The following is a 69,757-nucleotide window of genomic DNA, read 5'->3' as shown; positions in this document are numbered from 1 at the left end:
ATCAGGAATGCTGCATTAGAGAAGATCAGGTTCTATTTTTAAACGTCTTAATTTTTCAGAATTCTAGCTTTCTCTCACTCTTAATAGTTATGGCATTTGCTGTGCAAATTCCTAACTCAAATATATCAGCAGAAAGACAACCTTGCCAGATTGCAGAAATATGCTAAATATTAAATCCCTTAAGGCTTAGGCTTCGCTCACACAGGCAAAGAAGTTTCAAGAAATGATTATGAAATACAAATACATATTACAGTTACACTGAACTTACATAATATCTTAAACAAGAAAGTAAAGTTCTTAATAACTGAATTTTATGTCACAGCCAAAGGAAATTTCAAAAAAAGAAAAAAGAAAACCTGGAAAGCTAAGGGAAACATGCTTCTCCAAACGGTTGCTGATTTTTTATGCTGTCCCTTATTTTCACCCAAGAATGGCAGCACCTGTCTTACCAAAGAACTCTGTCACTCATTTCTCCCTAGCTAGATTCCAAGACAAACAGATCAGCCACCAGTTCCTCTAGCTATTCCTCTCCAGGAATTCAACTAGAGAAAATGACTGCTTGGTGAATATACTTCCCATTAGTTTCCCCTGGACCTTGAGCTAAGCTTCATTTGTAAAGCAGAAATAACCCACTCAGGAAGGTTCTCCAAAGAGTAATTTCTTTTAAAGGTCATGCACACACTTTTGAAAGAACTGAACACCTGCGCACGAGGGATTATTAGAGCTCTTACGTGATGGGACATCCATAACTTCCTTGTGCAACCTGTTCCCAACCCAAACAGTTCTATGATTCTATTTATCCTTGCACGCCTCCTTCAGGTACTGGAAGTCTGCCATGAGGTCTGCACACAGCTTTTTCTTCTCCAGGTTGAATAGCCCCAATTTGAACAGCCCCAATATGCATAGCTAAACGGTTGGATGCACTGGCCAGAAACATCTAGCACCTATTTATGTTGATCTTTTGTCAACAGAAAAGAGCTGAAAATAACCTGTTCCCTGACTGACAGTTTAGTTAATGAACTTAACTAGATAATCCTGTAAGGTCTGAAGTTAAATACTATAACTGAGAAAAGGTATTACCCTTGTTTTTCTCCTCACTCTAAACTCACAAAGTATAACAGTTTGAAAAGAAAAGAGAACAGTTATAGCCCAGTGCCCAGAAAAAATCCCAACTACTTAAATTGTTCCATTACTGAAGTACAAAGACAATCATCCATCAACATGTCAACAAAGTTTTAAAAGGTAGCGCCTTATTTGTTCCAGGAGAAATAGTGCTTTCTACATGACTCTGGAAATTATGCTTAAAAAACCCAGCTAAACCCCCAAACAGACAAACACACACACACACAAAAGAAATCACCCCCAAAACAAAACATAACCTAAAGTAAAAAAATAAAAATATAAAATGAAATATAATAATAATAAAAAAAAAAAAAGAGAACTTTTAACCCCAGAGACCGAGATTTACTTCTTATTTCAGCAATGCAGCTGTTACCAAGGTAGGTAGCAGAGATGAAGTTCACTTTTCTAAAATTTCAGCTGAACACAGAGCCTCTCATGTTGCACTAAATGGGAAAACAATATGGTTATTCTGCTGAACAGGGTGTTTAGAAAGAGTCTCTCTTTGATCAGCTAACTTGATTGATTGTATGTAGGCAGGAAAGAGATTTCTTTAAAATATTTGGCCCTGTTAATCAGAGAAGCCAGTGTCAGACTGTAGCAATGAGCTCTTTTTTTATTTTCTTTCTTTTCAGGTCAGAGGAATAAAGATTCTATAAGAATCTAATAAGTTTCCTACTGACAATTTCCAATAGATTTTTGACTATAGATTTTTGAATATAGATTTTTGACTACACCACCATGAAGGGAAGCCACAAATATCCTAAGTTATACAATTAACAGCCTCACATTCTCATTTAAAGTTATGTCTTCAGTATAGTTTACTAATTTCCCGACTTTTTCCAAATTTGGTAAAAACTGGTTTGCAAGTAGTCCACCTTTAAGGCCTGGCATCCGTTGTTGAGGGATTTATTAGATGTGTTTCCAAGTCTCCATTAACTGTGACTTTCCAGTCTATTAACTATTTACATCTGGTATCATATAAGCATTTCTAACATAAGCACTGTAGTAGTGAACGTAGATGTTATATAAATAAAAAAGGAGTAATGGATTGGATCAACTTTATCTGAAAAAAGAATAAACTCCTCTGTCTAGCAGAATCTCTTTCGATAGGAGAAAGAGGCTGGATACTTTCAAGGATGTGTTGGAAGATGGCTTGCTGCAGCCTTTGAAGCTTATGGCAAGACCTAAATAGCCAACAAGTTGGCTTGGTTTGCCCTCCAGTAAAGGGAATTTCTGCACCAGAAAAGGTCCTGTTTCTCCAGATTAAAGCTGGACTCTACTGAACAGATATGTCCCATGTAACTGCAGAAGCTGAAAAGGATGTGTTCCCTTCTCAAGTTCAGCCATTTCTAATACAGCAAAGATGGCAACAAAAAGCTCACAAGAGTGAATTCACAGGCATGAAGATGACCAGGCTGTTGTACTCTTCTCCTGATGAATTCAGACACCTGACATTCATCTTGCACTTTGCAGCCCCAGAAAGATGTCTGTAGTAGCTGTAGCTCAGCAATACTATTACACCTGCCAGGAATTACAGGCACCACTGCTCTCAGTTTTCAAGAAATAGAGCAGGTTTGAGATTAAGTCAAACAGTAGTGAGGAAAATACTTGCTCTATAAGATTGGTTCTTTCTTAAAACTCTCCCTGCAGCCAAACCTTGCACAACTGCTAATAGATGCAGATATATAACAAGACAGAATTTGTTTGTTTTTATTTTTGATGCAACAGACATAACAGGAAACAATCAGATGTCACTGCAGCTATGTTTTTAAATGGATGGCTAATAACTGGGAGCGGATACAAATTAAGTCAGATTTATTTTGCTTTAGGTGAGAGCTTGTTAATAACAGTGAGATTCACTATGAAGAGAGATGTTGCTAAACCTCCCTGCTTGGCAGAAACCTCATCCATCATGGAATTGCTGCAGTCGAACATAGCACATTTACACAGGCTGTGAAGGATTTGCAAAAGCACCCAGGAGATTAAAGTGCTTAAGTGCCAATGACTTTAAATGGTACATGCTTTTGCAAATTTCATCCTCTGGGACTTCTGTAAACCTAAGAAGGCACAAAAATACAATCTGAAGTGTGATCCAGCTTTACATAAGCTTGGCAAGTCTTGTTTTTGTTGTAATTTAACTGGTATTGTAGGGAGAGAGCAAAACTGATTGCTTTTTCAGAAATTATCAGACTGGAAAGTAGCCTTTGTAATACTTAACTCCCAGGCTCATTAATACAAGCATTCCTAAGTGCCAAGAGATAAGATATTTTTCAGTAAAAATCAACAGGTTATTTTATGTCAGAGAAGAGACAAGCAAAGGGAGTTAACTGGCCTTGATAATCGTCTCCCCTAAAGAATATTGCTGCTGACGGAGCATGTGAAAATGGATTGACAAAGGGGAATAACATAGCCTAAAGTGCACAACCAGAAATAACCTTTTAAAGTTGATTTGCATCAGAGGCCTCAGCCTATTGTCTAAAAATAATAGTGTTGACTCCAGCAACCCAATCAAGCCTTATCTGTAGTGTATCAATAGAAAAGCTATTCATCTGGGAGTGTTTCAGCAAGAAGCAGCAAGAAAGTCAGGAGAGTGAAATTTGGCTGCTAGAGCAGAGTAAGAGGAACACAAGCATGTGCCAGTTCATGCCACAACAGCTAAGTGTTTCAGCTTCTCCCTGAAACACTCACAGCAGCTGAGAAATCAACTTTCTGTGTAAATATGTCTTCCTTGGCCATCTGATTTTGTATTCCTGAGATGCAAATAATTTTTCAGTGGTGTTTTGTCTACATATCATCAGCTATTTCCAAGGCAGAGAGTGAGGACATTTCAGAACCAGCAAGCGAGCCGCTGCTCTGCAGCATTGTGAATTGCAAAGGGCACTGGGTGATGTCTTCAAGTTTGTCTGATGAATATCCTTTTAAATGAAGCAGCGCTTCCCCACACACACACTTTGTGACCCCTTTTGTTTTCCGTTAGGTCTTGTTGTGTGGGAACTCAATACATGTCACCAAAGCTGCCCAGGGGCTGCCCACAAATGCCTGCATCCACCAAGCAAGAGCAGGCTGTGGAAAGGCTGTTTTAGGAGATTCTCAGACAGACACAGATTGATAAATTTTGAGGTGAAAACTTTCAGTACCGGCAGTGGAGAAGCAGATCCAAGAGTTTTATCTCACCTTTCTGCAGCATATCCTTCCTTGCACTGCAGTCCTGCAGCCTAGCCTTCTGCTCCACACTGCTGGGCTGCTTGCGCAGTGAGGTGGTACGTGATGCAAATGCAATTCAAGGGCAGAAACAAAGTGTTGGTGCAGGCAGGGCTGTTCTCCAGTGCCTGCTTTCCTATATAGCAGCTGCACATCGCCAGTGTGAGTCAGAGCTCTGACCGTGCGCTGGCACTGAAGGGATGCTGTGGAGACGAAAAAGGAATGTTTATCATTTTGTGCTTGCTTCCTCACAGGAGAATGGTCTGCTTCTATGCAGGCAAAAATGTCATCAAGAGAATTCCCCTTCTCACTGGATTTCCTTTATTCTTTTTACTTTTACGCTGTGACTTTGTTCTTTGTTGCTAGTCCTTGAAACTTTGACATCTATAAACTATAAATAATATTGAAAATTGCTTTTGTAAATAAGTCTTATTGACTACAAAGCTTGCAGGACTGCAATTTCAATGTGTAACACAGAATTAAGATAATGGACTTTTAATTCAGATGATGGGTACTAATTCATGTACAGAATAAACGTAGGTAACTTTAATGGCAATAAAAGCCTACATTAATGGAAAATGCTTCTTTAACTATGCAACAACCACTCCTTTTGTATAAAAGTATATAGAATATGATGCATAATGCATGCCTTTCCCTTGAGTACATCCACACAGCAATATGAAAAAGAGCAGAAATAGAGAAGCTATCATTCATCTTTTTTGCTATGCAGCAGATGTCAATAAACTGGAGTTTGTATTGCATTCTATTAAAATTCCAATGTCCCAGACAATAAGCTATATTTCAATAAATGCAGGCCTAATATCCACTGAGATGTGAGCTAACGCAGGGTGGAAAATTACTTCTGTGTTTACCTACTTCCAAATTGTATTTTGTCCATTTTAATTTATCAGATAAAAACAATTGATTGCCTTAACTTATCCTTTGTAAACAAAACTCTCCATGGTCCGAAGAATATTGATGGCAGAATAATTCCACTGGAATAAAATTGCTTTCTCTTTCAACAGTGATTTTAAATTCTCCAAATATGATGTCTCCCAATTCACTTCTTAAGCCCTAGATGCAGGAGATGTTTCTTGTGTTCTCCAGAGACTGTAGTTACCATATGTCAGGGGAAAATCCAGAGGGCAAACTACAGGAATACTGATCAAATACTGACATTTTTATTTTGAACTTCAAGACAGAGTTTACACAGCACAGCTGTGATCCCTAAATGCCTGCCAATTGCCTTGCGTAACTTGAGCACATTGCAATGCCTCAGTGCTTGCAGTGTTGCCCAGGTATCCCCTAAAGACAATGTTATAGTGTTTAGTTTTACATAACTGAATGGGAAATATCTAAGTAATTCATTATATCAGAAAAAGAGTGAGTGGGAAATGAAATGCTCCAGCTCTTCAGCATCAGGCAATCACCTCCCTTCCTTGCCAGTGCTCCCCCTCCATCCACCCTTCTTACTGTAATTCTCTACCCACACCCTATGCCTCCTCCATTGCACACTGTCATTATGTATGTCCCCTCACCTTTCCCCTAACCCTTTCCTTTCCACTACATCAATCACCTTCACTCTCCTCTTCTCCCATGCCCTGCTACCACCTCCCACCAGTGTGTCCACTTTTTCCTCTGCCCCACTTGCTGGGGCCTGACAAGCATACCCAGTGCTGGGACCACCCCAAGCTTTAGGGGAATGTATTAACTCCTCCACCTGCGGTTTATCCACTAAAAGGTCTAATGCTACTGCTTATTTTTGGGCCGCCTGGTGTTTTGGAAATGAGGTTTGCCTGTTCAGGCCAGTCAGCTGCCTCGACAGGCAGGCAGATGTGTGTTTCCATCAGCTAACAAATTACATTGCAAGCAAATCTCACCTCAAGGCTGTGCAGGACCAAGCTGAGTTTTGTCTTAATCTGATAATCAGAGATTTAAAGCAAATGAAACATAGTCCTACAAAGGGGACCCATATACTTCCATGTGATATTGAAGTGGGGACCAGACACATTTCCCAGGTCTGGCTTTCAGGCAGCACCGCATCACCTGTGCAGGAGTGTGGAAAGTGGGATGGCACCAACCCTGGGCAGGGGCAGAGCAAAGCAGCAATGTGACCAGCAAGGTCCCTGCTGCTGAGAAGTGCCAATTTGCTGTCACCACAACAACTGAAACTGACCACGCCAGGAAGAAGATTATAGGTATCCCCATGCCACACAAAGAACTGTGTCACTCTGGCTTGTGTATGTGATCTGAACCATATTTATGTGTTTGGGAGAAAGGCCAGTCTTTTGCAATTTTCCCCTTGCTGTAGTTGTTGTTGTTGTTGCTATTAATCATTGCCACCATCTTGTGGTTATTTTTTTTTTTATCATTCACTATATTAAATGTGGACTTGGTTTCCAAGAAGAAATTACAATGGTTAAAGAAAAACAGCCATATCATGTTGCCAAAAGCTGTAAACTAAGTGCAGAAAGTAACTATTCTTTGTGTACTTCATGAGGCTGAGAGATCATCCCTTCACATACCCTCCTTCTGTCACATTAGCCCTAAAGACTTCAGTGGGAATATTTATGGTGGAAACTACTACTGAATGTGAGTAACAGTATCGGTTTGGCCTTTGTGAAGACCATTAAATCACAACACACTGAAAAGAGGCAAGAGTCCTCAGGCTTATTTGAAGAGCTATTTTTAGGTATGGATATTCAGACTTTTCTTAACAAATAATTAATCGTCACAAGTAAAGGCAAGATAACTTTTGAGAATAAAATCATTGAAGTCTTTTCCAAGCTTCCAAAAAAAGGTTGATTTAGAGATCTTTGACACCTCTGCACCTGACTGTGACAATTTAGAAATAGGAGAGAGGAAAGCACACAAAAAAATCTGAATCAAATACAACTCCTGCTCAATTTGGAGTCCAAAAACTGCAGATAAAGACATTTATCTGGATTTCTCTATCATCCCGATATTGCAGAAGTGCAGTGGGACTATAAAATTAAGAAAGGTGTTTTACAGCCAACATAGTCTCTTGTAAAAAAGAAGGGGGAATTACTGACTAGAGAGAGAGACTGCAGAGGCTCCATATTCATGGAAAAATTATGTTCTGACTCTAAGCCAACAAAATAATGCCGTCACAAAAAAATGCCAAAAGCCATGTAAAATTGTGGTAAGGAGATCTTCACTTGTAAAATAGTCAAGATAATTATGCTGCTGTGCTTGGCAGTGGTTATGTTTCATCTGGATGGCTACATTTCATTTCAGGCAACAGATAAATTGGCAGAGTTCAAAGGAAAATAACAAAAAATGATGAAAGCGGTTGGAAAAGGAGACCTACAAGATAAGATCAGGGAAACTGGGTATAGCTGATCTGGAACAAATTAATCTAAATGGCAGAAGGGAGGATTTAGGTTAAGTACAAACCAACCTTTACAGCTTTAAGAAAAGTTCAGCCGTAGAGCAAGCTGCCAAGGAAGGTTTTAGCCTCACCATCACTAGAGATACTAAAAGGCAGGAGACCATCTGTCAGGGAGACTTTAGGGATTAAAAAAAATAAGCAAAAAGCACTGCCACATTTGAAGAGTTGGGCTAAATAACCCATTCCTGACTAGACTTTAATGGACTAGAAGTGGCATGGCATCTTTTTGTAAGGTAAGTTCCTTGATCTTTTCGCTAAGAGGATTGTCTTGATCATATAGATCAACACAAGCCTCCTGATTTCAGACTGGAAAGGATATCTGCATTTAAATATGTACAGGAGATAGATGTCTAAATATTAATTTAATCCAGTAATACGCTCTCTTTTTTTTGTAATCAGGTTTTGAACATGTGTACAGAGCTGATACTGAAAAACAAAGAATATTTAATTTAGGTTAAACCATAATTAAAATCTGAGGTTTGCCATACTATTTGCAAGTAAATAATCAGTCCAGGCCTGTCCAGTGACCTCAAGCTTGTGATAACCACATTCAAAAAGATTTAAGGTCAGGTCAAAATGAGGTGAATGGTAAATGGTCAGTAATGGATATGAAGGCATTTCTGCAGTGCCATACATTATGGCACTGAGATGATACAAGAATCAGAGCATCTCTTGCAGCATCACAGCAAACTGCTGACTGCCAGTAGACACCTTAGGAAGCTTCTGCCTGCTGAAGCAAGACATCTGCTAGCCTGTGGGTCTTAAAGAAACATTAAGCTCTCTACTCCACATTGGCCTTCAAAATAAAATCCCAGCCAAACTGCTGGTTCTTCATTTTGGAAGTTTCCACAGTCAGCTGCCAGGTCTAAAACGGGAGCTGGCAGGTAATGGCTGAGGGTAGTAGAGGGCACCTAAGACGCCTCTCAGACGCAGAGGCCTCTGGTTACTCCTTCATCAGAGCACCACCACTGAAGGCTAGATGTGTGCCGCAGCCATGTCCCAAACACAAGCTGTTATACCACCTTGGTTTCATGTCCTTGCTCTTCCACACACCGCTCAAGATTTGGTTTTCATGAAGGCAAAACCATGACATGCTCCAGCTGGCCTTCTGAGGCAGGGGAACAGGAACCATGGCAGCTGGCAATGCCCCAGCTCTGCTGCGCCTTTCCTCAGGATCCAATGGGGTTTGGACCAGTGTCTGGGAAACGCCAGATGACAGATAGGGTTCACTGGGCTGCATAAACACCTCCTGGCAGTGACAAGTTTCATGCCAGACAGCTTGTACTTGTTTGAGGCATAAGCCCTGAAACAGGTCGGCTGCCAGAAGTCAATTACCTGAGCTGAAGAGAAATCTCCTTCAGATGGCTCAGTAAGTTTCAGCAGCGCTTTCCCTTCCCAGCTGTGCTCCTCTGCTGCTCAGAGGATCCCCTTCCAGCCATCCACCTCCACTGTGTGCTCAGGCAGATGCCTTCACTGACATATTTGGGTTGCTGTGCTCCGTCAGGGTGCTTTAGAGCAACTTCTAGCAAGCTGCAAGCTGAGGCATTGCACCAGGAGTGCAGCAGATGACAGAGCTGCTGCTGACACCAGTTCCAGCGAGCAGCCCCATAGGCACACTCTGTCATAAGGAACCCTGCTGCACTCACCCTGGATCCACCTGGCGAATCCTGCCAATTTCTTGGGCTCAAAGCACAGTATTGAATCATAGAATACCGGACTGGAAGACCTCAAGGATCTTCTTGTCAAACCTTTCACGGCAAAGCTGACCTACACTAGATATCCCAGCATCCTGTCCAGGCAAATTTTAAAAGCAGCCAGTGTTGGGAATCCACCACTTCCCTGGGGCAGCACTGAGCTGTGCTGTATTCCAGCTCAGGTGACTGAGGGCAAATAAGCCAGGAGAGGGAAATGTCACTTGTTTCCTTGAGTCCTCTGACCTTCACACACATGACCAGAAGCTATCTGCATCCCTCCCTCCTCCCTGGGATGGTCACTGGGATATGCGGAGGGACTGACCCCTTCTGTAAAACTAAGGAGCAAAGAATGGGATTTTTATGTAGAAAGCACCCATATAACAATTTGTCACCTGATGTTTCATCATCCCTCTTTTCAGGTGATTTTTAATATGGTTGCACAACATAGATGCCATTGGAGTCCCACTAGTGACACCCCGCTTCTGTGAGAACCAGACATGCCATTCCCACCCTTCTGGCTACTGTTTCGTAACTAGGTGTTTTTCTGTAAGAGGACCTAACCATTTGTTCCCTGACTGTTTAGCTTCTCTAAGAGCCATTCACAAGAGTCCTGCCAAAAATCCTTAAAAATCCGGATACACCTGGGTTACCATTACCCACCTGTTTACTCCATTAGCAACTGCTGTCAGATTTGTGAATCACAGCTGCTGTCAGGCTGGCGTTGATGTATTACGGTTGTATTATGTCATATCATAGTTTCTCTCGAGCTACCTAATGAAGACAGTCTTTGTAAATCTTGGAATACTCCCAGAACATTTTCTAGAATAAGTTACTGATTTGCCCTATTCCTCTGGAATTTAGGCCACCACAAGCAATGGGTTGAACAAGGTGGCCACTGGGTATCTGAGCTTCTCTACAATACACAGGTGATCCAATCCTGGCAATCTGCTGTTACTAATTTTGCCAGCTTATTCCATTCTCTTCTACTCATATTTCAGTTCTGCAATGAACTCCTCAGGCTGGTGTATTGCAAAAGAGGCTGGTGTTGTGAGATCCTGCTCTGGGCATTAACGCAAGATTCAGTTCTACTTTCTGCAAGACCTCTGCTTCCCCACATCCCCACAATTCTTCAGTAGGCTACCAGTCTGAGGAGTGAGTTTCATTTATAATTCTGTACTTTCATCAAACCACAGGTTGGCTTCGGCTTGTCTTTGTCTGTTTAACTTGATACAATTCATTTCCTTTACTGCTTTCCTCATTTCCTCAGAATGCACAAGCATACCTAGCTTGTGCAGTCTGATGTCGTTTCTTTACTCCTAATAGTCTCCTTTGATGTTTACTTCTACAGGTTATTTTATGGTCCAGGCAATGATGTGAAAAAAAGATTTCTAAGACTCAGGCAATTGTTCTGATCAGTCAGCTGTAGGTTATTCTCTTCTGGGATAATCTGACAGTAATTTGGAGCAGAAGCAGTATGGATGTGTCTGGGGAGGGTGTGGGCGTATGCGGTGGGAGTGATAACCCTCTTCTCTGCAAAATCAACTGCTCTGAATAATCTTTCATGTCACCTATGGGAACTTTCAGTTTATCAGCACAGATATCAACCTAACTTAAATGTTTCTTTCTATGGCTTGGTACCAGCTAGGAGTACCAGTTAACTACAGGGTTCAGTGAGTGTCTGGAAGTTAAAAGACCCATAATAACACCTAGAATGTTTAAGTGTCCTCTTTTGCACATCATAATGAAGTTCCTGTTTGAATCAAACTCTTCCTCACCTCGGCAGCATCCAGAAAGGCGTTTGAAAAGCATGAGTTAGTGATAAGGAAGGAAATTAAAACCTGTCACCTTAGATATGACCAAAGGATCAATAAAAAGCAACTAGGATGGAGAAAGCTCTCCTCTCCCAGGAACATGAACCTGTGATGCAAACCCATTTTCATACAATGGAAATTTTCTGACAAGGGCAGGCACAATTAATCCAAATTCCATGCCAGTTCACTGTTTCCTCATTATGTTTCACTGTATATTAAAGCTGTGTGTGTAAAAGGTGCACTGTGAACCTCACATTAAAGAATAGCCCTGCTGCCGAAAGAGCCATAATTCATTTACTAACAGCCCTTGTTGCTGTGCTTCAATAATGTAATTGTTTTCTCTGTGTCCTAAACATATGATTATTCCCATTGTGTAGGAAATTGAAGACCAAGGAATGTCAGATCAAATATAAAAGCCTAGTTCTTACCCATAGTTTTTATTCAATTAAGTAGCCATTACAGAGCTCATGCTATTTCAAATGACATAATGCAGAACACAGATGCAGTCCTTTATTACAGATATATGTTCATCTAAACAAAATGGCACCAACACAATCCAAACCCATTACAATTTTTAAATTATTATGCCAAGGTAATTATTATATGGTGAGCAGTCTCTGTGAAAGGCAAGTGAGGAATCCATGCCTCCACAAACCACACTTGGAGCACAGCAGCAGTGTTATTTGGGGTTTATTTGTGAAAATCCTAAATGCACAGAAACAGTGCTGCTAAAATGTGCTCTTAGAGGGAAAGCGCTGAGCAGCAGCTTGGAGAATTCTGACTTTGCAGGTGAAGTGTGAGTATGACATACATAGGATCGGGACCTGGCCCAGACACAGGTGCCTAAGGCAGGGTCTGGGCAGCATTTAGATATTTATCCTGAAACTAAGGTCTAAAGAGCCCTGCTTATTCCCATCCAGTCTTGCTGTGCTCATTAAGTACCTCACAGGTCTCTGCATTGGCTTTCTGCATTACCCACAGGATCCATAAGGTTTCCTCTGCTCAACATCTCTGAGGGCTCTTCCTAACCAGCACAGCCCCAGGGCTCCTATCACCACCATCAGGTTTTGGCTCCTCACTAAATTGTTGCCCAGCACCTATGTAAGGCTGAGGGCCTTCCCTCTGTAGTCCTGTTGCTCTCACAGCTGTACACCCCTTCAGTACTATGGTGGGCTCTCATGGGAAGAGACTGCCACCAGGGTGAGACTCTTCCTTCCCTGTACTATTACCCCTTGGTTGCAGCTGTTTCACACAAGGGCACTAACAATACATGTGTCCTTTACCCTGATGATCAGAATACTTCTGTGGAAGGTGGGAGAGAAAGAAATGAATTCTTTTAGGCAAAGCTGGGAGTTATACCTGCATCTCTCACAGCTGAAGGAGTTCCAGCTCCAGGCTGCCCAGTTAAAGGCAGGCAGGCAGGCAGGCTGTCCCTACTCAGCATGCCTGCATCTGTCAGCCTGGAGGTGAGGCTCACACTTCCTTCTTGGAGAACCACTGCAAACACCGGTCTTCAGAAAACGCTTCTCTCTCTGATTTCCCCAGAGAAAAAGATGCCTGCTGAAACCTCTAAATCTTCTGATGAAGCCAAGAAGAGGATGAGATTTTTTTGATACATCTCTGTGTAGCGTGTGTCCGCTTGCTCAATCTGAATAGCTCCTTTTTCTGAGTATAAGGTACCTGTTTAAACCATGCACTATACATGCAGCCAATTCCTGATCAGGTCTGAAGCCAGGCAAGATCTTTACTTAGATTTAGTCTGAAACTGGTCTGTTCCTCTTTTACAACAGGGAGAAAATAGAAATGCTTCCCAGTATAAGAAAGACATTGTTGTGGATGCATTCTGTTAATTAGAAACTGGGTTAATACAATGATAAAATGAGGGCTTATATAATGTTGAATCCAGAACAAATGGATACAGGGATTCTGTTATGATTTACTCATAAAAAACTGAAAATAAGATGAGAGAGATGGCATAGAAATAGCTATTGATTATATAGAGAGTGAAAAGCTGTATCAGCATTTGGAGGGTCAATTTCTATTTTTACAAATAAAAAAATAAAAAAAAAAAACAAACAAAAAAACCCCCAAATTTCCAAAGGTTTCTGGCATTGGGTTTTGTATTTTGTGTCTGATTTCTGGTTTTCCATAACAATCAATGTGGTCCAAGCTGGGTAATTCTGAACGTTACCATGCAAAGAAGAAGGATAGGGACAATTTCCCCACTTAAGCCACTTTATTGGCATAATCACTAGACAAAAATAGACTGCTCAGTGCTTCCTACACCTCTTCCCCTCATGCCAGCTTCTGTCTGCAACTTTTTACTTTCAGCTCATTACAAGAAAGTAATTTCATTGTCACATTTGGCTGGCAGCTGGAATTCTCCAAATGAGGTAAGCTGGGCTGAGATGCACGCTCTTATCCCTCAGCAACAACCTTGTAACATACGGTGTTGTTTATGTCTCCAAGCTTTACGTGAAAACAGGCATCTGGGCTGGGCTCATTTGTAATGCTGTGGTTGCAGGATTAATATGAAAAGACAGATGAAGGCAGACACTTTAATTACTTCACCCTAACTTTTTATTACAACATCAAGTAAAGTGGTGAGTTACAGAGGATAATGGGAGTGAAACATCTGGGATGAAGTCACACACAAGTTTGCAGTTTGTTATCTGCCAATGGGGGTTTAAATACTGATAATTTCTGTACATGCATCTTTGTGTTATTTCTGATTTTCTTGATAAATCATTTCAGATTACTTTGTTTTAAGCTGTGAGGTAGCTACTAAGACTGGGACCCCGCTTTTTTCTTCTGGAACTTTCTGAACTGGGACTGTATCGCCACAGCCGCCCGCTCTGTCTCTGGCGCGTCCATGTCTATGTCAAATTCCTCTTGAACCTTCTTCTGCCCATCTGCTCAAAGAAAACAAAAGGAAACATCAACAGTTTTTTCAAACAGTGATTATCACTGGCCAGCACAGGTGAAAATCTCTGCCCCTCTCTCCTTCACAGACACAGCCATGATGATGTGGAACATATTCAGAAAAAAGAACTTGGGACACAGCTGATCAAATCCCCCAACACACTCCCAATGGCAGAGTCTGTGACAGACAATTGGTAACTAGGCACCGAGGAGTGACATCCAAATGGTGCTCGGCAGTCACTGAGCATCACCCTGATGTCTGAGCAAATCCTCTCGGGCCCGGGGAGCTAACAGAGTGACCCTCCTGTGGTACCCTGCAGGTGGAAGTTATTCATATCCTTATATTTACTCTAAAAGGCACCTTAAAATATTTTAAAGTAGGGATTAAGACCCTGTTCCTATCAATCCTCCTCCATTAGAGGAAAAGATAATACTTCCTAAGGCAAATATCCATCCTTTCACTTGTTTCCTGCCTCATTCCTTTCAACACATACCACTTCCCCTTTGAATCATTTACGTCCAATCTCTCCGTCGCTGTGCTGCTTCCCTCACATCTCTCCAGGCTCTGCTGTAGCCCTTCATCCTCAGTCCTTGGCTTTTTACCCTCCTTTATTAGCAGTCCACATCTTTTCATTCAACTGCATTCAGTCTCCACACTGACAACCCAGCTGACTTTGCTGAATTTATTTCACCCACCTTTGTGTTAAAAGTGCAGGCCTGGGAAAACTCCTGCCTCATTGCAAAGATAACCCTAATCTACCTGGACTAACAAAGTCAGAACACATATTTACTCCACTGACCTCATCATACCACTGAGTTTCTCTCCTCTAGAAGCTTGTTTGTTAAAGCCACTTATATAATTCTTGTAGTGAACGTCATGCCAGGAGTCTGCAGACAGCTCTGCTTAAAATAGCTGTGGGAATTCACCCATTTTGAACCACTTTGCTTTTTATTCTTGAGATGACTACCTCTGGGATGCTCATCCCCAAGTACTGTTAATGTAAGTCGGGGGAAATGCTTTCAATATATTTTAAAATGAAAAGAAACTTTGTCCTCACTCACTCTTTCCTTTCCACTAGAAAACACAGATACCGTTACATGAGCTTAATATGAATCTTGAAGTATTTCTTGCCTTTACTTGTTCTTATTCAGAACTTGATTTTTGTGTCCATTTTCCATGACCAGAATCCATTTTAAACTGGGCAAATATTTAAAGGGAAGGTTTTGGCATATATCATACTGATTTTATTTTAAATACAATAATGAAAAAAATGCAGCTATGTTAACATAAACGAAAAGCTCACTGAATATTTTACTTAGAAGAACATTTAAAAAGAAAGATGAAAATGTAAGAAGAAAGAGAAAGTCTGGAGGGGAAGAACAGCTTGGAAGCTTACCAGAACTTTGATTATGTAGTGTAAAGAAAAGGTAGGTTATCAAAGCAAAGATTTTATGGAAGAAAATGAATTGTACTAACAATACATCACACTTCCAAAGCCATTAAATCCTAGAATCTGCACAGTTTGTGTTAACTATTCAAGCAACACAACGACCTTAAGTACAGTAATAAAATTACTGCTTTATTTTTTTTGGGGAAAGGGAGGTGAAGGTTGAAAATTACTTCCTTATGCTCACAAATTGTTGATACAGACAAGCAGAAAATGAATTTCTGAATTTCTGAAAATCTCCCATTAAAGCTTTTGTTATCTACTGAAACTTTGAGTGGCTTGTTAAAGAAACAGAAATTTCTGTACCAGTTCCTAAATAATAGCTGTAACACAAGGCTTTATGAAAATTTTCCTATGGCCAGATACCATCTTCTCCACATCGCTGTGCACACAGCAAAGAAACTGAGATTTTTTTTTTTTCTTAATCAAATTTCAAAAGAAATTATCATTTTCAAAATCACTTAGTGCCATTTGGTTGATACTTTGTGGGACTGATTTTGATTTGGTATTTATGGGTTAAAGCGAACAAATCATTCTGTAAAAAATAATAAAAATTTTCAGTCAGAAAATTCCATGTAAATACAGACTTTCGATTTGAAATATCTGAGTGGAAAAAAAAAAAAATCAACAGCTTGATCAGTCAGCTCTAATAGCAACCACTTTGTGGTATCAGTAATAAGAAAATAAAACCTGTTTCCCTTGTCCATATGTTAGGATCTCTCCTCTATTAATAGGGTCCTATTAATTTATTCTAAAGAGAAGAGCATCACTTATAGAGAAACACCCTTTTTTCTTATGGAGAAATATTTTATTAAAACATCTATATTAATAATAAGCATTAAATCAGCTTTCAAATTGATGAGGCAAATGTCTTCTCATTGTTTGATGATTTTCATTTTTGTTGTAACAGTCTGAGTTTTAGGTTCCTCCCTAGCCACTCACTAGAAACAGCTGTCAGTCTTAACAGTAGAAAACAGAACATCCATACTACCTTTTCAGTATATAAGCTACTGTCCCTTGGAAATGTCAATAAAGAAAACCTGATGAATGAATGAGCAGACACAATTTGTTTTATACCTCCTGAAATCTGGCTTGTACAACTCATTTCTTATTACAGCCAAGTCTTAGCAGTATGTTAACTTGCAGTAGTGACTCAGCAATCTTACGTTAAGATTTTAGAGACTTAAGAAAACCCAGTATTTAGTATAATTTTTCTCTAAAATTTCCAGGCCAATTAATCTTTGCTTGATTTGAATCATCATCACTGCCTTAAAATCAATTTTTTGATTTTAAAATTTGTATTGTAAAATTTGTACAATAATTTACAGTATCTTAAGATCTGACTTCCTTTTATTTTCAATTCATTTTTGTTGAAATCAAAACTAAAATTCCTTATGAACTCCTTCTGTTTCTCTCTTTTTCCCATCACTAAGGAGAAATGGTAGGATGAGAAGTTTTCAGCCATGACTTAGACTTGTAGATTAAGAAATCAGAAGTGTTCAGATGGGCCATAACATTCATTATTAGCTTATAGATGGTATAGAAATATAGATATAATTACACATATATGCATAATGTGCATTATAAAACAATATGTATATCATCTATATATAATTTATATGATATACCTGTGTTTTCTTTCTCTTTTGATATACATGTATGGAATATCTGAATTGGAATATATAGAGAATATACAGAGAGAATATTTATCAATAAATATATAGAAATACAGACATATTTGCTTAAAGAGTTTAAGTCCTGCATTTAACTGCAAAGAGTTGGATAGGGTATTTCCTAAATTTTGGGAGTGGATTTTCTCAGAGTTCTCCCTAAAACATTTTCTATTGATGTCACAAGTGTCGCAACACAGATACTTTAAAGATGGATTGTCAATCTGGAAAGAGAATTAAGTAGTGTGTCTTCTTTGGCTTTGTCTATGCAAAGGGAAAAAGACCTCAGCTTTTACCTTGAGTTGCTTTACTAAAAATAGCCTAAAAGATTACACCCTGCTGACTACACTGTTTTGTTTTACTGGTTAGTTAGAGTTAAGAGCATGAGTTCCTATACCCCGTGGCAGGGGTGTTGGAACGAAGTGATCTTTAATGACCCTTTCAAACCAAACCATTCTACGATTCTGTAATTCTATGAACTAAGAATTAACCCAGTTAATTACAGTGAAAACCCAGCGAGTGTTCAGGACCTGAACAGACTAGATATGACTTCACTACGCCAACATTGAAAGCGTTTTGCACCCTTCCTGATTTATATGCAACTATGCCACGCATTGTATATCTCAAACATGCAGGCTTTAAGTTTAAATGCTCAAATAAAGAAAGTTACACAGAGAACCGAAAGCAAGTCCATAGAAACGTCCCTCTTTCATTCACTGTCTCTCACTTTCAGCTCTCCTTTCACAAGGGATCACTAGGTTGGAAGCAATCTGAAAACCCAGGAAATTTTCATTCTCAGTAGGCCAGAGCATAGACAAACACTCACACAGGCCTTTACTCTTGGACTTGCTTTTTTCATTCCTACTGATGGAGGCTAACCATTATGTCTGATAATAAGCTACCTTCTTCTAAGCTACCTTTATATAGCAATAAAAGTAGATCTGGATTCTTTCCTCATCCTCAGTCACACACACGCTTTTGTTGGTATCTGTGCTTTCTAATGTGCAGACTTCTTCCACATGGGTATGTCAGGATCCCTTGAGTACCACAGGCCTTCATGAGGAAACTAGAAGGAAGAAGAATGTTGCCAGCAAACTTCAATTCATAAGCTACTTGTGATATGGAGGGATTCAGAAATCAGAAAGGGTTGATAAGCACTGGCCTGCACTCTCCACTTTCTGTGAGGATTTGGTTTCATTAGCACCATAAAAAATAAACCCCCTAACCATTTTCACTACATTTAGCTGATTTAAGGCTTTCCCTGAAAGATTCCTTCATACTTAATCCAAATTCCCTCTCCTAGAAAGTTACTACCACTCTTCCAAACATGCCATGACAAGCCAGGAGAGCCAATACCTGTCTCTTCTGGGTTCTGATCACTGCTAGCAGGAGAGGTGACTAGAACAATTCAACACCAACAGTCATGGGCTGGCCACAACAAGTATCACAGTATCACAGTATGTTAGAGATTGGAAGGGACCTCAAAAGATCATCTAGTCCAATCCCCCTGCCAGAGCAGGAACACCTAGATAAGGTTACACAGGAATGTGTCCAGGCGGGTTTTGAATGTCTCCAGAGAAGGAGACTCCACAACCTCCCTGGGCAGCCTGTTCCAGTGTTCCGTCACCCTCACTGAGAAGAAGTTTCTTCTCAAGTTTAAGTGGAACCTCTTGTGTTCCAGTTTGTACCCGTTACCCCTTGTCCTATCATTGTTTGCCACTGAGAAGAGCCTGGCTCCATCCTCGTGACACTCCCCCTTTATATATTTATATACATTAATAAGGTCACGCCTCAGTCTCCTCTTCTCCAAACTATAGAGACCCAGCTCCCTCAGCCTTTCCTCATAAGGCAGATGCTCCACTCCCTTAATCATCTTAGTTGCCCTGCGCTGGACTCTCTCCAGCAGGTCCCTGTCCTTCTTGAACTGAGGGGCCCAGAACTGGACACAATATTCCAGATGCGGTCTCACCAGGGCAGAGTAGAGGGGAAGGAGGACCTCTCTCGACCTACTAACCACCCCCCTTCTCATACACCCCAGGATGCCATTGGCCTTCTTGGCCACAAGGGCACAGTGTTGGCTCATGGTCATCCTGCCATCCACTAGGACCTCCAGGTGCCTCTCCCCTACACTGCTCTCTAACAGGTCGTTCCCCAACCTATACTGGAACCTGGGGTTGTTCCTGCCCAGATGCAGGACTCTACACTTTCCCTTGTTATATTTCATCAAGTTACTCCCTGCCCAACTCTCCAGCCTGTCCAGGTCCCGCTGGATGGCAGCACAGCCTTCTGGCGTGTCAGCCACTCCTCCCAGCTTAGTGTCATCAGCAAACTTGCTGATAGTACACTCAATTCCCTCATCTAAATCATTGATGAATATATCAAATAATACTGGTCCCAGTACTGACCCTTGAGGCACTCCACTAGATACAGGCTTCCAACTAGACTCCGCCCCATAGACTACAACTCTCTGGCTTCTGTCCTTCAGCCAGTTCGCAGTCCACCTCACCACCTGATCATCCAGACCACACTTCCTCAGTTTAGCTATGAGGATGCTGTGGGAGACTGTGTCAAATGCTTTGCTGAAGTCAAGGTAGACCACATCCACCGCTCTGCCATCATCCATCCACCGTGTTATTTCCTCATAAAAGGCTATGAGGTTGGTCAAGCATGACTTCCCCTTGGTAAAGCCATGTTGACTGCCCCTCATAACACTCTTATCCTTGACATGCCTTAAGATGGCACCAAGGATAAGGTGTTCCATCACTTTCCCAGGGATGGAGGTGAGGCTGACCGGTCTATAGTTACCCGGGTCCTCCTTCTTGCCCTTTTTGAAGACTGGAGTGACATTTGCTTTCCTCCAGTCCTCAGGCACCTCTCCCGTTTCCCAAGACTTGGTAAAGATGATGGAGAGTGGTCTAGCAATGACTTCCGCCTGTTCCCTCAGCACCCGCGGGTGCATCCCATCTGGACCCATGGATTTATGGATGTCCAGATTGCTCAACTGGTCTCTAACCCATTCCTCATGGACTAAGGCAAACTGGTCCAGTGACCTGGCTTCATCTGAAGTCACAGGGGTACAGGGCTCTTCAGGACTGCCTCTGGCAGAGTAGACAGAGACAAAGAAGGCATTCAATAACTCTGCCATCTCTGTATCTTCTGTCACCGGGGCACCCATCCCGTTCACCAGTGGGCCTACCTTGCCTCTGGTGTTAGTTTTATCAGCTATGTATTTGAAAAAGCTCTTTCTGCTGTCCTTGACCCCTCTCACCAGATTTAATTCTAAGGAGGCCTTAGCCATCCTAGCTGCCTTCCTACATCCTCTAGCAGCAGCCTTATATTCCTCCCAAGTGGCCAGCCCCTCCTTCCATGACCTGTAAACTCTCCTCTTCCACTTGAGCATACCCAGCAGTTCCTTATTTAGCCACGCAGGTCTCTTGGCCCTCTTCCTTGACTTCCTACATGTCGGGATGCTCTGATCTTGAGCTCGGAATAAGCAATTCTTGAATGTCAACCAACTATCTTGGGCCCCTTTACCTTCAAGCAGCCTTGCCCATGGGATTTCCCCTAGCAATTGCTTGAAAAGGCAAAAGTTTGCCTTGCTAAAGTCCAGGGTTGCAATTCTACTTGCTATTGTACTGGTCCTAGCACACAAGATCCTGAATTCCACCATCTCGTGGTCGCTGCAACCAAGGCAGCCCTCAACCCTTACTGCTTCGACCAGACCCTCCTTGTTAGTGAGGATGAGATCCAGCAGCGCTCCTCTCCTGGTTGGCTCATCCACCATTTGCATGAGGAAGTTATCATCCATACACAGGAGGAACCTCCTGGACTGTGGCTGGGTTGCTGAGTAGTCCTTCCAGCAAACATCAGGGAAGTTAAAATCCCCCACGACGACCACGGCCTGTGACTGTGAGGCCGCTCTCAGCTGCCTGTAGAAGGCCTCGTCAACTTCCTCACCCTGATCTGGCGGCCAGTAAGACAAGGCCAGGATCTGATGAGTCTACAGTGTCAGGATCTGATGAGTCTAGGATCTGATGAGGTTACAGGCTGACCAGGAGGGTGGTGGAGTCTCCCTCTCTGGAGACATGAAGAACCTGTGTCCACACGTTCCTGTGCAACCTGCTCTAGGTGGTCCTGCCTTGCAGGGAGGTTGGACCAGATGGTCTCCAGAGGTCCCTTACAACCCTATAACAATTCTGGCACTCTGTGAGTTTTTCAAAGTCACATGTTTAATGGGGGCTGACTCTGGTCATGTGTCAATTCAGGCAAATCTGAGTTGTGGTGGACAGACTCCTTGGACCACAACATCAACTGCTTGATGAGTCCCACCATCATAAAGAGCACCTCATTACCCAGCACCAGTCTTGGTGCTACAGACTACTTTGCAGGACTAAAGACTGAGACAGCTTGCAGGTTGCAGATTTTACTTTAGTGTATGCAATAGTCTTCTAGCAGGAGAGCCTGAAACAGCATCTAATTGGCTGTTTTCCACATCTAATATCCTGAAAGCTCATTTCACATCCTTGAAATTGAAAAAGATCTATTTATTCCATTTCCAGAAGAAATGTTAGAATGCTGTTTCTATAACCTGCTACATTGCCTCATAATACATTGCAAACACTTGATGGATAACTAAGCTGCTTGTAACAAGGAAAACAATCAAATCTTACACACCAATCTACCCAGCAAACTCTCAAGAAATGTGGCGCAAATGTAATTATCCACAAATATGCCTTCAGCTATTTCTTTCATTTACTTTCAACTATAAAGTAAAATGAATTGTGACAACACTGAAAAAAATAAAACACTGGTTATTCCAATGGGCCAAAAGCCTAAAGCTTTTTTTGTTACCTTTGAACACAGGCTAAACAGACTAGTCTTTCCTAAAAGTGTCCAAGGAAGAGCAAAAGCTGGTGGGATGGGCATGGGGGAAAAGAGGATTCATGCTTTATTCTCAGAATGTCTCCATCCTCTAGATGATACAGAGACTGCTTGTCCTCTTCTAGAAAAACATTCAGTATTAATGGTGCCTCTAACTGGCATTTCATGTCTTAAGTGCTACCTTCAACCCCTGCTGACTTGGCCCACATCCAACAGGAATTACAGAACTATACTGAAGAAAGAATATACTCGTGAAAATACTGCAGTTTTCAGGGGCTAAACTGCAGCACTTGGAAAATGACTAAAGTAAGTTTGGGACAGAATCACAGTGCCCCTTAACATGCCAGAAGCAGTATTTTGCCTCAGGCAGGATCATTACCTCCCACTGTTCAAATGATTATTCAAGCTGTGACAATCTTCATGCTACTCTGATCCTAAGCTATTACACCAGTCTGTCCAATGAGGCAGAACAGTCCCTAATTAAAGAGGACGAAAATGGGCAGGAATTTCATGGATGTTGACATTCATGTGGAGCATTATCTTAATCTTTATGTGACAGGAAGAGTCATTTAGTCTGACTAGACTCCAGGAAGCAGCCAGCCAGCTAGACAAAACATATGGGTGCTTAGATGTATGGAGGCCAGATTTAACTCCTTACAAGTACCAGTTTTGAAAGCCAAGACTTGAAGTGGCCATTCTTCTCTCTCTGTTTTTAAGTGAGGGCTGAGCAAGTAAAAGACAAGGTCCCATCTTCCTCTAGGGAAGTCAATTCAGACTTCTGCTCTGCAAGGTGAGAGAAAATAGCACCATAACTGACCTTATGGCTGAATAAAGGAGGCAGTCTACTTCTCAGTAAAAACTCTTCAGTCACTGCCAAGTCACATTACTCAGGAGGGTGGCTCTGAGCCTTTCTTTTGGTCACTCTGCTGCTCCCCAGCAGATTCTCACTTCACAAGGTAGCTGAAAAGATGGCAATATTGGAGGAGTGGGCATTGCCCAAACCCAGGAGAAGAAAGGAAGGTAGTATTGGCATGCAGAAGATAGCCTTAACCTGACCTTGCCTCCTTTTATTTATTTCCTAGACTTTTTTCTGCTGAATAAAATGTCAAGTAGAGGCCTCTCTGAGATCATCAACTCAGCAGCTACAGTTTGTTGCTTTCTGTGATATCAGGACCAAGCACCTCACAGATACCTGAGCATTGCCCTGGTTTTGCAACCTCACTGTCTTAGTATATACCAGTTTGCTGCTGTGGTCTGGGGAGACAGGCTTCTGTGAGGACTTTGCCTTGGCACCCTTCCAGGGATGGAATGATCCAAAGAGAATTAGTTGTTTGAGGAGCCTGTTATAGCACAGTGGACTGATGAAAACTTGGTACCTACCCATGTTGAAGGACAGACCTTTATGACCTTTATGATACTGCTGGTGTGACGCAATATTCCCATTGCCTAGAACGAGCTTACTGCATCAGGATATTGGCCTTTCTGTTAGTTCTGTCTGTCTCCTGAGTTAGTGTCTAGGCACAAACGTCCTGGACATTGCTTTTCCTATATGCATGCTTCTGATGTCACAACACAAAACTCCATGAAATTTTGGTCTAACTTTCCTAGGTTGGTAAGAGTAATTTAAAACCGCTGGTTCTTGTGATATTACTGGCTAATCTCAGTTTGATGGCCATCTGCAAAAGACCTGAACTCCTGAGAGTCTTGTAATTACTTGCTTTACCAACATGCTAGCATAATGCTAATGCAGTACCAGGCCTTTTTGGAATTACCTCAATGTGACAGTCTTGTGGCTCCATCATCTCCTTAGACACAAGAGGCACAATCCCTTCAGTCCTCTTAGCAGTGACTGAGGGACTGTGCAAGACAGAAGTACTGTCATTTACTTTTTCCTATCCATACCTGCACAACAAGGTATCACTATCTGACTGTTTTATCCAACTGAAATGTTCAGCTACTTTATTTTTAAGGACAGAATTTTTCTCTAATTAGTTTATGAACAACAAAATAGTTTCTCATTAAAAATGCTGCAGGGTGAGATGATACTTATTTTGTAACAAGGACTACATCAGTACATTTGTTCTTGCTTCTTCACTTCATAATGAACTCAGACATTAAAGGGCCACCTTCCAAGGTCAAAGGCTGACTGTTTTGTTTGAGTGTTAGTAGGCAGGTAGTCAGCACTGTGAGAGGTTTTGGGTTTATACAAAGGTGCTCATTTTCCATGGTCAGTTATTTGAAGGTGGTTAGGCACTGGAGAAGTGCTAACATCCACACAGCAACCATCTCTGAAACTGAAGAGCAAACCCTGGAGCTCAGCAGTCTCCTGTGACTTCAAAAGCACAGTGTGAAGGGAAATAAAGGTTATCATTAGTGATCAGATTAAATGTAACAGCTATTTTTGTCTGAGCTGCACCAACTGGCCCCTTAATATCACTCAAAGCAAGCCAGAAAAGAATTAGCATCTTTCAATCCAACTGTAAATTACAATTTGGTATAAAGAAAAAGACTTCATTAGGCACAAGAATCCTTTCTTCTTCAAATTGACCTTTACTTTTGCAATGCAGTGGTTTTATTTCAAATATAAAATATTAGTTTTGCTGTAGAAAATAGTGGCTGTTCTTGTATGATTTTAAAAATGTTATTTCAGCATGAGGCATTTGAAGCTACTGATTAATCATTTTTTTCCTGGTTGTAATAATGCTGGAAAGCAGCAATACTATTTCTGATATTAGATAAATAAAACAGCACCAAATCATGTATGGGGTAACATAATGAAACTGAAAGGAACAGTAACAAAATTCACTTTACAAAAATTGTATTTTCAAATAATTTGTATCTAACTACAAATGGGTTGATTTTGTTCAACAATTAATACAGAGACAAATAATGCTTTTTATTAAAATGTTAATATTATTTAAGCAATCATTGCCCATCTTCAAAATAATTAATATATCACAGACTTCTAAATGGTTTACAAACGCGTAACTGATGCATAAATATGTACATAATTGCTTATTAGGATCTATGAGGTGTTCTGGGCATGAAACTAGAGGCTTCTTGTGATAATTCACATCCCCAGGTGGAGATCAAACTTTGTGGAAGTTTAACTGGGAACAAAAGAAATTCAAATAACCATCTTAGCTTTACCATCTCATCTCATAATAGCTAAAGCTGCATCTGAAGAGTAATAGGCTGACTGGCAAATGCAGTGAAAGCTTCTGGGAGCTAAAAGAAAACGGTGTTTGGGACCAAGTGCTGGCACATCAGGTCCCTTCGTCACTGTAGAATGATACCACACCAGCAGGGCTAACACACAGCCTTAAGTCCTCTGCTCCAAGACAGAGTGCCATGATCCTTCTCATAAATTCATTCCAAGGTTATGGGAGTCTTTCTGCAGCTGCAAGCCTACAAACCCCAATGTCCCAGCCAAGTTTTAAATGAGAATTGTTACTATGTGTTTTTAATTTCCTGTACGATTTCCAATTCTCACTTCCTCGGTAAATACTGTGCCTTTAAACAGCTTTGCTGCTCTACCGTGGAAAGAACTGCATTTCAGCAGCACACGAAGCAAGCCGCCGTCTTGACTCGCTAGTCAACTGCTTGATTAATATATGATCAGTTACTTCCCTATTATGGTAGCATTCAGGCACTCCAAGTCATAGCTGGGAACCCTAATGTGGTTACAAATGCAGAACAATAAATTCTCCCCCTCCACTGCCCCTCAGTACCATGACCTTTGCAAAAGTGACTTCAGCAATACAGTTTAAAATAACTACAGAAGAACTTCCTCAAGGGTACCTCCTAGGCTACGGCTGCACCAGCACACTACCCAAGGCCACGGTATACCTCAGGCACCATCCACGGCTTCACTGGAGCATGTAATAGTCAGCACAGCCACAGGCATGGCTGGGACTGCTCCAGCTAGGCCTCTGCCAGGTACTGCCTGGCTATTGTGGTTGCATAGCCTGGCAAGGACCCTACTTGCAGGGAGGGTGGATGAGAAAACCCTAGGTTTTTGCATGAAAGAGCTATTAGTCTTATTGATTCAAGCCATTTCTAATAGAAATGTAGCCTCTAGCACTTCAAAACTCTTCATAGCTCTAGACAGCTATGAGACTGACTGAAAATGAGTTGGCATTTGTTCTAATTGTGTGACAACCAACAGTACCTGAGAGCCCTTGTAAGGAAAATGCAAAAAAGAGGTGTTCATAGGAATGCTACCCCCACCCCGCCCTTTGCAATTTATAAGAGTAGCTAGGGAATAAGCCCAGATAAATGGCAGTGATCACAATATGCCACACAGAAGTAGCAGAAAAGTGGGCTCAAATCCACGCACTGCCAAAGTGAGATGAGCTGAAGAAGGTGGCATAGGTTACAGAGGAAAACCTGTCAATCAAAAAATGGAAAGAAGTCAATCAAAAGAATTGTGGTATGGAGTCAGAAGGTGTTTCTCTATGCACACAAAATGAAGAAAATGAAGAGTGAGATACTGCCCTGCTCATCCTCAAAGTGGAAAATAAGTGCAGTTTCTAGACGTCATTGTATACCAGCAGAGCTCTGTTAGCAACTAATGAGAACGCTATTTTAAGTTTTCACAGTAACTTTAATAAAAACTGTTATATGAGAGCTTGGAAAGCTTCACAGTGAGGAGAGAGTCTCCTCTTCCAAAATCCACCACCAGGTTCTAATTACAAAGTATTTAACCACACTCACAGCAGTGGACAGTATAAGGTGCATGCACTGATCTTTGCCATTCAACATTACACTCTGAAGCAAAGCACTTGTATTTTCAGTATCTTCTATGCCTTATCCCATGGCATCCAAGAAAGCTCTCTGTAAGAAGCATTTACTTTACTGCATAAATGCAAGAAACAAACAACTTCCTATATTCAAACACTGCAACCTTTATTTGCATGAAAATAGGCACTGTTCTGTGCTGGTAATAGGTTAATTACTTTGGCATAATACCTCCATGAAAAAGCCAGTGCTTTAATACAGATATATATCATGCTTTTTTAATATTTTGCAATACATGCCAGTTTGGGTGTGCTTGTGGAGACGATTCTCAAAGCCTTATAGACAGAAGTGGAGCTTGTAAGGTTAAAAATGCTCAGGGAAGCATCTGCAGTCCTTTGGAGACATAATAAAATTGTCACAGGGTACCTGATCCAGCCCAGAGGCTGAAATGAACAATCGTGTTCTAAGAAATTCTTCTGGGAGTGCATTTGGCAAAAGGAAGTTTGCCACCCCTCCACAAAACCAAACAAATCCCATCAGCTGAGCCCCAGAGATGTGATGGATATAAAACCTAGGCTTCTAGAGCAGCTGCAAGGTAGTTCAGTCACAATCTGAGCAGAGACCAGCATAATCTCATGGACATCACATACTGAGACTCAGCCCCCCAGAAGATCTTACGTGGTCCTGCATCAATTTGCTTTATAACTTGTGCATCAGCATTCACAAGTGCAACCAGATGCAGTGCTGGATTGATGCAGTCTGGCCACTAGTCTTACTGTATGTTCTTTATAGAGAAATTCTCTCACTAAAGGTACAAAATTTTCATGTCTCTGACTCCTAAAAGCAGATGGAGATTTCCATCATGAAGCAAAGAAATTCTGTTGCAGGTGGGTTCTAGGAAATTTCCACTGTTTTCTTTTGCTTGGGCTGTTAACCGAACATGCTTGGGCTGTTACCTGAACAGAATCATTAAATTGAGTTTACCATGCCTCCATTGAACACAAAAAGCCACATGATACACTTATTTCCCCTGCAGGCTGGTTTGCCTGACTTTCTCAGGAAGAGAAGAGCACCTCAGGAGAATGCGTGTTAGCACTGAAATAGCAGTAAAGGAGGAGATAAATGAAGATCCTGTGGCAATATGGCTCTGAAAGAGGATGAGAAGGAATAATGTGCTTGAGGGTGTCAGTATATTCCCGGCTCTCTTGCCCAACAGCCACTTGGAAAGCCATGTTACATGTTGCGCAGATGCTCATTAAGCTGAACATTTAAAAACTGGATTCTAGACAAAAAAACAATTCCTGAGAAAAATTCATTTAACCTGAGAATCGCAGAATCATAGAATCACTTAGGTTGAAAAAGATCTTTAAGATCATCAAGTCCAACAGCAAAAAGAAAACTACTAGCATGTGTTTGCATCAGAGCTCATCAGCAACTCGCTTTAGAAAGAAATCAATGGAGAAAAATAGACACTCTGAGGAGATGCAATTTATCTGAGCTACTTTAGGCAGACATTTTAGAATAGCATGAATTTCACCCTAGAATACCCTTCATATAAAAGCTAGTTCTCTATTAGCTATAAAGGGAGCTCAGGGTGACTACTTCAGACATCGATCACAGAATCATAGAATGGTTTGTGTTGGAAGGGACCTTAAAACTTATCTAGTTCCAACCCTCTGCCATGGGCAGTGACACCTTCCACTCCCATCCAACCTGGCCTTGGAAACTTCCAGGGATGGGGCGTTCACCATGTATCTGTGCTTGGGATTGCCTTGACCCATGTGCAGGACCTCGCACTTCGCCTTGTTGAACTTCATGAGGTTTGTACTGGCCCATCTCTCAAGGCATCTGTCAAAGCCTGTCTGGATGGTATCTATTCCCTCCAGCATGTCAACCACACCACAAAGCTTGGTGTCCGCAGACTTGCTGAGGGTGTATTCTATCCCACTGTCAATGATATTGATACGTATCCAAACGAATAACATTCCCTGAGCCTGAGTGGTGCCTAACGTACACATTGTAGAATTTCATATGAACACACCTGCTATTTCATGTTAAATTCTTTTTCATCAAATAAATTATTTAGCCCTTATGAAAGGTACTCTATTGACATGGTAGCAGCTAGAATATCTTATTTGCTTCAGGAAGGAAGAAAATAAAATAGAGACATACCCTCTTACACTATTCTATCTGTGTGCTTCCATCCCATTGCTAGCAAGGAGAGAACACCTTCAACAGAGGGTCAAAACAAACATCCGCTCCCTCTGCTGAGATTGGCAGTGAAGCTGCCAGTTGTGCAGCTGACCTGGATCCTCTCATGCTCCCTCAGGAGCTGACTGAACAGTCTGCATACATTTCTCTTTTTATAGATATATGGTTGAACAGACAAAAAACCTGTATCAGCACCTCTTACCATCTTTTCAATTTATTTCAAGGATAGTGAATTTTTGTGCATGCATGTGTGTCTGCATGCTATGGAGAGACTATTTCATGCTCAAAAGCCTATTTTTTTTTTTAAGTGTACATCAGTAATATTTCTTATATTTCCCTAATAAGAGATTACAGTTAACACCACAGAAACCAGTATCAATATATGAACCAGCAGCCAAATGACAGTTGCTGAGAAAACTATAACTGAATTTGTCAACTACTGTAAACACCAAGTCTCTGCTCTGCTATTTAGCTATAAGGAGCCAGGTAATGGCTGCTGCCATTCTGCTGAAGAGTGGAGATGCTCAAAAGAACCTTGTTGTACCTAGCATGTGTCAAAGGCAGCCATTACTTGATGGTAGGACTGAGACTACATGAAGGAGAAGAAATAAAATGGGTGAGTCAGATGTACTGCCTGTGCTGGACAAGACAAGCACCTTTTAAAAGGTATTGCTAGCCGTGCTTCTCACTGCTAATCCAAAGCAAGAATAATTGACATGAGATTAGAGTCCGCACGAGCTGCACAGAAAAACATATTTTTTTTCTCCTAGTACAGTTCCCCAACATGAGTCCCCTCTTCTTCCTTCCTGGGTCCTGTGCAGGACCTGTGGATAAGGAGGAGACATGGCTTCTGCACTGAAATCTTGGTTGATGTGCATTCAATAGAAAATTCTGATATTGCAGGGCAAGTGTACACACGTGTTCTTTAAATGCCAAAGCACACAAGTTACTGCTTCATCATTTGTTAATGGAAGAAATACAACACCCTCCCCCATCCATCTCTGTCTTCTTTTTTTTCTTTCCCCTCTCCTACTGTAGAAACTGAAGCTAAGATTAATATGAGTATTGGCTCTGAGACAGCACATGAATACAGCTTTGCTCTTCCACAAATTTCCTCTCATGGAGTAATAAGAAGGACCTTATTGGCACATAGGACAATTTACTGTTTAGCATAAGAGAGTAAAAAATGGCAATGAAGAGATTCTCTTTAAAAGAGTGGGGAATGAATCCAGAAGGGCAAAATGTCCTTCTCAGCAGTTTGTTCATTGCTTATAGACAGTTACTGTACTTTGAAGCTAAAGCCTGGAATTCTAGCAAGTCAATACCAAGGCTCTGTGGGATTTCTTGTCCCTGACTTCAGTGTCTGTATTTATTGAGTGAGGACTGATGGTGTAGGTTAATGTAATTTTCCAAGTCTTTTCAAAGTAGCAGAGATTAATGAGCAAGGTCAGGCACCAAAGGCACTAGACAGTACTTCAAATCCTGCTTCTACTGTTTTTTTTCCTTTTCACCATCTCATAGAAAAATAAAATTCCAAATCTTCTAGGTTCCAGGCACTGACTCAGCAACATCCTCCTTTGAACTTGATGTTATTTCACATAAATGATGGAGATGCTGTTCTCCCATAAGAATGCAGTTATATGTTCTGACAAGCATCTGATTAAAGTGTAGATCATTAAGGCTGGGCTGTATTGGGTTTATTCTCAAGTGTGCAGCAAGGAGAAGGAGCATCCACCTTTTCGTATGTATTGATTAATCACACCTACACATCTTTTTTGTTTGGTTTTTTTGATGTTGACAAAAACAAGCATGGTTTTCAAAAAAAGTCCTAGTGAAAGGAGGAAAAAGCAGGCCCATATTCCTAGCTTTTTATTAGGAGGTTAAGGAGCAGGGAAGGGAAAATGGTCTCATTACCCTGACAGATGGTGCACTTAACAGACCCACACAGTAGTACACTGAGGACACAAAGAAAGGTTGCTCATGCTTGAAGTGCGGTGCATTTCTGAGCTGCCAATGGAAGCGGTGGCTATGAAATATTGTACCAGCCCACCACTCAAGCTGCCTTCCAGCCCTCAGAGCTGTAACGAACTACTTTTGCCACCTTGAGCATTCCTGGCCTCCTCCTTCTCTGTAAGAGACTGTCTTCCTTTTTCTCACCCCCCATCCTGATCCAGCATCACCTCCTTGGCTTAGTAATCCCATGCATGACCACCCCCACTGAAGCATTCTTAGTGCAGCTCCATTCACCTTTGCGATATACATGGCCTCAAGACAGAGAAATAAGAGAGCAGGAAAGCAGTGGTGATCCATATGCAACACGTTGCCCTGGATGTCTGTGACTGGTTTTGTCTCCCCATAGATCTCTGCCTTGTGGTTAAAAGACTTGCAGTGAAACAGAAATGGCATAAAGCTGTGCAGGGATTTTGACATGTTCATTCATTTGTCCACTAGTTTTTTGCTTGGTTTGGGTTTTTAATTAAAAAATTAGGAGTGGATGTTGATCCTTCATTTCAAGAACAATTACAAAAAAACCCCATCACACAGCTTCCAGGCAATGAATCAGGAAGTGCTAGCCCAGTAAAGCTCAGCAAGATTCTAAAACAAATCCTTTGCTACAAATTGATGGTAAATGTTTTGTATCCTTGCAAATTTACAATATTTCCCCGAAACTCAAAGATGCTGTGAGTGGTTTGGTTTTAAATATGAAATGGTTTAAATGCAAAAAAATGTAAAAACACTTTAAAACAAAAAACCCAACAAATAAGCTTTATTAATGTGAGGTTGTCTGGAAGAAAAGAAGGGTTCCTATTAACTCTAAGTTTGTTTTCACCTCACCAAGTTTTCACCTGGTGCTTTTTAACAATGGCTATTTAAAAACAATTTTATCAGGAAGGATAGGCATTGATTCAGCTAAGTGTTGCAATTGCAATTAGGGAGTTATTAAACCCAGTGCCAGATAGTCTAATTGACATGAAAATCCAACTCAGGCCAGGGAGTAAATGTGTCCCTCCTGCTTCAGTTGTATGTTTATTTCACACATAAACTAGCTTAAAAAAAATATTAACACATAAAACACAATAAAAAAATATCCACACATAAACTAGCCTAAAAAAATATTAAGGTTGCCAAGTCGAACGTGAAAAAGTTAGTACATGACAAACTTACAGTGTTCGTCATTTCATTGATTTCATTGATTTCATCAATGCAATCAATTGTTCGTCATCAACTGATTGCATTGATACCGTCATGCAATCAATTCAGTTAATTTTGCATAGATTACTTTAATTCCAGAAAATCCTGTTTCAAATTCTTGACAGTGCAACTTTCATAGTCTTAGGAGCATGCTGTGTTTCCTTGATTTAAAGAAAAAAATTACATTCTGCTGAAACATATGGATACCCACATGGGTTCTCAGCACGACTGCTTGGAACTGTTAGATCCACCACATAGACATCATGTTTTAATGAAGTAACTGATAGTGGTAGTAGGCTGGTGTCCTCTACTTGAATCAGCAGAAAAATGGTATGAGTTGCATATTTGGTTGGTGGGTTTCATATGGCTGACAGGAAAGAAACAATGAAACAATGAAAGGTATGGACTTGCAGGCAAGGGAACTTGATTGCTCACTTCAGATACGGTGACTATTTCTGTTCCACTTCATCTGTATGAACTCTGGGCTAGCATCATCTCTTCCCCAGCCTAGATCCTCATCATGGTTCCTGGTAGACCTTAACGATTCTATTTCTTTATTTGGCTAGCTCTAGTCCTCAAAACTGTATGAGGGCATCCCCTAGCTTCAGAATTCCACCCCAGCCCTTGAACAAACTAGCTGCCTTCTCCAATTCTCACATCCCAGTTCATGCTCCCAGTCCCAGTTCCCATTCAAACGTATCAAGCCCTCCCTAATACTCTGGGCACCTAGTTTCCTGATGAGAATTACTGAACTGCTTTGCCATTCCATCCTTTGACCTCCCTGCTCCAGTTTCTGTCACCATCTGGTTCTGAGAAAGGAGGCACATTTCCTCCTATAATTGAGATGTTCTAGGAACACAGAAAGGGCACTACCATGCTCTTAGTTTCAGTTCCCATCCAAAAGCATAGATTACAGAAGCATGTAACATCAATTAATGAAAACTATAATTTCCTTAAGTCTTGCAAAGACAGTGTTGGTTTAGTTGTTTGAGTGCTTACCATTTGGCTCAGTGATGTTGAGGTTTTACTAAAAAAAATAATTAACTGCTACACTGAACGCATGCAAACGTAAGACTTGTCTTTCTAAACACTTATAACTTGGCCAATTTTGAAGATAGAAAAGTCAAATTCCAGATGGCAAATCTTACGTTTCTGTTGAAAATGACAAAGGCTCAAAACAGTCAAAACCAAGGCCACCAGAAATTATTTTTAATTGCTAGACATGGTAGTATTTTGTTCTAGCCTCATATTGGAATGACTTTGCTGAACCCTTCCAAAATAATTCTGCTTGAGGCAAGCAATCAACATGACAAATTTGAGCCTAAGCAATTGGATTTTGGCAAGCCTGTGTACAACCTAAAAGGGAGCTTTTACCAGCGGAGTTCAGCAGCTCTGTTAATTGGCCTTGCCACCAGTCCAGATAGTAATAAATAAGTTTATATAATATATGTAAAAGAATATAAACTAAATGAAATAAAAGTTATGGATAGCTCGAAAATCTTTAAAAGGGATCCAAACCATACTGTGACTATTCCTTTGCTGTTGTTTTGAGATTTGCCAATGATTTCTTGAACTTTAAATTCAGAAAAAAATTAATAAATAATTGAGTCATTTATAATGATAACATGGAGCATACATGCTATCATGTATTCAGAGCAGCCCTGCGGAGAAGGACTTGGGGGTGTTGGTCGATGAGAAAATGAACATGAGCTGGCAGTGTGCGCTCGCAGCCCAGAAAGCCAACCGTATCCTGGGCTGCATCAAAAGGAGCATGACCAGCAGGTCGAAGGAGGTGATCCTGCTCCTCTGCTCTGCTCTCGTGAGACCTCACTTGGAGTATTGTGTGCAGTTCTGGTGTCCTCAACATGAAAAGGACATGGAACTGTTGGAACAAGTCCAGAGGAGGGCCACGAGGATGATCAGGGGACTGGAGCACCTCCCATATGAAGACAGGCTGAGAAAGTTGGGGCTGTTCAGCCTGCAGAAGAGAAGGCTGCGTGGAGACCTCATAGCAGCCTTCCAGTATCTGAAGGGGGCCTACAAGGATGCTGGGGAGGGACTCTTCATGAGGGACTGTAGTGACAGGACAAGGGGTAATGGGTTAAAACTTAAACAGGGGAAGTTTAGATTGGATTTAAGGGAGAAATTCTTTACTGTGAGGGTGGTGAGGCACTGGAATGGGTTGCCCAGGGAGGTTGTGAGTGCTCCATCCTTGGTGGTGTTCAAGGCCAGGTTGGATGAGGCCTTGGATGGCATGGTTTAGTGTGAGGTGTCCCTGCCCATGGCAGGGGGGTTGGAACTAGGTGATCATAAGGTCCTTTCCAACCCTAACTATTCTATGATTCTATGGAGGACAAAAATTAACCAAAACTCTCCCTTACACATTCTGTGTTTGAGCATTTCTCTAGCACTTAATCCTGCTAATCATTTAAAACTTCTCTAGGAAATATTTTCCCCTGTGTGAACTTAAGCTTTGACAGGAACTTAAGTTCTGTTTGCATTTATAGAGATGTCGGATTGTCAATAAAGCTGATGAGAAGCAGCATCTTAGATGACACACATGGTTGACCAACTTCAGATGATTTTTCCAGCCCATGTTTTCTAATCGAGACAGATTAATTTTTCCTTCCCCTATTACTGAGGATTAAAAGCCACATGAGCTTTCAGGGTTAGCATCTTAAAAGGAGGACTAGAAATTTAATGTTTTTCCTCTGCATCAGGAAACACAAGTTGGGTCAGTGCAATGAAGGATTTAAGTTAGGATTGAAACCCCTAACTGACACCACAAGTGTTGGTATATGCAGAATGGGCAGTATACAGCACCCCTCAGAACTAGTCCCTGCTGCACTAAAATCCACCTCATTTTCTCCACTGCTCAAATTTTAGACCTGAATGTAAACAGAACCAATTAAATATTTTTTCTTCTCTTTTACTTAGGAAATACAATATTTACTCCTTCCTTCTGTCCCAAGCTAATAAGGCAGAGGGAACAATTAAGCCTACTTGTTTCCAATCACGCTATTTTAAAGATTGCTTTGTCTGTTTCTTAGATGTGGTGCTTTTCCTCCAGATTTTTATTTGCTGCCTACTCACCTGGCCTTTGCTTTAATCTAGTCTGGGAAACAGTAAATGTTTTGTGAAACTGGAGAGAAATGAGAGACTTCAGGTGAGTGTCAACCTTGACTACAAATCAGAGCATTAATCAGTAACCTCCTTTTGGTGAATGTATATTCTTTACTAAAATCCTAGACTGGAACTTTGCCTGGGAAAATAAGAGGACACAAAATCAGGCAGTTAGAGGGAGAAGTAGCACTTGACTTAGCTGTGCTGAAGAGACATGAAATTCTCTGAGGGAGGAGAAAGAATGAGAAGTGAGACAGAAACACAGCATGCAGGAGACAGTAAGAAAGCAAGTCAGAAAAGAAACTGCTTGTGGAAAAATGAAAGGAAAACTTCAGGTTTTATGAAGATTGGAAGAAAGTAAGGAATAACAAACCTGACCCATGGTAGCAGCCTGACCTGCCTGGCAGAGAGGACCAGTAGCTTCAAATCACTACAGAGCACTCCACTGCATCATGTGCTTCAGCCCACTCTCATGGGCACACTCACTTGCTGCCTGTGAGAGCAAGGGGTCTCACTGGCAAAAAACTGCTTCCCTATACAATGACTCATTAAAAGCTTCTTCAGCCTTGAATAAACCAGCAGAAATCACTGGCAAAATACCTATGGCAATTTGCACCACCTGAGGATCTGAGTCTCTGTTTTCTGCTGTTTACCTCAATCTGTGCAACCTCTTCTGACTAGCAACAACCAGAACATATTTTTTTTTACCAAATCAATCAGACTTTCTCCTGAAAGAAACCGCTGGGGGGATGGAACATCTTTTTTGGACCTGCCTGAACTGAAAATTAACATTGCTTTTTGTTTTCTTTTGTGGCACGCTTGGTCAAGCTTGTAAAGTGTTTTGTCACATCTAGACAGCATCGCTTACAGCAACAAAAGGTATCCCTGACACTGGAAGAAAAGGCCAGCAGTTTTAAGCTGGATCACTCACTATTTCAGCAATTATACTGAAATGTTAAGCTGTGATGAACAAAAGTGGAAGTTGTACTCAGCCTTTTGCTGCTAGGCACAAAAACTCACAAACAAACAGCAGAATAGAAGCAGCTGCTCTCTATTTTAGCTTAGGTTAATTAGATGCTAGTTTCTATTCTGCAAGTTCAATCAAGAGATGTATCCCTAAATATGCTTTGTGGTACTACATAATCCTGGAGAAAACTACTTACAGGCATAGAAAATTATTGTGATACCCTAAGAGTTGCATGAAGCTTGAAACAAGGCTCTGATTTATGGCAGTCGTAAAACCTTTCCATGCCAAGTTTCAAGTAAATTTGGATTTATTTATACTTTGCAGAGGAAGACAATAACTTCCTGAGGATCTTTGCATCTTCAAAAACAATGGCAGCTGTGGATGTGCTTACATTTAGGTTCATTAAAACCTGAAACTTAGAACAAAATGGAGTAAGAGTTACAAGCTCCCACAGATAAACGGGGGAGAAACTACAAACAAGCACTGGTATACCTTGATGGAGCTTTCTTCACCAATTTTGTGTGTGTGTGCAGCATCTTCTCCTGCAAGAAGAAAGAACTAAGAAAAGGAAAAATGTAAGTATTCTAATTCCAAATCATTCTGGACCTCAACCAGTCCACCACATAATAAAGAAAATGCTAATGTTAGCAACAGTAATATTCTTATGATGAATAAAGACCAAAAATCTACACTAATTCTGCTGCATCTGAGAATAGTCTCTAGAGTGCATTCTTCACAAGGTCTGCCTGTGGCATGGGTGGAATGGAGGTAATAGCTAAAAATTAAAGTTTCTTTTTGATGTTCTTCCATAATGGAATCGCTTTTAGCTGAGAGATCTGCTCCATCTCATGACTCAGTCTTCTGGTTTTTATTTATATGGTCCCTCATTTAAAAAACATAAATACTTAAACAACAGTTGGGACACTTTTCTCTGGCATAGGGTCACAGTTTCAAAGAGATACAACAGTCAGTGCAGACTAAGTCCATCAAACCTCCTGAACATGGGCAGAACAACTCCAAGTCTTGCACCTGGCACATTAACTGGGCCTATTCATCAGTGTGCTAAGCGTATACAGTATTCATATATAGATCCATATACAATATATGGATCCTTAATATCCAGATTTCTTTCTACTGGAATCTAACAGAGCCTGAGCTCTCGAGTTCAGAGAAAACAGAGCTCTTGAGTTTACAGAAAAAGGAACTTAAACTGAAATCTTAAGTTTGTCTGAGATGAGACAAAGTGGTGCTGGTGAACTGAATAGTGAGTCATGAATGATCGGCAAAGCCTGTGCCCTCTGCTGACAGCATCTATCAGCCATTGACAAAAAGGTCCAAAACCTTATATCTTACATTTGTTTCTTACGTTCGTGGCTGAAAGAAACCCAGAATGATTTTTTCCCAGCTTCTGCTAGGTGATACAATGTGTCTTTGCCTCCCAGAGGCAGACCTCACCAGAGATACAGAGAGTTTAGTTATGAATAGATTGATTGTAAAGGCCACTGAGAAATTTTTCCTAGTGAAAAATACAGCTGTCTGCTTTATGAACAAAATCATTAGATGAGATAATACAGCTGTGCTTTGCACTGTTTGCTAGTAATTAGTCTGCTCGCTGCTAGACCAAGAGGTAGCTGCTTCAGGATGCCAAACAGCCTTGAATCCAGCTGCCTCAGCTCTGTCTAGACATCCTTACCTATGTGAGTTCTGACCCCTGGGTATTTGAGGTAAAAAGAAGGGGAGTATCTGATTCCAGCCTGTGCTGATGAATAGCCATTTGTATAAGCCAGGATGAGGGTAAATGCACTCCCATCATACCCCAAGATGGGGCCCAAATGTAACCGAGGTCTGGTGTTACATGTGCATCAATGTATTTTCTGAAAGGTACCACACCTTGTAACCCCCATTCAACTCAGTGAAATCAGTCTAAGGCCAGAAGAATAAACATATCTTCAAGCTTTATTAATCTCTTCCCTCCTACCCTTCTGTTTAGCTGTACCAAATTTGCCCCAAATCAGAGAATCCAGATAAGAACTTGCTCCACAGCTAATTCTTGCTTCCTCTCAGAAGCTCTCTGCAGTGTCTAAAGGGACCTCAGACCCACATTCTTAAGGTGCTACCAATTCTAATGTTAATAAAATTACTTTATGAACACTGAAATAGAAATATATTAGTAAAAAACATTTACATACAACGGCGCAGCATGGTTTGACTAGAGAAAACAGTGCCTATATAAAGCAGGCAGAATGAAGAGAACAAGCCCTTAAAAAAACCTACAAAAGGAAAAGAAAAAACTGATGAAGGCTAATCTAAGCTTCAAACTACAGAATGCTCAAGTCACAATGCACTGGAAGTTAATGCACCACCACTGTGCAGTGAAACTAAAGATATCCAGGTGAGGTACTCTGTCCTACACATTGTGTTTGAAAGAGTCGTTGCAACACATTCTCAGAAAAATAGAACTTCTGGGGAACCTATGCAAGTAGAAGCGACATAGAGTGAAAATGCCATTAGCAATCCAAGGGCCAACTCTTAGCTGTCTACCTATCAGTATGAGATCTGTAACTTAGATTAGAAACGGTGGATTAAGGATAGTTACTGTTAGATTAGTACACACATAATGAATCCCAGCATCCTGCAATAATGCATTATTTTTCCTGGCTATTAGCCTGGATTTTAATTTGTTTGTGCTAATGAATGAATTTGTACATATCCATATTTTGTTGGCAGCTCCTAGAGGAGCTAGAAGATTGGTCACTGTGGAGTGCCCATGTTTCACTAAAAACTAACATATAATTAATGCTTTCCCCACCCCGAGTCAACAGCAGTCTCAGGGGGTTTTAGGTATAAATTAGAATGAAAGATGAGATACTCAGAATACAGTTACTCATTCATCAACCGCAATTAAATAATGTTACTGTGAGACCCTAGAGAAGGGCTGAGAGCCAAGTTCGGGTCTCTGGGCTACCCACAAAATGCCCAGGAGCTGCCAGAGCACCCTGCCCTAATTTCCACTGTGACTCTTGAAAAGCCTTTTCCATATCCGGTGCTATCCAACTTTCTACTTTTCTTGAGAATTCCTCCTTGAAAAATATGTATTTTTCTCAGTGATTCCTATTTGTAACCCACTGTAGGCTGGGGAAAAAATGAACCAATACCAAGTGTGCTGGATCAAAACAAATGCTTTTGTCACATCCATTAGCCTAGCTAATGAAGACCTCAAGCCAACAACTATTTGGATATTTTCACATTCAGATTTCCATAGAGAAAAATCACTGGAAGAGCTGACATGAGATGGCCAGGATCATACCAATCTAAATAAGGATAGAGTTGCTTGAGATTGGATTAAGGAGAAATTAAATGCCCAGGTCCAAAAATTACATTCTGAAAAATCCTGTTGAACATCCACTTCATTCTAGAGATATACAGACTCTGTATATGTTTGATACTGCATATCTTTTTTTATATTGTATATCTTTTATTTTAGTATTACCCACAAATTCCTCAGCCTTGATAGAGACAAGCAAATCAGAAGTCATTTTATGCCAACATCAGATTAGGGTCTATAAACACCAGGCTCTCCAAAGAGGCTCATTCTGATAAGTATAATGTCACAAGAGAATACATTTCTCTGTGTTGACAAGAAGCAAAGCTTTAAGTGTCTCACGAAGATGTACACTGATACAGCCAGGCAAGAAGAATTTTACCCCTAACCTATAGACAGGGACAGAGTTTACTATTATCAATCCTAATAGCTGCTGTTCATCATAGGAATTCAAGACACACATGAGATGAAGTCCCACCTTGAGACACCCTTTTCTTACATTGTACAGCCAACCTAGGCACTTTACATAAGGTCCTGAAATAAGCTCTTAGCACTAGGACTGAAAGTGTGGTGTTCTGCTGGTTCATGCTGTAGCATCTAATTCCCTTTTGAAGCCCTAACTGGTCACTAGTTTGGCTAAGGACCAAATTTTAATCACGTCTGTAACACTCCCGTTGTTCTAAATTCTGGTGCCTGCTTACACAAGGGAGCTTGATAACATCAAATTACAAGCTAATTTTGGAGCATCAAGCTAAGTGCATTAAGACAGCTGTGCGCTAGAAATTAAAATTTTAACTTCAGAAAAAAAATGATTAATCATTTAACAAATTGGTAAAAGACAAGGAACTTTTAAGTGGAAAAGTATTTTCATTTCATTTACAAAACCAAGTGTTCTGGAAAAGAAAAATAACAGAAGTCTACTGTATGAAGTAAAGCAGATAGTGTGTACAGTCAAAAAGAAAAGTCATGTTTCCACAACAGTAAATCCTGGTAACCACTGTTGTGCATTGATTGTGCTCTGCTTTCAGTTTTCATTTCTACTAAATTAAAAAACATGCTGCTGAGCTACATCTACCTCCTGTAGCCTTTTAATCATCTATTGCTAGTGTCCAGAAACATGTAGAGAAAGATTTGCAACTTGTGCAAGTCAGTCCAGCTCCATGGACTTCCAGTGTAACTACATTAGCTTACATATGCCATTGAATCTACTCCTGATACAGACCCAAACCATCCTTGAAAACGTAGGGACAGATTCATTTGAAAGGTAACATTGGGTTTATTAGCATTATCTGGGGACTGGCTTGACCTGCGTCTTTCATTTGGGTTCCAAGCAGCAGCAAAGCAGAACTAAACGTTCCTCTTTTCCTGAGTATTGATGACAGCACATTTTCAAATGAGTGCACATTTGTGGAAGTGAGCCAGTGTGTGTCAGCTACGTGCCATGGAAAGAAGTCTCATTCTCCCTAGTGCGTAGTTAGGCAGCACACTGATAATTAGACTGATTTCCAGAAAAAAGATGGCACTTGTCAAAGGCATAATTTCAGTTCTGCCTTTCCTCATTAACGCTTTACAGGAACACCAGCATCGATATGAGTCATCAGAAAGGAAAAAAACACCAGTATCACCAGAGCTTCATTATTATTTTCTTAATTTACAACTGACCTTTTTATTTTTTCCTAGTGACCCAGCCTGATCGTTACAGACCAGCTTCTCAAAAAAGATTAGGACTCTGTATTGGGATTGCATCGTAAATTTCTGGTAGCTAGGAGCCTACAGAGGTGGCTTCTAGAAGCTTCCCCTGTATCCAATAGAGAAAATACCAGCTAACTCCAAGACAAGACTAAGCCCAGCAGCAACAGTGGTAGCACCTCTGGGATAACAGACTTAAGAAGAGGGGCGAGGCAGGGGGAAGCTGTGAAACAGCAAGTGAATCTGGAGAGAGGAGCGAGAATACGTGAGAGAGAAAATCTCTGCAGACACCAAGGTCAGTGAAGAAGGAGAAGGTGGTGCTCCGGGTGCCAAAGAAAGATTCCCCTACAGCCTGTGAGGACAACCATGATGAGGCAGATTGCTCGCCTGCAGCCATGGAGATCTATGGTGAAGCAGGTATCACCTGCAGGCCACGGAGGACCCCACACCAGAGCAGTGGGATGCCACAGGAAGGCTGTGATCCCATGGGAAGCCTGTGCTGGAGCAGGCTCTTAGCAGGACCTGTGGCCCCATGGAGAGAGGGGCCCATGCTGGAGCAGGTTTGCTGAAGGACTTATGATCCAACTCACACTGGAGCAGTCAGTTTCCAAAGGACTGCACCCTGTGAAAGGGACCCAAAGCTAGAGCAGTTTGAGGAAGATTGTCTCCCATGGGAGAGGCCCCACACTGGAGCAAGGGAAGGCATGGGGAGTCCTCCCCTTGAGGAGGAAAGAACAGCAGGGACAGTGTGTGATGAACAGACTACAGCCCTCATTCCCCATCATCCTGCACTACTGGTGAGAAGGAGGTAGAAAATTCAGGAGTAGAATTAAGCTGGGGAAGAAGGGAGATGAGGGAGGGTGCTTTCAAGATTTGGTTTTATTTCTCATTATCCTACTCTGACTGGTAATAAATTAAACAAGCCACAATCAATGAAAAAATATATATATTAAAAAACAAGGACAAAAGTAAATCAAGATCCTTGTGGGTATCCTGAAGAAGCTCAGGTGTCAAGACTTCAGCAGTGTTCTTTCTACCTTTAATTTTACAGACTCCATTCTTCCAGACAATTTCACTCCTCCTCTTTGTTCTCACTGAACCTGGTTTTCCTGACAATACAGTAAGCTTTTGCCAGCAGACAAGATTCCCAAGCTGCATGCAGGCACTGTGCGCAAAACAAAGATGCATAAATTAATCAAGTTATTCCTGTAGCAACCTGGAAGGAGATGAGTTGGGGAAAAGATTGTTATTGTGATCTCTATTTTTAAATACTTGGAAGACACTCAGTTACTATGGTGGTGAAGACCATATAAGTACCTAGGCAGATTCACTTGTAAGTGTGAAGGCTTCTCCATCTCAAAGATGCCAGCTAGCTCTGGTACCTTTTCCTCTAAGGGAAAAGGGATAAATATATTTTGAAATAATTTCATATTTACATCCTTAAAAAGTGAATTAAAAAAGCTGACATCATTATTCTATGGTTGTGCTGCCCTCCTTTGCTTTTACCCTATGGGACTTCAGCATCTAATTTGCTCTTCTACTTTTTCATCAGATAGGAAACCATTCTTTTCCTCTCCAGAGCAGACTCAGGGAGGAAAACAACCAAAAAACAAGAGGCAAAACAACATGTGAGAAAAAGCTAATTAATAGACATTATATCAGCATACACAGACATCCTTCATGAGCATAATGCTATACCCTCTGTCAGTAGATGGACTTATTTGGTAGTGTTGAAAGCAGTTATAAATGATACACAAAATGAAAACTTGTGGGGAATTCCAAAGACAGGACATTAGCCAGACTACATGAGCACTACTGGCTCTGCTAATTGATTAAGCTTTTAATACAACGCTGGGTTGTGGGGTTTGGTTTTCTTTTTGCAGAAAATATGCTTCTGCCTAAATATTTACAATTCTTATTACCAGATGAAGTGCAGCAGTAATGCACAGTATCAAACCAGACTTGTCAGCTAACAAAAAATAAGAACAGCATCTGCTCTCTTACAACTATGACTTCAATTTAGATTAGGTATATTCATTACTTTAAACTCTACCAAAGGATCCTCCCCATGAAACCAGATAGCTACTGCATGTGTACAGACACGTGGGGGAAGGTGAAGTTTCAGTACAGAAAGTGTTTATCCCAAACATGCAAAAATTATTGCTTTAGAAGTTTTTGTTGCTGGATAAACATCAAAAGCTGTTAATATGAAGATTTTTGCGAGCAATCCTTCATTGTCATCACTGCCCTAAATAAATAAGCACACAGTATTCCTCTGGAGAGGACTTATACTTATCCTCTGGCCTCAAGAAATGGAAATTCACCTAGGAGAAGAAATGAAGTTCATGTATAACTCCTCTCTCTCCCTTTCAGTATCCTCTCTAGGGAAGATCTGTGAACAGTCAGAGAGCCTTGTTATTAAAGTCTAGATCTGTCTTTTGCTGAGACATGTTTGCAGCCTGAAGAGATGAACAGACTCCCTGATAAACAGGCCAGTGTGGGCCACGAAAGGGATACAGGCCAGGAGACGGCCTGAGATATATTTGGGTTGGTTATGGGTTTAAGCGTTGCTGTTCCCAAGAAAGTGCCTGAAATAAAACTCAGCAGATAAGGTTGCATGTACTGTTTTTGCCATGTATAGCTATACCTTAAGATGGCATTTGTCTAGAACTCTTTTCTTTGAATTTTTCTTCTATCTCTCATCTGAAACATTCAACTACAGATCATGGTGTTGAGCTCACAAAGGATTTTTCTTTACACCTTCTTCTGAGCCCAAGCTATCTATATATGAGCAAATGCAACTTAGGAAACTATGCTGTAGGTTCAAACTCTTTTGTACTTAGGCTTTGTGAAGGTGTTATTTGATGGCTACATCTAGGAACATTGCTGAGACAGACTTCCCATTTTAAGAGATAGTGAATGAGGTAAAGCAAATAATTCTCATCTCACTCTTAAATCCCCACTAGTACTAGATTCGTTGTTTGAGATAGGACACAATTTGGCTCTGGATACAGACTGGAAGAAGAGGAGAGACACACTGCATTATTGACTTGGAGACTGTATTCTGTGAAACACCACTTTCAAGGGACAAGAGAAGTTTAGCAAACACCATAATGAAAAGAAACAAAAGGGCAAGGTAAATTTCCTTCCAACACTCAGTCTATTACCCAGGAAAACTTAGTATTAAGTAGTTTCCTATAGTACTCCCCATTCTAACTTCTGATTAGTGCAATATGGGTCCAGTATCAGAGAGAAGCAGTCTGAAAGGGTGGGGTTTGTGTTTGCTTTGGGGGTAGTTTTCTGTGTTTGGGATTTTTGTTGTTGTTGGTTTTATATTGATTCAGCAGTTGTTTGCAAGAACTATTTTATCTTTACCACAAAACATTGCTTGTGTGGCAAAAGACAAAGCGCATGAAGCATTGCATTGCTACAGCTCAGTCACTGGCCTTTCCTGTAACTAAGGAAAATGACCTCTAGACCTGGGCAGATACAGCAAACCATATTCCATGAGATCCTTTGAGTATTTATACAAGTTGGCCGCATGTGTTCCCTCCCTTTCCAAAATTTTTTCCCCAAGTTTATTTGTTGGGCTGCTCCCAAACCCAGTATATTTTTACCTAGTCTTTGGAGAATATTAGCGGAAAATTAATTTCAAGTTCTTAAACAGATATTTATATTAGACCATCTTACAATAATGATGCTGGCCTCTTGCCAGGAATTAAAGCTCTATTAAGCTAAGCACTCTACATAAATAACTATTAAGATGATCATTCACTGTCAGATCAAGCAAGATTCTTTATTCCTGAGTGCAATGTGCACAGAGTGCAGAATTTCACAAATTCCTTGAGTAGATGAGATGGGTAAATGGACTGTTGATAACACTGCAAGATGCATATCCCTCTACTGGGAAAGCTTACTAGAGAGGTATCTCTATTCTACCATGCATGATTGTTTTACAGTTCTTTACCATTACAGTTGGTGCTTTCAAAAAGCATTCTGATTTAAGTGACTTTAGGTTACTCCATTTTAGGTGTAAAGATAAGAATTTAACTCTACTTTTATCCTTATGTAGAGGCATCTGTGTACAGACAGGAGGAAATGCAAAGCATTTACTTATAGTTTTTAGACCACCCCAAAGCAGAAACCACTGCAAGACAAATGCTTATGACTGAGTAGAAACTGAAAATTGTTTCACCTCCAGTACAATTGGTCATCTTGCTGTGATTGTGTATGCCTAATCCACCATGATATGTAAATTCATGCAAACCTATTCATTTTCATTTCACTCATACCCAGGAAGTTATAGAATTCATCACATGAAAGCATGTATTTTGGTATTATAAATATTCATGTTGCTAAATGATAAATCTGCTATTACAAGAAAATTATTAACAAATATCAATTAATAATCACATGCCTTACGTACTTTCAGAAGAAAGGGCGAGATCTATGAATAGGAAAAGAGCGATTCTAAATTTGAAGATAGAAATAATTGGTTCTCGTGCAATTATTTCCCCGCCAGTTGTGCTAGTCTATAAAGAGTAGATTGTATGATACCAGCTTGCAAATTACATAGAAAAAGAACCACAGGGTAATGTGAAACAGAATGAGAAGTGACAAGTGTTAACCTACAAAGGAACCTTGTGACATTGCCAAGGTAATAAGAACAGTAAGGTAGGAACATCCTGTTTTCATTTAGGATGCATTTGCAAGCACAATAGACTAGATAAAAAAAATAAGTAAAAAGGAAATTACAGCTTCTTATCCCACTGACTCTATTAGACAAAGTCAGGTTCATATAGGAGGATGTGCATGGGGATATTTCTTCTGTCTTCCCTTTGGATTTTCTACAGCAGAGAACAGTATTATATAATAGAGTTTACAAGTTAAGTTTGTTATGGCATACACAAATAAGCATGGCTCAGCTTTCAGGTAGGCTGAGGGTCTCCAAGACCAAATGAGGTCATGGCAGCTACAGTTACAAGGCTCCTACATACAAGTTGTTTTTATATAGGTGTTTCTGTATGCACAGTATTACTGCTAATTATTAGGATTGTGTTTCTTTAAAACTAGTCCTTTCACCCCAGAAAACTAGTTTAGGTAATTTAGTCCCAATAATGTTTTTGTTGGCATACAGTATTTATAATACTGATACAGCTTCAAGAACTACCAGGCTTGCTGCTGCATAAACTCCAAGAAGGTATGGTGGTATATATTGTACAAAATATACTGGAGAGAAATCCTGTCTGCTAATGACCAGTGCTCTGAAAGAGAAGAGGGATCTTTGTCCCCTACACCTTACCACCTAGCAGTCTGGAAATCTATTCAAGAAGGCAGCTGAGGAAAGACAACTGTTGATGAATTAAGTTCCATGTAGGTACAACAGTCCATTCATCAACATGACAACCAGTACAGCTTGTGTATGAGATTTTCTTCTCCTATGATCACAAACTCCTACACTGTGGCACATCACTGCTTCATACTACTGCATTTTCTGAAGCTCATGCTTTTGCACAGCTCATCCCCCTGAGCCAATGAGCAAGGGTGCTAGAACAACACAGTAGGCATTGGGACAGAGCCTGAATTTTGTGTGTGATAAAATCCTCTACTAGAAGGGAAGCCAGCTAAGAAAAATCACTGCTGTGGCAGTAGGGACTAAACACAACTAAAGACATCATGCTACTATCCAATGAAGGTCAAACAAGAACACACATTCATAAGTGTCTACCAAAACTATCACTGCTATAAAAGGAATCTTCAGGGATTGAAATTCCCCAAATGCTTTGCAGTGACAGCAACACCGTACATGTCTTCAAAGAGGGAGAATGCCGACTGCCATGGTTAGTTCTATTTTCTCCGGTTTTTGAACTAGCCTAGAGACAGGCTCAAAATTCATTTTCTAACCAAAAAAAGAAAAAAAACCCAAACGACCAAAACTTGACCCATAGCAGCATCTCCACTGTGTGAATAAAAAACCCTCTGAAATTAGTCTTAACAGCAAAGATGTTCAGCTGTTTTTCAGGTTTTCTTTATCCTTTAATCAAGAACAAGGAAAATAACCAGACTATCTTGCCTCTGCAAACATTTTCACAGCATGTTTTTTTTTTAAAAAAGATGAAAAGGGTTTTCGTTTCTTCCTCCTCTCCCCATTTCAACAAGAAGGAAAGTTTCCTTTTGACAGGGAAACAAATACCTAATGAGGCAGCTGATAACAGCCACAAGGAAAACTTAAGGCATGGACATGTTGCAGTCTTCTGGCAAAAAAAAAAAAAAAACAAAACCAAAAAAACAACCATGAAACAGGATTTATATTGTGTATGTAGGTTTACAGAACACCCCAGTTTTCAGAGGAATAAATCACTCCTGCTTGAGTTCTAACTGCACAGGGCTAATAAAGAAAAAAAGACTATACATTTCTGTTTCTTTGATTTAGAATTCATTCTCTGGTTCAAAGTTCTGATTCTGCTTTATTTTCATGCAAGCATAGGGATTGGGGAGCTCAGAGGACACTATTCCATCTTCCCTACTGCTCCTCTATTACACATAGGTGACAGGTTTGTTGTTATAATTTCATTACAAAAAATAATTGGTATCTACTTGTCTAAGATTAACTGCACATCTGCCTGTTCATATTATACCTAAAACTATGCTACAACTAGGATCATATATATTTCTGAATTAATGATGCAGCCCTTTCTCACACAAAATTCCCATTGAGAAAAAAAAAGAATTAAGAATGCTGCAGGATCAGTAAATCTAAACTAAACTTGACAACAGGATATTTTTATTTGGGAAGAAATTCAAGGCAAATGAGCCCAGTTCATAATGTGCTCAAACAGTAAAGAGAAAAACATGCTTCCCCTGCTGCCCAAATGGCTGACATAATTTTGCTTGCTTTCCTTTCCTGTTAACTTGAGAATGCAAATGACTTTGCTGTCAGGGTACATTTGTTCACACTAATTCAAGACACTATAACAAGCCAAAATATTTATTTCTTTTTTCCACTCTAATTTGTGTTTTATCATACTGGGAACAACATCTACAGACTTCATTTACTGTAACGTTATGCAAACAGCCCTTATGGGAAAGTCACCTCTCTGTATTAGGAAAAACTAGGCATAAAGAAGCCTCTTAATGTTTTAAGATATGTTGCCTCAAAGAGTCCCAAAATTCCATTCAGACCAATGTGTAAAGGCCAAAATAACTGCTCAAATCGCCCATCTTGGAAAAAGCTTGGCTTTTCAGAGAAGAGACTTACATTCTTCCTGCTTTTCAGTAATTAATTGTAATTAGTTTACTTTTGTTCACCTTCCACATTCATTATAGCAACTGCTAATAAGACTTAATCTAGTCTTTTGATGTTCTTTGTTCCTAACATTATCTTGTTTTAGCCTCATTCATATCTTCACTGACTTCTGCGGAGTCCTTTGGTTTACTATAGCACACGCTTAGAATCTGGCCTCTACTTTAGTAGATGACTTGAACATACAAATATAAAGAAAATAACTCCACTGAAGCCCCTCTAGTTTTTCAAACACATTCAAAAGATAAAAAAAACCCAAGGCCATTGCTACCTAATGTCTATCATTACAGTAAAAAGTACTTTTTGTAAATTTAACTTAATAATCGTCATCAAGAAATACAGTCTACCCTTACCATTCTCAGCAGATGTCTTCTCTTTTCCATTTGTAGCTCCGGTTCCTTGTCTCTGTTGTGGGGGGAAGAAAAAAACCAAGTGATTAAAGCAAACTTGAATGCGCATTTTTGCCCTTGGAATTATGAGCAGTTACAGCCTGATTTCTCTTCATGTCGCGCAATGTTGCTTTGAAACACTACCAGTCAGAATAGGAAAGCTTAGTAATACGTAGGTAGAGTTGTATAACTATGCGTGCAGCTGTATATAATTATCACACACCAGTGATGCGATGTGCTTAACTCGGTTTCCAGCAGTGCAAAGGTATGAGCTACAGCAGAACATCTCTTCAGGTTCCTGCTATGCCTCTATTTCCATGATTCTCCTGACCTGACTCTGGCCAGAGGACTCATTTTTTTTTTGTTTTAGCCAAAAGTGGAGGTAGAACTTTGCCATTTCAGTTCACTCTGTCCAAAGAATAGCCTCATGGCTTTCCATGAAAAACTGATTTAAGTCACTGTAAGTAATATATGGCTACTCCAGTGCAGTTCAAGTAACTATTCACAGCATTAGGGTTGTATTAGTGTAGTACAGCTACTAGGTAACTTTCTATCTTAGGAATGGTCACTTTATACAAACTATGCTGGATCCCCCAGAGAAATCACCTCACTGTTGGAATTAAGGTACTTTAAGTATGGCAAGCCACATTTCTTACACAAAAATATTCATATATGTGTGTATTACTGAAAGACTAAAGAATAAATCCTCTAGGGTTGTACATGTAAGAAAACTAGGATTATTAAATGTAGTGAATAAACCCAGCTGCATTCAGCCAGAGGCAGCACATCCTTGTGCATCAGGAAAGTTAACAGCTGCAGTAGCACCGCAAACCACAGTTGAAACCTCCTCTACTGCTGGGATTTCTGTCCATTATCTCTCACAGCAGTGGTATTTTCAGGGTATTTTGTGTATGGAGCTAATAGTGATGTAAGTACAAAACCTTCTTGTGTACTCTTAGCTCTTATTATAGAAGCCAGAGTGGAAGAGAAAGCTCTTCAAACCCCTTAGGAGAATACAAAAGAGCCACATATGGTCTATAGTGCATCCACATGCCAGTGGTGGGTTTTTCATCTTCTCTGTGGCAAACTTCAGTGCATATCTCTCTGCCGGCTCTGCCTCATCTCTTACTTTGTGCAATAAGACAGAACATCCCTAGAGAAAACAGCTCTGAGTCTATAACTACAGCTACAGTCCCCCCATACAGTGGAAATATATTTTGTTTCTCCCTGGAACCTCAGACTTATGACAGAAGAGAAAACTTGGTCAATAACAAAGATAGAGATTCTAAAAGGATAAACATCTTTTACAAAAGCACAACTTTCCAACAGCCAGAAATCAATAAATGCGCCCAACAACCAGTTCTGCTGAAGATATTAACCTTTATGCCTTCATTTAAACTTTGGTTAATATTTCTGTATTTCAATCCACATTTGAAAATAGATTTTAGGGTTAATTTACAGGGGCCTCCCAAAAAGCCCCAAAATACTGGAATTTTCTTCTCTATAAAAATAGTAACCATATTGCTTTTTCTTTCTCTATTTATTTTTAAGTGCTTTTCAAGTTGTCTTATTTCTTGAGTCTTTCAGGCTGTGATACTTAGCCTTTATGAAAGCTTCTCTTTCCTCCCTAGGCTATACCTGTCAGGTTTGGTCTACTATTGATGAAGAGCTGGAATATGAATCCACACATTTATTTCTTGTCTCATGATTTCCCCTCAGGGAGAGGAGAAAGTTATCAAAGAAAACTAACAGAAAACTTGGCTTTGATCACTGAAGGTTTTTCTATTCATAAGGTCAAGATTTTTTTCTTTAAGTCTGAAATCAGTCTAAGTATTTTACGGCCATCCATTTGATCAGTGGCATACACAGACTGAAGCCTAAAAATCTGCCAAACAAGCTTCTGATAGCCTTTCCTTCAGCTATATACATATTCTGATCTATAAACACTGTGCTGTCTTCCAAGTGTGTGCTGTAGATTTGAAAGTGAAGATCAGTTTCTCACTAATAACACACTGAAGCTTATGAAAAAGCCACATACAAGGTGATCATCCACCCGCAAAGCCTTTAGTCTTTTATTTCAATATATTCAGTGGAGCTACATTTTAAAGCTATTTTTTAAAGACACTGGTATTATTAGAAGCTGGAACCTCTTGTTTCTTCCGCCAACTTTCAAGACGCTACCACAAGCTGCAAAACAAAGGTTAGCTTTTTAACATAATTGAGAGCAAAAGAGGACTAAACATGAGGAGGATTTGCTAGGGAGTATTTTCAAGCAGAAGTGGACAGCCCTCCAAAAACTGGTAAAGTCTCCAAGTTATTGACAATAGTTTAAAATATGAAAGCAGTCTAACACTGTTTCCTGTAACTTGCAGCTAGCTTCCTTTATTCAAAAGATTGCTTCTAAAATTCCCCAGCATTTTCTAAGGCAAACACTATGAAAGCACCATTGAATAAGCCTTCCACTAGACATCAAGGAACAAACACCAGAGCCAAAATGAGCATGAGTGCAAAACCATAATGATTATACAATAAAACAGGATAAACCGTTTTGTTGCTATGTTGCATAGGAGCAAACAGTTTATGACTGCTTGGGGCTATATCAATTTTTTTATACTCTGTGGTTTTACAGAACACCAAAGGCACATCATTAAAAGCATCTCCAAAAAATCAGCTACTCCCAATTTGTCAGAAGAGGAAGGAAAAAAGGGCTACTGCTATATGCCCAAAATCCCAGTAAGAAAAGAGGTTTATTTTTTCTGTTAAATTCCCAGTGCTATACACAGCAGCTGGTTAACATGGCATGAAAATTATAACAACTTAGTCCTCCAGGTATAAAAAACTAAGGTCAAAAGTGAATTTGCAGCTCAGAGGACTTTTCAAGTAGAATGTTAAAGTACTGCACCAGCTTTTCTAGCAACTCTTCTAGCCCCTCCTTTACCCCCAAGCCTGATTTTTGCCTTTAATCTTACATTCTTGTCTTGAAATAGCCTGACCTTTTCAGTTATGCTTCCAATTAGCACCTCAGTGTTCAGGATTGTAGCCACATGGTGATTACAGAATTATCAGGGGCACAGGGGTTGCTTTGTTCCTCCAGTGAGCCACAGAAAGCCCAACATCAGGGACATGAGACTGCCAGACAGTTCTTTGACAAACAGGCCCTTACAGTAATAACATTATTCTGCTGCTTCATCTCAGTGCAGGGCTAACAATGTACGGCAGGGCTGTATCTCAGTAAAGCAGCGGCTGCAAATTTTCAAAAGCATATTGTTTCTACACCTAAGGAAGAATATCCAAGAGCGGAATTAAAAGAATGGAAACAGTGGAAAGTTTTTGTGAAGTGAATAGCAGAAAGAGTCAGTGTAGACTTGACTCAGGATGAAAAAATAATTTAACTGACACATTTGAAATGTTATTAGGATGTTCTGTACTCACTGACAGGAGGAACAGCAGTGAAGTCTGTACATATCTTAAGCTTTTCTTAAGCCTTGTTTTGCTCCTAGGTCCATCCCTAGGCTTTGACAAAAGGAAATACACATTGGTACTATGCAGCACAAAAATGGCTGTGGGTCAGCCAGCTGTGTGCCAAGCAAACCTTTATTCTGCACTACCCTCTGCTCTCCATATAAAATTTTCTCCATAAGAGATGTAAATTGACTCAAACTAAACTGATTCATAAGCACCTTATTTTTTCATAGTCTTGCTTGGAAGAACTCAGCTGCTTCAGCCATAAAATGAAAAAGGTACAAAGAACTACCTTTTACAAATTCATAAGCTTTCCACAGATAAAAACGTCACTGTAAATATCTGCTTAAGGACTTCCCATGTTTTCCAAGTAAGGAAAGCTTCCTAGTCAACAGCAGACCAATCAGCAATTTCTGCTGCTTTTTAGCCCTAAATACTTCTTGTACAATTCCTCAAATAAGGACAACTAAGGTTGACTATCTCCAGGAACAACATGAGAAAAATTTCTTACAGGCCACTCTTCACTTATTACAATGAGGTTCATTGAACTACAGGCATAGGTATATCCCAAAGCATACTTATCATATAACCATTACTGCCTCAATACTCATTGTATATTTAGTTTCCCCATAGCGGAATTTTGAGGACATCACATTAGCATGCACACTTCCTGCAAGCTAAAGATTAAAAACACAGGAGACTTATGAAGGATGAGAGACTTACAGGAGTTCTGAGACTTACAGGAGCCCTGTATCCTGAGCTACATCACAAGGAGCGTGACGAGCAGGTCAAAGGAGGTGATCCTGCCCCTCTACTCTGCTCTCATGAGACCTCACTTGGAGTATTGTGTGCAGTTCTGGTGTCCTCAACATAAAAAGGTCATGGAACTGTTGGAACAAGTCCAGAGGAGGGCTACGAGGATGATCAGGGGACTGGAGCACCTCCCATATGGAGACAGGCTGAGAAAGTTGGGGCTGTTCAGCCTGGAGAAGAGAAGGCTGCGTGGAGACCTCATAGCAGCCTTCCAGGAACTGAAAGGGGACTATAGGGATGCTGGGGATGGACTCTTCATTAGGGACAGTAGTGAGAGGACAAGTGGTAACAGGTTCAAACTTAAACAGGGTAAGTTTAGATTGGATATAAGGAAGAAGTTCTTTACTGTGAGGGTGGTGAGGCACTGGAACGGGTTGCCCAGGGAAGTTGTGAATGGTCCATCCCTGGTGGTGTTCCAAGTCCAGGTTGGACAGAGCCTTGGGTGACATGGTTTACTGTGAGGTGTCCCTGCCCATGGCAGGGGGGTTGGAACTGGATAATCTTAGGGTCCTTTCCAACCCTAATTATTCTATGATTCTATGAAATGCAGGACTACATACTTCACACAGCCTCCTAAGAACCCAGATTTTTCCTTTTTTTTTTTTTTTTTTTTTAACGCTAGGTATAAATCTTCTATTAAAAAAACAACCAAACAAAAAAAAAAAAACAAAAAACAACAAAACAAACAAACAAACAAAAAAAACCCACAAAAATAGCCCCAAGATATATATATAACACTTTATAAACAAGCAGTGGGCCTTGAGGGAAGCATCAGCTGTTGCCAGTAGCTCAATGCATTATTTGTACATGCCACTTGACATTAATTATGCAATGAGGTGATATCCTGAGCAAACTGAAATCAATCAGAATTTTACAATTGCCTTTCTTTCACACTCTAGCAAAGACCAAAAGCTGTATGTCAGAAACTAAATGAAGATCCAAACTATCAGTAGGGGCAAGAACCAGGCAGCTGTGTGACCTGGAATGAATGGATAGTAGAATTCATGATTTCAATCTGACCAATTAGGTTAAACTCTTCTTTACTGGAGATTTCTGCTTCTTTATGTTTGACAACCTCTTGCCAATGTTATGTATTAACTTGAAACAACAGCTTTCAGCATTTCACATCGTTAAGTATGGAAAATGTCACTCTTAACCACAACACAGTAAATAGTTTGGTAATAAGACATACAAAATATATTATAATGTTTAAAATAAAGAGTGGGAAAAGTGACACTGCTGTGACAGAAAGACTTCTGTTTACTGATGCTGCAGGGATACCTGGCCTCTAAAGGAATGGGAATGGAACTTTAGCACCACTATGTTTTTTAGTATGATATAGCAGAATGCATGAAGATGAACAGCTGAAAGAAAAAAAAGTGTACTGCTGAAGAGCCACACAAATTCTGCTGTTTCACTCGTTCCTTCCTGTTATAAGTAGTGTTAGAACTGGTCTGCAATACAGCCAGATGGGAAACCTCAAACCAGCTTCTGTGACATCCAAATACATTTATCAACATATACTTCAGTACGAAGTAGTACACTCCTGGCTATGGCTAAGCTTACATTTCTGGTAGAAGTAGCTTTCTGGAGAACACCACTTTTCCCTGGCTGCTCTCACCCTAGGATCTCACTTTTTTTAGGATACGGCCCCTACTCTCACCTACGTAGCACCTTCTTTGTATGCTCCTTTATACGGACAGTTTTCTGGCTGTCCTGCATTGCCAGGCAGCATAGTATTGCCAGAGCAAGAGTGCCAGGATCCACCTTTCAATACTGGCTGTCAAAATGAAACAACCTCTGGCACTTTGACAATGTCTATAATTGTCTTCTACTTCATTAGCTCTTGATTCTACTTAATTTCATTATGGCTATAGCTATGTTAATAAATTAAAATTCCACAGGTGGACTGAGATGAACTGATAGGATTGACACTGAAGTGGCTAAAAGTTGGCAGTGACCAACACTGCTTTTGTAGTTGCTGAAGGCACATTAAGTAAGCATACACATACACATTATCATCCTAGAAACCACATAATATTTGTCAGAAATCAGCAAGGCTGTGGACAACTACAGATGATTTTCCTTCTAGACACTGTGGATCAGTCCCTGGCTCTTGCTATGGCAATGATATGGGCAAAATCCAATATCTTTACAATTTCCTTTCATGTTGCTATAAAGGATACAAGCTGAACCTCAGCATTTACATCATTGCATCTTTGACAGTCCTTTACACTGGTGCAAATTAAATCTCAAACACTACTTTCACACACAGAAGGAAAGCACTATATTCAAGATATAGCTGACCATACAAGCTACAGACTGTGCGAAAAGCAGACTATTTACGAGGTTGACTGCTTATTTACTGGTTGCTGCACTTCTCCAGGAAGGAGGGTATGCAGGTTTAGATATTGTTTACTCAGGGTGAACTCACAACTCCCATAAAACAGTAGAGGAAGGCATGCTGGTAGAAGGCCACGACCCTCCTGTTGATCCACTGGACAACCAGGCACAGAAAATCAATGGAAATTGAAGAAGTAACCTTGAAGCTGGGGCTTCTCAGAGTAGTTGAAAGACAGCATTGCAGTCCCTGCTTCTAGGTTATTTTGTTTGCAATGTGGTCACTGTCCATGTCAAACACATTCATGGGTCTATAAAAAATGCATACTACACCCAATGGGCAGAATGCCTTAGGAGGATTGATCACAGAATTAGGGTATTTGCTTCAATTCAGGAGGTGCAATTTGCTCACTTTCATCCAAACAGAGCTTTTGGCTTGAGGAAAGTCCTCAGAATAGGCACTTCTGAGTGTACACAGAGCAAGCTTCAGCACCCAGCACACTTTCAAGTCAAATAAGGAGACACCTAGTGGAAATGGGCAGAGAGAATCACTACCTGAGATGCAAGAACAGTGATGATTTTATATATTCCAATAGTATACAGAAGAGATTTCCCAGTGTCCCACTTTCACCAGTGATGGGCTGTAATTTATAAAGTCAACAGTGAGAAGCTACTGATTTTGTGTTCAGATCCAATATAATGTTCTAAACAGAATATTTACACCAGCACCAAATGTAATCAACATAATTAGCACAAACAGTAGCTTGCTTAATGTTTAGGTTATTAGCATATTTTGAATTAAAACATTATTAAGCAGATATTTCTCCAAAGACATTGTAATTACTTTTTTTTTTCCAAGGCAGGGATTAATGGAATCTTTGAAGTTAATTTTGAAAGCAGCTGCAAGAACATATTTCCCAAATCCTGTTAATTACCATGCCAGCCATGAGAAGTAATCCCTCTTTCCACAGGAAATGGAGGATTTGATCCTGCAAGGCTTATTTACTGGGTAACTCATATGTGGACAAGTAGCTGTCTTCAGTTCAGCAGAATCACTCTCAGGAGCAGAGTTGGAACCTCAGTGTGGTGCTCAAATTTCTCTAAACTGCATGTTAGGTTTTGTATAGCAAAGGGCAAAGAGGGTAAAATCAACTATGGAATAAACCTTCTCACACCACTTGCCAAAAAATTACCTCAGCTCTCCTTTGGAGATGAGCGATATAGCCCATACCCTAATTACGCTGAAAATTGATAAAGGGAATTATCAAGGTAACCCAAAAAGAATAATTCAATTACATAAAAATTGATTAAGCTAGATGTCATAAATAAAAAAAGACTGAGGTTAAGCTGGTCTCTTCCTTTTTTCTCCTATTATTTCTTATCTATTTTTAGCATCAGACTTGGCACTATCGTTCCAGAAAGGGCATTTTTAGGCAGGAAATCGGCCCTAAGAACTCCTACTTCCCAGTTTAGTCCAATCCAGCCACACCTTTCCATCCCCAAGGCCTCATTTGTTTGGATACAATTGTTTGCAAGGTCATGCAAAAAATATGAGCACTAAAATTATTCAAGTTAAAAATAACCCTTCAGCAGAGCTGTGTTGAAAACAAACATTGAAATGATCCAGCTAAAAAGAGATACGTATTTTAATTGTTTCTGTTGATCATTTCAGTAACACAGTTGATGTCTCCAATCCACAGTCATACCAGGACAATGGAACAATCAACAGACGGTACCATGGAGAGGAGGCTCTGCAATTTTGTTATGGGAACTGAAAATCAGAGCAAGTCAGTGCTTCATACCATGAGGTATCTGTCTGTGTTGTATGATTGCCTTTAAGCAATCTTTACTCTGCAACAGAGCAAAATGTGAAGCAACACAGGTACATCCATGCAGCCTAAATTATAAACCATGGCCACCTGTAAAGGCAATAAAGACAGCTAATCATAGAATAGTTAGGGTTCAAAAGGACCTTAAGATCATCTAGTTCCAACTCCCCTGTCATGGGCAGGGACACCTCACACTAGACCACATCATTCAAGGCTCTGTCCAACCTGGCCTTGAAAGCTGCCAGGGATTTGATTGGGAGCAAATCAGAACCCTGGAGATCTGGGAAAAGCATCTGAATTCAGACAGTATCTTGGGTGTTCTTTAATATTAGCATCCCCTGATAGCAAGAGTTCCCTAAGCCAATTAAGGGGTCAGGATCCTTGCCTAGACATAATATGGCAGATTACAGATAGTGTTTTTGTAACAAAAAATTAACTTTTTATTTCATTCTTCCAAACCCTTCTGAAGTTTAGGATAATTTAATTTGCTGAGCTATAAACCCAGCTGTAATTGAGTTAGAGGCTGTCTTCAAGGGACAGCTTGGATTATTAATGGCAAAAGTCTGCACTGACAAATTGCTGCATATCTGATCATATTTGCTATCATTATTAAAACAGACTGCTTCTTCTCAGACTGCAAAAATTCTGGCACTTTTTTCACTAGTGTTTTTGTTTATTTCCAGTTATACAATTTAAAAAAATTGTTCTCATTTTCTTCTTATTTCCCTACATACTTCAGCAGATAACGGATGTTATTGCAGTCTGTTAGGCTGCACTGGACAGCTAGGTTTCTAAAAAGGCATTAATTATAGCAGTTTCAAGTTGCTATGCAAAGAAACTTTCTGCCTTCATCCTAGGGCAAAGCATCTGATTTTCAAGACAAGAGAAAGACTAAGTGGCAAGGATGTTTATGCATCAGCTACTCTATGCCTCAAAACCCTGGGCAGCCAGTCTGGTCACAAAGAGCAACTCTGAGCAGCCTCCCAGCCATCTGTGGTTATGACAGGCTCTTTAGGGCTATTCCAGTAGCAGGGGAATCACTGGACTGACTGCATGCTGCAGCTTTGGCAACACATCCTGCTCAGGGACTGCACAGAGGGATGACTCAAACCTGTTATCTCTGGCTCTGTGCCATAAGGAGATTCATGCAAGGAAAACCCTGAATCGGCTGAAGCTGCCTTGAAATGGGGCTTTGCTTGACAGAGGATTCGTGCTGTATAGTTCAAACCTCTATCAGAAATCACCCCCTGAGACTTTAGGGGAACTGCTTTCTTTGAAGTGTGATGCAGCTCAGGGCAAAGCTGTCCTGGCACTATGCGTGCAAACCGCAGCCAAGCACTCAGAAACAACCATGCCATACTAAAAAGGAAGATGGACACGGTGATGCACAAGGTCACCTTGATTGCCACAAATGAGGGACAGCAATCAAATACACTCACACACAGCGAGTAGAAGAAAAGCCAGGTCAGTAGCTCTGTCAAAGAGCTAGCCCCCAAAAAATAGGGATTTCTGCAAGTCAGAAGCTCCCAGGACCTTGTAGATGCTCAATCAAGATCAATGCCACTGTCAGCTTTCACTGTTAACAGTGGCATAGAAGATAAAGCAATTTTCACTGAGCAACTGTAGGTAGCTCCCAGGGTCCTCGGCCCCAGGACAGACCCATGAAGTTACCTGCCCTAAGACTAAATGCTCTACAGTTCCTGTAGTGCCCCAGATGTAGAACAAGTCCAGGGAAATGTGGTCAAGCAGATTCAGCAAGAGCTCCCCTACATTGTTTCAAACAATTTCCCTCCACAGGTTTGTTTTTCAATTCAAGTTCAGTGAAAACTTGCAAGTTTCTCCTTTCCAAGTAGTCATCAGTCAGTTCTTCTGTTTATTATGTATCAGGCTCCATTCTGCTTTATGTGCCTCACATATGTAACTTATTCACATGAACAGGGCAAGCCATCGCGCGATGCCATTTAAGAAAGGCATTAATGTGCTCTTCCAGAAAAGTCATGCATTCATTTTGTTAATATTCTAACATACCCATCCTGTAACTAGACAGAAAATACATTCCTTAGAAGTTCCATGCAGAAAGCAGAGCCACTTAGATCCAGCTGAGTACTGCCTGACACATTGCAGTTAGACAAAAACATCTATTAAAGACTTACATGGCATGACCACAAAATATTGCTGGAATTCAGATAATCTGCAACTTCATTGTTTGGGGTTTTTTTGTTGGCTTTTTTTGTTTGCTTGTTTTGTTTGTTTGTTTTCTGTGTTTTTTTGATTTTTGGGGGGCCTTTTTTTTGTTGTTTGTTTTGTGGGGTTTTTTCTTTTTTTTTTTTTCGGGGGGGGGGGGGGGGGGGCGTTTGCTCTTTACAAATTTAATGCTAAATCTTTCGCTACCACTGTTTACCTGAAGATCCATCACATTAGTCCAGTTCCAGGATAGAAATGCACCAAGCTGTTAGTCCAAGCAATGTACTGCTTTATAAGAGCCCTGTGAAATAGAGGATCTCCTGTAATCTAACTTAAGAAGTTCTTTCAGCTACGCTTGGGTGTTAGTTCTGTCCAGTAGCTTGCAAAATATGCTGAAGGAAAGAAGTGATAGTTAGCCAAGTCTGACTGGCAAATTAAAATTGGCATGAAGCTGGCCTGCCTTAGGCATTTGGCTGTCCTGCTTAAACTGCAGCACATGTGTGCTGCTGGCACACGCATTTTAAAGTGTGCCAAGCCAACAATGTGTTTGCTCTCTTTTCCAGTGGTGAGTATGTATCTGTCGGATCACAGTGGAGTAGTGGTACATATGACGCAGCTATGAAGTCACATGCCTTCTTTTTCCATCATGTCATCTGCAGAAGGCTGCCTGTCTAGGCATCCCCTATTACTTAGTATGCTCTTCCTTCTCCGTCGCTATCAAGTTAATACTTCTAACTTGTAGCAGTTTGTATTCCCTCTTACTTCACAGTCTACGTGTTTGGAATTCAAGGAACCAGATTTCAACATCATTCAGATTGCTTTCTTGAACACCACATACTCTCTCTTAATTTCATATAGAAGTCACTCTTCAGAGTATTTAAATTAGTGTAAAAATTATATGCTTAAAAGTCAACATCCAGAGTACTCGGTACTTTAAAACTGAAATAATTTAATCCTGGGAATTTGAAAGAAGCATATTTTTTACAAGAGGAAGGGACAGCAAGAATCCCATTACTCGAAACATTCAAGCTAGAGAATGAAAAGTCCTAAAATTCAAATCAAAGACAAACGTGACTTTTTAGGAGAATTATTTTTCTGCCTCCGTACCTCTCCCTTACTGCACCACCTGACCTTCTCCAACCTCATCCAACCCACCCAACCTTAAAGTCCAACCTTTAACATTTTCAAATGTGTTTTCACATTTAGCTGGGCATTACACTCTGGTTCATCTCAGGCAGGCTTCTGTCCATTCCCAGATTACATTGGACCTATTTAATGAAGTTTGTACTCACATTGTTTGATCTCTTATGAGGAAGTCCACTTGGTACATCAAAAGCTCAACTCTCTCGTGCTCTAGTAGAAGGGAGTACTCTTTCATCTGATCAAACCTAACCTCACCCTACCACTCTTTGAGGGCTTTGCTGAATCACACACAGCTCTTCAGCAGAGGAGCAAAGGTACACTAGTGTGGGCATAGTGGCACCCATCTGGGATGGATCAGTTGGACCAAATCTGGAACAGAAATACCAATTAATTAAAGCCAAACTTTTTGTGTGAAAGTGCTGTGATGCCTATAAAAACATTCTCACAAATCAGTGATCTTCCTTCTTATCATGAGTGTCGCTAGGAAAAGGTCAAACATCACCAAAACCCTCAAGAAATCAAAGATGTCCTCAGATATATTAATTTCTGCCTCATCTGCTTGCTTACATGCTTGCACTGATTTAGGAGTTTTCATGATCTTGATACCCTTTCCCTTGAAATGTATCTTCTCCTGTAGTCAGAGTGCTGCCAACTACAATTTCAATATCTTCCTATCCCTCTCGTGTCAGATTCATAAAGAACAAAGCATCACCAAGGCAAATGGACAGCCAGGCACCCAGACTAGTAATATCAGCTGGATAGCAAGGCTTATTTTACAGGTCACAGAGGACTCATGGAGATGCAAGTCACCCATGCGTTAGCAATGGGTACTGTCTGCTTTCCAGCACTCTGCCCAGTGATTTTGAAGCTGACCAGGTCCTTAGTTTCCTTGAAAGTTCTTCTTCACCCCCTACAAAACTGAGGCTGTTTCTGTGGAAAAACTGCCTCTCGTGTGCAATCCTAGTAGCTTCTATAGGAGATGATGACTTGACAGGACTGCTCCAGATGTCTCAGTGACTCACTCCAGAAGAGCCTGCTAACTCTTGTCAAGCTTTAGCATAACACTGTCCTGTTTCCAGGGATAGCCCTACCCAGCGCTAGCTTGCACATTTCTAAACTATGCTCCATGATTCCCAGAAAAGGTTCACTTAAAGTCTCTACAAACACATCTAGACCAGTCTGTACAGCTAACCAGGATCCTTACAGGTCTTCCCTCTTCTCCTTCGTTTTTAGGAGACTTGTATTGTGCTGTGATTCAACATGACCTTCTGAGTTGAAACCATTGTAACCTGAACATTAGATTCAGGTTTCTCAAGTTCTACTATCTGGTTCAACTAGATCTACTATCTACTTTCTAGTCCCGCTGGCAATGTCCCGCAGCTGGCTCCAAGGCACAGCTAGAATGAAACCGCCAGCCAAAGAACTGCAAATACGGCTAGGGACCACGTAGCCACCTTTTTGTCAGGCATTTGGACACTAAGACTCCATGCTAAACACACTAAATATACACTTGTATACAGTGTAACAGTTAGCTCTCTGTCTCTTCACACATTAGTATATCCAAAGCCCTCATATCTGGTGCCACCCTTCTCACCAGCTTTTCATCTCTGTCCAAGAATCCTTGAAGTCTGCAAAATCAGACAGAAGGGCACCACTTTTCACAGTTGCAGGGGGTTCTCCCACCCCCTTCCGCTTTTATTTCTTTCTTCCAGCCTTAACAAGAGATCTCTACCATCGGTTTACTGTCACAGTACTCATTATCAGCTGCACCACTAGTTAAGATCATGCATCATGCACTATATACTAAGGTGATAATTCAAGAACATTCAGCGGCTGTTAAATAATACTTTTCCCTTTAAGAGGAAAGGCAGTTCAGCTGTAACTAATATTCAAGGCATGTAGGCAGACAATTTTCATTTCTTCTCTGACTAAACTTGTGCTTCTTCTGAATTCCATGTTAGTGCATAAAATAGGGCTATATTCCCATTTGTATAAATTGATCAGATAGCAGCAAAGATCTGGCATATGTGACACTTTCCCAGTTTCCCAGTAAGTAGGCTAGTTTGGTTTTGGAGCAGACATGGAGAGTGGAGTTAAATTTTGACCTCAAATCCAGTCACTACTACTAAGTTTCACAATTGTAACTCTTCTGCAATTTGCTTGTTCAAAGTTTATTCCGTCAAGATTGTAATTTATTTTCCTATTAAGAGAAAGGTAGCCTGTACAGTCTGTCTCTTACATCTCCTTCCATAAGAGAAATTAAAACTTATTTTTCTTAATTAAAAGTAGAGGAGGAAGGGGGGAAAGGACTTTTTAGTATTGTTAAATCTATTTTCTACCTATCTACCATGGGATTTTTTATTTAGAGCCCAAATGTCCAAACAACCGAAGAAAAAGAAACAGAACACCTGAGTTAGAATGTATGTTATTCATCTTCATCAGAAGATCCTCTGCCTTGCAGAGAAGAAAGCATTACACAGCTCAGTGAATTTAAGGCTCCTGCAACTGGCAGGCTAAAGAAAAGCACAGCCTTCCACTGATGCATGCAGCCTGCTTCTCCCAAGCCTCTCTGGCCAAGAAGTGTGTGTCTTATGATTTACATACACAGCATCCAGCCCTAGGCACTCTATTACTTTCTGTAGCAAAGTTACAGTGAAGAGGTAAAACGTGAACACTGAGACATTTCCCAAGTCATCCCTAGGAAAAAAAGCAAGGAAGAAAACAGCAAATAGTGACCAGGAAATCAAATATTTTATTTGAATTAATAAACAAACACCCAGCAACATCTGATGACCTATTACAGGCCACCACTGTTCCTGTTTAAGTTAATTGCTACTATACACCAGATTTCATCATTACCATGATCTAGTTGATGTAGAAACTCTTGAAATATAACTCTTATAAGCTCACCAATAGGTATGGAAATTAATACATTTTTACAACCTGAAATGATATCCTATTATCAAGTACAGCAGTAGGAAGGATGGAGGTTTCCCATTTTAGAAATGCAGGAATTTTGCTTTAAGCTACTCTTTTTCAGGAAAGCATGACATCTGAAGCATACAATTAAAACTAACCATCTTTTATTAAGGTGTTGTAGTGTTTGAATCTTCTGGCATTCTAAACATTGCAAGAAAGCCTGTGCACTTCTAAAGGCACATCTGCCAGTTTCACCGAATGAAAATCAATTTCCAACATCACTTCTAAATGCTGTCTTAGAAGACGCTTGATCCCACTGAAACCACACCGATGAAAGGAGTAGGCAAAGTGACCAATTTAAAACTTATTATTCTCCTTTTCTCCTTCTGTTCCAAGCTGCAATTTACCACTCAGCTAATAAATAGATGTGGGCTAAAATTAAAAATTGATGTTCATGTGCCTTATCTGTCCCACCCCCATCCTGTAACAGCTGCAAAATTTCCTCCTCCACCCTGCCATGTTCTTGCTGCACTTTTAGATCTATACAGTTTTGGACTTATTATGGGTACAACCTCTGTGAGGCAAGTAGTTAACAGTTGGGGACCACAGCAGTACCTGAAAAGTGCATCCAGAAGAGCCCCTCCACCATCCAAGATAACTGGCTGACTCAGACACACCCCAGAACTGCAAGCACCACACAGGAGAACAGGAGCTCCTCCAAACAAACAGAGCATGCGTTCCCCTTACAAACCCCAGTTCTTTGGTTTAGTGCTATCAGGGTTATTGGTGTAAAATCCTCACTTCAGTGTTTAGATACATTTGGTTCTAAAACCCCAAATACAGTTTCAGTGGTATGGCTTCAACTGAACTCAGGAGATCAACTCATGAAAGAACACCAGGTTTCCCATTTAACTACCTAAAGCAGCTACAGTTTCAGAGAGAAGCCTCCATATATATCTAATGTTTCATGCTCTGACATGTGCCTCTCCTTCAACAGGCTCCTGTTGGGCGTACATGCCCAGAGTGATAGAGACATGTTCCAGGTTCTTCCCTCAATTTTGAAGGCAAAGGACACGCAGTGATATGTGCCAGCTTAGGGGCATGCCCAAATGAGCAGGCCAGGTGGTACTACTGGTTTTGAAAACAGCCACAGCAGAGACTGCCTTGATGATTGGTATCTTGCACACACACCTCAAGGACTGGTGAAGCTCAATTTTCAGAAAGACACCTTTGTTATATTATGTCAACTTTCCAGCGAAGCTTCCATCTTTACTGAGTTGACTAGCTAGGTATCTCCCACTGAAGCTGATCTCAGCTCCAGAACAAAGATTCAGTACTCCAGGCTGCAGTGGAGAGCTGACTGGATGGGCACATGATGTGTGCTCTGTGCACCCCTATTACAGGGCACACAAGCAACCTTCATGATCCTTCAGAAGGTGGACACAACACAGCAATTGCAGCAGGATCCAAGAGCTCAGAAACAATATATGGCAAAGGGAAAGCTTGGTGTAGCTCCAAGAAACAAGATCTGGTGTTCTTTGTATTCAAAGCCTGACCAAAACCCTGCATTCATACAGAGATCAAGTCACCAGCTAAGAGACCTAAGCACACTGTGGAATCAAGCCCTTAACAGCTCTCTCCTGTCTTACGAATTTCACATGCCTGGTTGCTTGACACCTATTTCAAATGAAAGATAGAATATTCTTGCTACTGTCTGGTACCTAGGCTGCTCTTCAAATATACAAAGCTGCTGGCTCAAACTCTGCCTTAAGTGGTGCATATCAGCACCCTGGCAATCAGCACAGCACTTCACTCACATTGTGTAATGCTTTCCCAACTTCCAACGCAAGCTCTTAAGTCACAGGTGCATCAGGCACGTGGGCTGGTGGCTCTCTCAAAATCAGGCACCTGTTAAAGCTCAGCTCCTTCCCTACACCAGCAGTACCACTCTGATCCTTAAGACCAAAAGCAAATAAATGCACCCCACAAGGCAACTTACTCTAATGCTATTTTAAGGTCCAACTCCCGACACATGTTCTTCATCCCTGAACCAGAGATGCAACACCATATTGTTTTGCTACACTGACAGCCAGAATCATTCAACACAGGAGGCAAGAGGGGCAGCGAATATTGTAAAAATATCTGTGTGCCAAAACATTTTTTGTGAACCTTTGTGCTGTAATGTTACCATGACCTGACATCATCTGCAACATCAGATAATTAAATGACTGATGAGAGGATTCCCTGTGGTGTATCAAGTTCATGCCAGTTGCAGGTCTAGAGGCTCACTAGCTAAACTGACTGGGAGCAGGGATTTGGCATTGGTCTGTGAGCCCATTAACCAGCATTACTTCCCCCAGTTTTTCCTACGTGACCAGAGATCTTCAATGTAAGGGCTGCATCTCATGGCTGCTCACTGTGGCAGTAGGTGATATTTTTCAGTGTGGCTCTTTTCTGTAGACTCATTAAAATAACCAAAACCACCTACAGACCTAAAGAAAAGGCTCCTTAGTTAGTTGAGGACAGACTTTATAAAGCTACTTTGACACCTAGAATTTCATTTTGGTATACAGTGACTTTATGGAGAAGTTCCCCATACAGCTAAGTGATCTATCTGCACTGAAACCAAGCTGCAGAAAGCACTAACGATGTTTCACAATTGTACTAGGTAAAGCCTTATACCCCAAGCTCCCTGTGACTAGTTACATGGCCAGACTTTTGCTCAGACACAGGGCATCTTAAACACATTTTCAGGCAAATATTGCAGAGGAAGAAGTGTAAAGGTTTTCTGTAGAAAATGTCTTTATCCTTCTGAAAAAAAATAAGTTAGCTGCTAAAAAAAAAAAAAAACAACCAAAAAAAAGGCAAAAAAAACCATTTCAGTCAAAATAATGACTGCTTCTGTTTCTCCATCACCAGACTGGTAATCACTGCCCATAAACAGGAAACAAGTTAATTTTGCTTGGAGCAGCAAACTAAGAATCCATGCAAAGTCTCAGCAAATAACTTGAAGGATATGAAAGCTCTCTTCAGAAATTTCTGCAATGACATTTCAAGCTCCACTCAAACCCTGACAAGCGTTAACATAAAGCAATAAACCTTCTCACCCTCCCAACACCAATCTATTGGGATAATCTTTTAGTGCCTGTAGTTGAGCCTCTTGTCAACCACTCTGCCCTCATATTTTCTAGCAGGATAAAACAAAGAAAGCAAATATTTTTCAGTTACAGCATTATATGTGAAATACACCAAGATCCCCATCCCAATACTACAAACAGATGTTTAAGGAGCTTGCATTCTGTTAATCTTTTTTTCTTCCTTTTTTAACAGTCTTTTACAGTGAGGTGGCTTGGGGTGGTCCGCTTGCTTCCACTTGCCTTTTGGAAAAAACAGTCTTTTGAGCATCACTGACAGACAAAGTAACAGCAAGGAAGCCTTTCTTCATTGGAGCAGTGAGAGATATACTCTCCGATATCATCCGTTGAATGACAGCAGCACTGAAGACACCAAGTGCAGTGCTAAGTGTTCATACATACAGGGCTTAGTGCTATGCCAGAGAAAGAGACATTTTCCAGCTCTGAGGATTTGCTAGGCATAGTGCTCTGAGGCAAAGGCAAACACTGCAAATAGAGAACCCCTGTGCTGGTATTAGGGATGACCTTGATGTTCATTGGGACTTATAAAATCCAAAAGGCAAGCAACCCAATTCAAACCATGAAGGGGTGATTGCTGAGCAAATGCAACCCAGTATGTGGCTGTAACAAAAAAGTGTTTTGCATAGTTATAGTAAGTACAGCAATATCACCTATTCATTACTCCTCACTAGAAGATTTTTCCCTGAATGCTATCTTAAGAAGCAGAACAGCAGTATTTCATCTCACGCAATACTTCAGCTAGCCTGGGGGCCAAAGCGGGAGAGACTGCAAAAAACAACCCCACAATGCATGCACTCTGTCCAGTTGATATAAATACAAGCAGCAGCCCAGGAGAGGTCACAGCCAGCCTGATGCACTACACCTAGACAGCCTGATCCCCTCAAGCAGCAAAAAAAAACACAATGATGATTTCCTCTGCTCTCCCCATCTGGCCTGACCTGCAAGCCAAGATGCAAGCTTGTCCTCATAAATCCCCGTACCAGAGACCATGCTGCTACACTGCTTTGTGTCCAAGTTTACACCCCATCTAAAAATACAGCTGATCTTAATACCTGCACAACAACTAGTCAGAACTTCTTCGGTGTTGCTCTTAATTTTACTGTCACTGCTAAGAAAGGAATACCCATTCATTAACAAAGCAGCAGGTCTTTTATAAGAGGAAATAGCCTCTGAATAACAGGTGCTGGGTAGGGCACAGTTACAGGCATCTCTACTGATTCCTAAAGAAAGAGCTGCACTGGAGATTGTGAGATCTACCAGCTGAACGTGCCTGGCAGCTGATTGACTGTGCTGTCAGGTAGTCAGCATGCATGACAACACTGTTCACAAGAATTTTGCTGTGCCCCAGATAACTTTTCCACAGGAAAAAAGGAAAAAAAGAAAAAAGAAACAACGCACAGAGCACAAGTGAAAGCTCTCAGCTTATCCCTTTACAAGCACATGAGTGATCCTTACATGTTTGGCACTATTTACATTTTTTCCTTAATGGCAATCCTTCCCAGGACACTATTTATAAAGTTTACATCAGCATCCAACTACAAACAGCGCATTTTTTTCCATGAGCTTTAGCAGATAACTTTAGCACAACTTACTAAATCCTTCTTTCTGCACAAGAAAGCATTAAATGCATCTTTAGGTTATTAATTGGCAGGGGGTTTTAATTATTTTGCACTGGTGCATATGGTACTTCAAAAGGCAAAACACCCCCTTGCTTTATGCTCTGAAGGAGCATACACACCTGTGGAGGGATGTTTATCAGAAGGCAGGGTTTAATAGAAGCTACACGTTTCAGACTCCCCACCCAGCCCGGGACCCCTCTGAGGCACAGCAGACGCTCACCGAGTTCCCGGCCACAGAAGCCCCTCCCGAGCTGCTCTCCCAACGGGAAGGTTACGTTCACTGCCGAGCGCTCCCCACACGCACCCCCCCGGTGCCGCCCGCGGGACTCACCTCGCTCATGTCGCGCAGCAGCGGCAGCCCGGCTCGCAGCAGCCCAACCGGCACAGCGCTCCCGCCGACCTGCGCCCAGCGTTAAGAACCGGCGCCCCGCGAGCAGCCTGGCCCGCGCCAGCCAATGAGCGACGCTCCCGCGACGCGTCCCCTCTCCATCACCCCGCCCCGGCGCCCCCATCCGAGAGAGCGCGGCGCCCCCTGGCGTCGGCGGCTCCTCACGGACGGCAGTGGGTACCCGGGCCCCGGCGCTCCCTCTCCCGCACAGCCCGGACCCCGCCGGTTCATCCCTCTCGTCCTCAGAACGCAGCGGTTACAAGGAGCGGGACTGGCGTTTTCCCCGGGCGGCCGGCACAAACAGCGCTCACCTCGGGGGATGGAGGGGAGGGCAGCCGTCCCTGGGACAGACAGCGCAGGTGCTTGGTGCGAGGCTCGGCTGCCCGCTTAGGCACCCTTCAAACAGTGTGTGCTGGAGCGGGCATGAAAGCGCGACTTAATGTGTGTGGATCATAGAATCGCAGAATCACAGGATCATAGAGTGGTTTGGCTTGGAAGGGACCTTAAACATTATCTGGTTCCAACCCCCCTGCCATGGGCAGGAACACCTTCCACTAGATCTGGTTGTTCAAAGTTCCTTGTTGAACTTCATGTGGTCACTGGCCCACCTCTGAACCTGTCCAGGTCCCTGTGGATGGCATCCCTTCCCTCTAGTGTGTTAGGTTAAATGTCAGAGTTCCACAACTGTCTTTATCACCTGGGGCTGTTCCGTGTTGCTGAGGGGCTCAGCAGGTTGTCATACAAGTCTCACTGCCTCTTCTGTTCTTCATCCATCTGCTTTCACAGATATGTGGGAAAGAGTCTTTTT

General features: G+C 41.0%; 1 protein-coding gene across 1 annotated transcript; it reads right to left on the bottom strand.

The window, feature by feature from the left end:
* Positions 1-14,024: 14,024 nt before the first annotated feature.
* Positions 14,025-68,901, bottom strand: PCP4 (Purkinje cell protein 4; the record flags this gene model as incomplete). Its single annotated transcript, XM_080613503.1, has 3 exons — positions 14,025-14,152; positions 49,062-49,113; positions 68,893-68,901. The coding sequence occupies 3 exons, from the start codon at positions 68,899-68,901 to the stop codon at positions 14,025-14,027; spliced, it is 189 nt and encodes a 62-aa protein (XP_080469629.1).
* Positions 68,902-69,757: the final 856 nt, after the last annotated feature.

This window comes from Psittacula echo, assembly GCF_963264785.1.
Source record: "Psittacula echo genome assembly, chromosome: 3".
NCBI classification, from domain to species: domain Eukaryota; kingdom Metazoa; phylum Chordata; class Aves; order Psittaciformes; family Psittacidae; genus Psittacula; species Psittacula echo.
Note: the sequence above shows the minus strand (reverse complement) of the source record. Positions and strands in the feature narration are given on the sequence as shown.